This window comes from Temnothorax curvispinosus, unplaced genomic scaffold (genome assembly GCF_003070985.1).
Source record: "Temnothorax curvispinosus isolate PA1 unplaced genomic scaffold, ASM307098v1 QBEX01010689.1, whole genome shotgun sequence".
NCBI classification, from domain to species: domain Eukaryota; kingdom Metazoa; phylum Arthropoda; class Insecta; order Hymenoptera; family Formicidae; genus Temnothorax; species Temnothorax curvispinosus.
In genome coordinates, this window is record NW_020220469.1 from 1 (window position 1) to 53,848 (window position 53,848).

Consider the following 53,848-nt stretch of genomic DNA (forward strand, 5'->3'; position numbering starts at 1 on the left):
GCAGTAGAAGGGAAGAGAGAAAGAGACAGAAAGGGAGAGAGAAAGAGGAGAGAAAGAAAAAAAGAAAAGAAAACAGAAGCGCCGCTGTTACACCTCGGTTCGTGCGACATTATTATTTTCACGCGGGTTTTGGCGTCCGCGTATCCCCCGTGTCGCCGGGCACTCCGGTTTGTTTTTCCTTTCTTTTTTCCGTTGCGTTACAGGACTAGCAGGTAGGCACCGCGCAACACCCGAAATCCACCTCCGGGGTCGAACACGCTCGATCGCCGTTGTCGTTGTCGTCGTCTCGTTGAACCGGCTGCGAAGGGACTCCGCAATCATGGCTAGTGTCTCCTATCAAATAGCGAATCTGCTGGAGAAGGTAATAAACGGCGCTAATAACGATAACGATAGCGATCGAGGAAACGAAATCACTTGCCCCAACGAAATCTTTTCTACCACGCTTCCTTTTGTTCTCCGCAACATAACCTCTCGCATCTACCTAAGACGGTCTCGACGAGGGACGATTAGGGCCGTTAACCCTACCATGACTCGCGTGGGGTTTAGACTACACCCCAGCCATAAAAGTCTACTAAGTTCACATCGTAGCTTTTTTTATCGATCGAACGTCGCACAATTTGTTTCGCAATTAAAGAAGCATCCTTGTACTTATCTTTAGAAGATACGTAAAATATTTTCAATCTTTATTTAATGCAAATGTAATTTTATGTAAATCAAAGGGAACAATGAAAATTGATGTTACATTGGGATGTGAGAGACACCCCACGTGGGTAATTTTTTTAAAAAATATTGTTAAAAAATAACTATATGAGTAATATAGAGTCAAAATAGTTCATTCAAAAAGATAAGGAAAGCGATCATGGATAGGCATTTCTTGATTTTGGAGTATTTTCTGTTTATCTGTTTAGTCCTAATCAAAGTGGTTTGTTTTGTTTCTTTGAGCAGACAAGATTGTATTCTATCTACAGGCTGTAGGACGACAGTCCTAATATTATGTTATGATAAGGAACTGTTATGTAGTGTAGAACTATAGATTGGAGGCATTCTAATCATCTACTAACATATCAGAAAAAGCTGGATGTTTTATATAGCATTCATGTGAATATGTGTAGAACGCACATGAACAGCGACAGTCATATGTATTTTTTCACATGTAGAGCAGTATGTCTTTAAAGTTTGTAGCCTTTAAAGGTTCTTTAACATGTAATTATTTTATGATTAATGTGTCACATATCTTCATTATATATGTTTACATGATATGTTCCTTGTTTCTTGTTACTTGTTACTTGTAATATGATTCACAAGCAAGATCTTAGTTTATGGTAAATTCCTTGTTTTTTGTTACTTGTTAATATGATAGCACCTATACTCCCTTTGCAGATGACGTCCAGCGACAAGGACTTCAGATTTATGGCAACTAACGATTTGATGAGCGAGTTGCAAAAGGACAGCATCAAGCTGGACGATGATTCTGAGCGCAAAGTTGTAAAAATGCTTCTTAAGTTATTGGAGGACAAGAACGGAGAAGTACAAAATCTTGCCGTCAAATGGTACATTCCTTTGTCTAGATACCATGCCAAAACAATTTCTAGAAGATCCTTTATATATTATTCATATAGAGTGTCCTACATATTGATTTCTTTATGCAATAACAGCATAAAGTTATAAATTACTAAAATAAATGAAATAAGAAAGTAGATTGAGGCGCAAAGAGTTACACATATTTATCTTTCTTTGATTCTTTGTCGGATTTTACAATTATAAGAACATATACGATTTTAGCTTGGGCCCATTAGTCAACAAAGTAAAAGACTACCAAGTCGAAACCATTGTGGATGCTTTATGTAGCAATATGGTGTCAGACAAGGAACAGCTGCGCGATATCTCTAGCATTGGCTTGAAGACTGTTATTTCCGAGCTTCCTGTGGGTTGTAGTGCGTTAGTTGCAAACGTCTGTAGACGTGTTACAAACAAGTTAAGCAGCGCTATTGAAAAGGTAAACGATCTTTATCTCATTTTTTTGTTGTAAAATTTCATATCTCTGACTGATGATATATATACATGTATGTATAATGCATTTACAGCAAGAAGATGTATCCGTACAATTAGAAGCTCTCGATATTGTAGCCGACTTATTGTCTCGATTTGGCACCTTGCTAGTCACATTTCACCCTACAATTCTGACTGCATTATTGCCGCAACTCTCCTCGCCGCGACAAGCGGTCCGTAAACGCACTATAGTAGCGCTGAGTCACCTGTTGACGTCCAGCAACAATTATTTATACAACAAATTGCTGGATCATCTTCTCGAGGGTCTTCAAACTCAAACGACGAAGAACGTTATACGTACCTATATCCAGTGCATTGCTTCTATCTGGTCGGTAGACAATTTGTATTACGTGCGAATAATTGATAGAGGGGAACAAATTACCATGTGACGTGTCTAAATTTATTGCAGCCGGCAAGCGGGCCATAGATTCGGCGAGCAAATAGAGCGCGTTATGCCGTTGATCGTTCAATACAGTAACGAGGACGACGATGAATTGAGAGAATACTGTTTGCAGGCATTTGAATCTTTTGTTTATAGATGTCCGAAAGAAATTACGCCGCACATAAATAAGGTACATAAGTTGAATCCATCTTATGCCTTACACAGATATTTATATATTGTTTACTAAAATCTTTGATCTTTTAGATTATAGAGATCTGCCTAATGTATATTACATACGATCCAAACTATAATTACGATGATGATGTCAACGAGTTCTCTGATGGAGAAGGTGCCGCAATGGACGTAGAAGAAGACGGAGATGAAGATGCGGAGGATGAATATTCCGATGACGATGATATGAGTTGGAAAGTTCGTAGAGCAGCTGCAAAGTGTTTAGAAGCGGTTGTATCCAGTAGAAGAGAGTTATTATCAGACCTTTATAAGGGAGTTTCTCCTGCATTAATTGCCAGGTTTAAAGGCAAGTATCGCGCGTATTGAATTCCGAAATTTGTTTATAAAAATGCAAAGAAGGTATCTCCAGTTAATTAAGAAATCTTGTTCATGATCCAGTAATTAATGAAAATTTACTGTAATATTGCAGAAAGAGAAGAAAATGTTAAATCAGACATCTTTCATGCATATATCGCTTTATTGAAACAAACGAGGCCGGCTACTGGCGTGGCGCTCGATCCTGACGCGATGGACGATGACGACGGGCCCACTTCGTTGTTGCAACAACAAGTACCGCTAATAGTGAAGGCAGTTCATCGTCAGATGAAGGAAAAGAGTATCAAAACGAGACAGGATTGCTTCTCTTTGCTGAAAGAACTGGTGCTCGTTCTGCCTGGAGCTTTAACTAATCATATTCCAGCACTGATCCCCGGTATACAATATTCCCTAGGAGATAAGAATTCTTCCTCGAATATGAAAATCGACACTTTAGCTTTCGTGCATACGCTATTGGTGACGCATCAACCCGAAGCGTTTCACGTTCACATGCCCGTTTTGGCACCTCCGATTATACTAGCAGTGGGAGATTCGTTCTACAAGATCGCTGCCGAAGCGTTGCTCGTGTTACAGCAACTTGTACAAGTTATCAGACCTCACGGTAAGTCATTTTACATTTCCGATTTTTATTTGCAGTCGTGGATACAAGAGCAATATTTATAACGGATTAATATACCACTTATAGAGAAACCATTCTATCGCGGTTTTACTTCATTGTCCAACGAAATATATCAATGCACCTTGATGAGGCTCAAAACGGCGGATATCGATCAAGAGGTGAAGGAAAGAGCTATATCTTGCATGGGACAAATCCTTGCACACTTTGGAGATACTCTGTCAGACAAGCTACACGTATGCCTACCTATTTTCCTAGATAGGTTGCGCAACGAGATAACAAGGCTTACTACTGTTAAGGCTCTAACTTGCATAGCCGCGTCTCCTCTGAGAGTCGATCTGAAACCGATTATGGTAAATTTATAAAGTACAAATATACGATTGAGAAATTGCACAATTCTTTCTTTACAAGCTGTTTTGTCGCCTTTTGTAGGAAGAAGCAATACCCATTCTTGGGTCTTTCTTGAGGAAAAATCAACGAGCTTTGAAACTTGCTTCTCTTCCTCTTCTGGATACATTAGTACGCAATTATAGCTCGGCTCTGCATCCAGATTTACTTGATAAGGTATGAACGTTATTTACTATATATTGTATTGTGCAATATTTAAAGGGTCACTGGATGATTATTTCCAATTTTTTTTTTTTTTACAGGTTACTGCGGAGTTACCTGCATTACTAAACGAGTCAGATCTGCACATTGCGCAATTAACGTTGAATCTTCTCACTACCATAGCGAAGCTACATCCAACTGCCCTGACCAGGGTTTCCGAACATATCTTGCCTGAAATACTCATTTTGGTAAAGTCGCCGCTTCTTCAAGGTAGGTGTACCTCGCTTTAACATTAAACAAATTAGAAATTTCAGTACGCTTATACAAATTGAACTGAATTTTTGTCAAACAGGTGTCGCATTAAATTCAATGCTTGAGTTTTTCCAAGCCTTAGTTCAAGCGAATTTGCCAGATCTGGGATATAGAGATCTTCTCGCGATGTTACTAGTTCCGGTTACTTCATCCCTACTTCATAAGCAAGCTTATCACTCGTTGGCTAAGTGTGCAGCCGCCCTGACAATCACTTGGCACGATGAAGCGCAGTGCATTGTACAACAATTGCTGAAAGACGTTCAAAATCCAACGGATATTCAGAACGTTGCGCAACACATATTCGCCTTGCTGGTCATTGGAGAGATAGGAAGACACGTGTAAGAGAATTGTGATTTATTTCTAATGAACTGTATTATAAGAAAAAAAAGATTTATCTTTGAAATAATGTTTCCACAGAGATTTAAGCGGAATTAATTCATTGAAACACACGATTCTAAATTCATTCTCATCTCACTCGGAAGAAGTTAAGTCCGCGGCCAGTTATACGTTGGGAAATATCGCAATTGGAAATCTTCCTGAGTATCTACCTTTCATACTTCAGGAGATTGAGGCGCAGCCCAAACGTCAATATCTGCTTTTGCATTCGTTGAAGGAGGTAAAATTCGTGCAGTAACAGTCTTTATTACCGTTCAAGCTCATCGGAATAGAAAATCCATTTCTAAAGTACTATTTGTCTTTGCAGATCATTACAAGTCAATCAGCCAGTCCATCTGGCGTGTCAAACTTGCAGAATTTCGTGCCTTCGATCTGGATGCTCTTGTACAGGCATTGCGAATGCACGGAAGAAGGTACTCGTAACGTCGTGGCCGAATGTCTCGGTAAACTGACGTTAATTGATCCCGCTACTCTGTTACCAAGACTGCAAGAATCGCTCAAGTCACCATCAGCTCTTATGAGAACAACGACAGTCACCGCAGTTAAATTTACCATTTCCGATCAGGTACTTAGCCACAACTTATAATATCATCTATATTATACGTATAGTATCATATATATCGACGTATCATATATCATATCTATTTCTGTTCTTTAAGGAATGAAGTACAACGATTTATTACCTAGTTTACCTCGAAATTTATTTTTCTCTTCTATCTCAGCGAAATAATATATTTTCGCTCAATAGCTTTTGTATTATATGCGAGTTTGCAGAATCGGGTATTGAACCCGGTCTCTTATTTGACAAACTGTTTTATCACCAAGCTATTCAGTGCCCTAACAAATGTATCTAATTTAATATTTACAGCCACAACCAATAGATGCCATGTTGAAGCAATGTATGGGTAATTTCTTAGTCGCTTTAGAGGATCCTGATCTTAACGTGCGTAGGGTAGCACTAGTCGCATTTAATTCTGCTGCGCACAATAAGCCTATGCTGATACGGGATCTCTTAGACGTAGTGCTGCCGCATCTTTACGCGGAAACTAAGATCAAGGTTAGCAAGATTTAAATCTAAGAAAATACTAAATCTCAGTCTGAACTAATCAGTTCAGATTGTCCGTTGTCACCGAGACTTTGTCGTAATGTAATAAACTTTCCATTACAGAAAGAACTAATCAGAGAGGTCGAGATGGGTCCTTTCAAACACACGGTAGACGACGGATTGGACCTTCGTAAAGCAGCATTCGAATGTATGTACACCTTGCTGGATTCGTGTCTCGATAGGCTGGACGTCTTTGAATTTCTAAATCATGTGGAGAACGGTCTTAGGGACCATTATGACATCAAGATGCTGACTTATCTCATGACCGCGCGACTCGCGCAATTGTGCCCGACTGCAGTCTTGCAAAGTGAGTATATCGCGCACAATTGTTTATAGTTGTACTAGAATCCTTGATATTTTAGAACATTTAATATTATAATCCTACGCTCCAATGTTTATCATATAGGGTTGGAGCGATTAGTCGAGCCGCTGAAAAGTACTTGCACGATGAAAGTAAAAGCGAACTCAGTGAAGCAGGAGTATGAGAAGCAAGACGAATTGAAACGCTCTGCGTTGAGAGCCGTTGCAGCATTGTTAACTATTCCTGATGCAGGTAAATAGAATTGTTTTAAAATTAAATTAATTTAAATAAAATTCTATTTTCAAAACATTTATCTATTTATAAAATTTTTTAAAACTTTAACTCAAAAGAACTAAATTAACTAAAAATGATCTCAATTTATATACCTACAGCATGAAATTTGATATATAGTAGTAGTAATTATTTTACGCTTCTTGCGGGGTACAAAAAGGACTCCCGCTCCTTTTACATTGCCTCTTCTTTAACCTACCTATCCTCCTCCTCCCCCTCTCTCTCACTCACTTACTCATAAACTTACGATATATGTGCGACGTTTATTTGCAGATAAAAATCCATCGTTGAGCGAATTTGTGGGACAGATTAAGGCCACGCCGGAACTGTTGCCGCTCTTTGAGATAATACAAAAGGACTGTACCGGCAATAACATGAACGAAGCAAACGCAATGGATCAGAGCTAAGAATAATTGACTTAATTCTTTTTTGTATTTCGTATAGATGAACGTGGGTTAAGCGCATTCGTGATCATACTCTATCCATAGTTTATTTCTATACATTATTTTTTCATTATTATATCTTCGATTTGAAGGTAGTTTCTAATGAATGTGAGTTAATGTAGCACATCATGTATAAATTTTAAAATAAATTTGCCGGCAATAATCATTTTATTATCATTTATATGTGTAATTTCCCCTTGTATGGTACAGATTAATCTCTATATACATACGTATGTAGATATAATAAACACTCCACGCAGGGCAAAATTATTAAGGAAAAAATTCGAGAAAAGAGGCACTATCGAGACAATGCAAAAAATAAAAATAGCGATTATAAATGTCTACGCAGGTTGATGTTTTCTTTTAGCGCACTTGCTATTAAAATACTAATTAATGATATTTACTATTATTTGCGAGCACGGGAACACAGACAAATTCGGGCAAAATGAGCTTTGTGAAATCCAAAATTGTCTTAATTAATTGTCTTAAATAAAGTCTTTAATAAAGACTCCTTCTCGAAGTCCTGATTCCTTCCAAGTGAGATAGCTTGTAGGTTGAAACATCACTCCACAGTCCATACTCTCGTTGCGTCTGATGTGGTTGCTGGCAGACCGTCACTTCCAAGATGATCCACAGTTGCGTGTACAGGCCGATAAAGTTAGTGCAACGGTCACTTTAGAGTACTTTAGACGGTGTGGCATAGACCTCGATGCGGCACGAATCTCTGAAAGACCAGAAATACCTTAGTGCTGTGATTCAAGACACTTTGATGTGGACAACACTAATGCTGAGGCACTAATGCTGAGGCACTCAAAGGTGATCACAAAGGTCTGATGATCTTTACTTACTAGTCATGTTCCTTAGTGAGCCTTAAGAGGATGGGACCCGAAGAGGATAATTTTTGTGTTTCGGTGTGCTCGACATGAACACAACTGAAACCGCTGATGTCCCTCGGAATCGCATCGTAAATCATCATGTGGTGGAGTCTTTTGCACGCAAGGCATCTCTTCCGCGATGAACAATCCGCCAGTTGATGCCTGCCGAAATAGTTTAGGTTTGTTGCCGTCCGCAAACTCTTTTTTCTCATCAGACAGTCTTTTTTCATGAATTCCGGACAAAAGAAAATGTGTCGTCGCTTGGCCTTCTGACAGAGGACACATCTAGCAGAACGAGATGAAGAACCGCTTGTTATCATCTACTGAGCTAGAGTCAACTTTGGATGAAACTCCAGATTTCGCACACAACATTCGAGGAACGCGTTCAGGACATCCGAAGAAGGTGGCTCAGAAGTATCACAATTGTAGTTTTCCATTCATGTAGTTCGAGCAGTCCCACCAAAATGGATAAACAGATCGCTTCATGATAAGACGTCCGATGGCTTCAAGGGAGCTGACGATGGGAAGCATACCGTGATCTGCTTCAGATTACTGGCCAACTCCATTTTCGTTTCCGCAAGACGGTAAAAGCAGAAAAACACAATCGCACCGGCAGCCTTTTGTTAGAGTAATGATCTGCCAGCATGGATCAGACACGCAGAAAATTCTTGTCGGTCTCGAGCGACTTACACACTACTGCGTCTCGCTTTAAGACTCGTGTTCAAACAAAACTTCTTTACATTTTAGAGCGACGGATTCTTGTCGATGATCGACGAACAGATTTCAGAGAATCAAGACTAATTCTTAAAATTTATTATATTGACATAAAATGAAATGATTGAAGAACAATTGCATAATGTTATTTAATGTGATTTCGAACAACTATTCTAACAAAGATCTTTCATATGTAAATGTCCTTCTAAAGAAATTCAGCATTACTTTGTTAATATAAACAAAATCAATTTTGTATTATTTAATATACGAAAACATACCAAGTTAGACAGAAATAATTCTTTTCTTACTAATAATCATTAAATAAAAGTACATTTTGTGTTACAAAATTATAAACACACACGCACACACTTCGCTTGGTATAAAAATAAAAATAATCTTAATTTCTAATTTTTGGAAAGAAACTAATAATATTAAACGAATAAAAATAATCTTAAAACATCTTAAAATTATGTGAGAAAATGCTTGAACATTTTGAAAGCTTAACTTTGAGCTACGCAAATATCAGAAGTAATATCATATAATGAATAATAATCAGTTTCTTTCATCTTCTACTTTTACATCTGTTAGTAGTACAGAAAAGATTCGTTTGGCCTCAGAAATTTGAGGGAGGAAAAGAAAGAACTGCCTCAACACTAATAAAATTAAACAAATAAAAATAATTTCAAAACATCTTAAAATTATGTGAGAAAATACTTGGAACATTTTGAAAGCTTAACTTTGAGCTACGCAAGTATCAGAAGTAATATCATCATAATGAATAATCAGTTTCTTTCATCTTCTATTTTTACATCTGTTAGTAGTACAGAAAAGATTCGTTTGACTTCAGAATTTGAGAGGAAAAGAAAGAACTGCCTCAACTAATAAATCCAAATTTGGAAAGAATCTTTCCTTATTACAATTTTCATATTCAGTTATTTTGCTTTACATTTCATCAATCTTTAAAGAGGCTAATTCTTGCTTCTGTCGTTCATCAAAAACTGATGCCAAAATCTGCCATTCGAAAACTAAATCGTAGCTGGCTCATTAAAATTATCGCAGGATATTCCGACAAGATTTTTAATAGAAATATCTTTTTGTTCTAAAAGACTTTTGAAAGCTTTGAAGAGTTTACTCGTGGAATAATTTCTGGCGTCTGAAGATATTACTTCTAATAATTCCGTCGCGACTTTCTTATTTGAAGGAGAAAAATATCGAATGAGAATGCATATTATTTTTGTGCCGAATTATCTGAATTTTCATCGATGAAAATCGAAAATCTACTGGACTGTAAATTAAGAATTTTTTTGTTTTCAGTAATTTTGGTAATTTGGGTAATTTGTCTTTAGTAATTTTTTTATGTGATTTATTGAAAGATTTCGCGCAACTTCAGGATATTTACAAATATCCTTTGCCAATTTTTCCAAATCATCTGCGGCGTCTCCAACGATATCATGTTCGGCACAAAATGTCGCAACAGCTCGCTTAACTCTATCTTCATATGACAAATCCATAGATGTGTTGTTAGCATTATCAATCGCTTTCCCTGAATTTACGTTTTCGATATGTTTGGCCATTTGTGAGTGTTCAATTAGATCCGTTTTGCAACATTTGATGATCTCATTGCATACAGTACAACGTGCGTTATTTTCCGAACAAGCCAACCATCCTTTAAAAATGTTTTCGTTTAGCCATGAAGCTTGGAATTTGTTAACTTCACGCTTTTTAATTGCTCCTTTTCCTACATTTATATCCATTATCAAAATAAACGATATAATACGACTTGCCTTAACCTATCGACCTATCAACCTGTCGAAAGCGCGCTAAAACCTGCCAGAGCCAGCGCCAAAAATTAAAATCACAGAGCGTCCCCTAGGGCTGCGTTCGGATTCCCCACCCGAGTCACCCGAGTGCTAAAAATCCTATAGTATATGTCACGTGCACTATAGATTTTCAGCACTCAGGTGGGGAATCGGAACGCACTCTAGTTTGACCACGTTGCGATTGACCATCAACATTTGTCACGTGCGCCGCACATTTCCGCTCTGCGCATGCGCCACGTAGAACATGGAATGAGAGTAGAGCGAGAGAAAATTTCGGGGTAAAGCGGATAAAGAGAATAAAAAGATGATTTTAGAATAGGAGAAGCCGACCGATACAGTTTTCTACGGGTTTTTTAAATGTAGAATTATTCTATTCGTATGTCGCGATTATTTTATTAATTGTATCGCGGGCCGCATGCGAATCGAAAATCCAATTTATCATCGACATCAGCACCAAGAAAAGAGAGAGTACCATCTATATATTATATAATCTAAATCGTATCTGACATCTGACACTGACAGAACGCCGCACGCCGCGTTTAGCCGGAGTCAATTGGAGTTTGATAACGTGTCCCAAGCAAGAATTAATTTTACAGGATTTCTATTTGTTTATATTAGATTTATATTGAATTTGCCTCTTTTCCGAAGATACCACTCAAAAGTACCGTGCGTTAAAACGGAAAAGAAAAAACAGATGACATCGAGCATAATTTCTTCATCACCGATAACGCTGTTATCAATTATCACTACGCTTTAGTGACAGACACATAGATGTGGCAATTTAGAATACGGATTTACATTTTATTAAATTACACCAAATTGCAATCCCAAAATTATTTTATACCGCTCGGTTGAAACATTTCAACCGTGTAGAACCAATTTCGCAAACAGCAGCAGCAACATGCGAGGGACAATAATTTGACATATCAATGCGGATGATTGTCCATTACAGTAGCCGCTTGATTATTCGGCATCCAGCCGAGATTATTGTCCTAGAAATTGTGCCAGAAACTTTGTCAAGATGCCACTGGAAAAGGGACTGGCGTCAAAGTACATGTATATCACATTTGTGATCGCAGCATATTGGTAAGTCACAAAATGATATCGAGTCGCTCACATATCGTTCAACCTGCCTTAAATATATTTTTATACATTTAAATATATTTAAATATATTAGAAGTTGACCTTGTCTTAGGATGCAAAGAGTATATATAATTATAATTATTTTTGTAATTCAAAGTCTCCACCAATTTCTCGGTCAAAGGGCTCTTTTCTTTAAATGCATTTTTAAATAATTTTCAGGGTAGTGTCCATCCTGACTGTATTCATGAACAAAGCGCTCCTGTCCAGTGACACTGTGAATTTGGATGCTCCTCTGTTTGTAACTTGGTTTCAATGTATAGTAAGCGTAGCTATCTGTGTTACTTTACACAAAATGTCCCACTGGTTCCCAGACTACATTGAAATTGCGGATGGTAGTCCATTTAAAAGAGACACTTTGAAAAAGGTATGTAAATCGCTTTAGGAACATTGTACAACGTAAATGTAATAATTGTTTTTTTTTTTTTTGTTTTGTTACAAATGATTGGAAACTAATTATTCCATTTGGAGGAAAATCATTGCATATAAATTTTATCTACTTTAAATTAAAAAAAAAATAGATACTTAATAAATTTAACAGAAAAAGATGAACTCTTGATTAGAATATATAAAAGAATGTAACTTTAAATCTTGTGATTTCTCTGCAACAACAGTTGACAATGTTTATGGCTGAAAGAGAAGATATAAAGTGTTTTATGTTTTGTAAATTTTTTATAGGTACTGCCATTATCAATTCTGTTCACCGCAATGATAGCGACTAACAACTTGTGCCTGAAACACGTCGGCGTCGCATTTTACTATGTGGGCCGTTCGCTAACGACAGTATTTAACGTTGTGTTTACCTACATTTTACTCGGTGAGAATCCTACGCGAACAAATCCGTCTAAACCGAGTGGAAATTATCGGAGTAACTAATCAGCGAAAGTTTGCAGGGCAAACGACGTCTCTGAAATGCATAGCATGCTGCGCGGTGATTATTGCCGGGTTCTGGTTAGGGGTGGATCAGGAGCATGTAGCGGGCTCCCTGTCCGTTCTCGGGACCCTGTTCGGCGTGCTTGGATCGTTGTCGTTATCCTTGTACTCCATCCGCATGAAACAGACGCTCCCGGTCGTAAATCAGGACATCTGGTTACTTTCCTATTATAACAATGTCTACAGCATTATCATCTTCATCCCGCTAATGATAATCAGCGGTGAACATACAACCGTGTATAATTACGAGAAGCTTGGACATCCCCTTTTCTGGACTGCCATGACGATCGGCGGTGTATTCGGCTTCGCCATCGGATACTTCACCGCGCTTCAAATAAAAGTCACATCTCCTTTGACGCATAACGTTAGCGGTACCGCGAAAGCATGCGCCCAAACGGTTTTAGCGACTTACTGGTTTAACGAAAAGAAATCGTTTCTCTGGTGGCTAAGCAATATCGTTGTCCTCACTGCCAGTGGGTTTTACGCGAGGATCAGGCAACTGGAGTTGAGTAAAGAGTACAAAATCGAGACGCAACAACTTAAAGTCTAACAACTGGTAATGAGGCGTAGCAATTTTATTAAAATGTTTTTATATTTATAAAGTATTATTTTACGCAACCGTATATAAATATATGTATATAAATGTTCTCTTAAGGAGATATCATATGGAAGAGATGCTATTCTTTACATGTACATGCAAACTGCAGAAGTTTATTCGACAGTTTTGCAAAAGTATGTATATATATATGTATATAAATATGTATAAAATATCTCTGCATTTAAAACAGTATTATAGTATCAAATATTTTAAATATTAAGTTTATGATGTTTACAGTCTAGCCTGTTTACTACATGACGTTTAAAAAACAAACTATTTCATGTCACAAATGTTTGTGTAGCCGAAATTATCCCTAATATCACAGTATTACATAATCTCCAAACTTCTCGGAGATTGCTAATCTTTTGTGTATACGCTCTTAACAATGCGTATATGGCTTAAAATCGTGATGCAATTCCATTTCCACGACTATCCGAGTGACTCGATAGTGAATCTTTCCTTTTGACAATTGCGTTTACGCTTCTCATGGATGAGCTATCGTCGTGAGACAACGGCGATATCATGGAATACAATCGAGCCTGCAACGCAGCCTCCATCGAGTGTCTTTGATTATCTTCAATCACCATACCGTCAGAGACAAAATAGTACCTATAAAAAGATTGAATAAATTGATACGTTGTAAATATACCTCACGCCTATTTATTTGAGATTATTAAATTTCTTATATACCTGGGATATTCTATCGCGGCAGAAACGTTTAGTGCGCGCACGATAAGATTGTAGAGGATTTGGCCGTTAAGAAAAATATCATTCGAACCGAGCACTCCACGCAATCCGCATATTCCTCCATCGTAATGAAAAATAATAGGGATGAACGTGGACAAATCATTGTCATCGATATTGTCCAAAAAGAATCCAGCCATTCTGTTCCCGGAACCGAAAGGTGAACTCAGACCACTGCATCATTTATAACATGTTAGTGCAACGAGACCGTTCAGTTATCTAATAGATGTATAGAAATATAATTGCGTCCTGTTACTAACGATAAGATGGTAACGTAGGTGTCTTGCCAATCCATTGCCATGACTCCAGTGTACGTTTCTTTTTTCACGTCTAAAATTATTATTATGAGATTAATAGAAAATTACGCGCAGATCTGTGATAATAAAAAAAGAAAAAAAATAGTACGTGTCTCACCATGTTGCAAGTTTTGAAAAAACTGTAGAAATACATTCATCAACGTTTGAGCAACAAGAACTTGAGATTCTATAGTAGATGCATTTCCTGCTAAAATTGGAAGGTTTTCCAGTGCTTCGATCACCTCTTGCATAAAAGACGCGTGCGACGGATAATAAATTGTATGGCGATGTAACGTTGTGCTCCTCGCCATCGTTACGGTAGGCTCGTAACTCGCCAATTGTTGCAGCAATCTTTCACGGAGCGTAGTATTTTGTAGAATTTCTTGGGACAAGGTACCGTTATATAACGCTAAAAGAAAATTTTTAATATTAATAATCCAATCGTGCAGTTCAAGAAAATCAAGACAAAGTTGCATGAGAATTAGGTATCTACGATTCACAGAGTTGCAAAATACATTTACCCGTTGCACCGTAGTGCGCTATAATATCCAACGTCCTTGTAAGTTCGTGCAATTGCAGTCTATCGCCTGGACTCAAAGGCCCGGCGTAAAATATCTCATAATCTGTATTCTTCGCCACTTCGTCCGCAAGATCCTTAGATATAACGAATCCTTCCCGAGTCAACTCAACGACGGGTTCTACGACGTCGCGCCATGCCAAACTGCCATACGACCTTTGAGCAAATTCTAATCCTTTTAGCAGAGCTGGCAAACGTATTCCAGCCTCGGCAAAGAAACCTGAAGCAGAGAAATTGTGTGAGTAACATATATTTTTCTTTCTTTATATGTCATACACGTTAAATCAATGCGCAAAATTGCATTTACCCGTGGTTGTATTACTTGCAAAATCAATAACAATCGGATGAGTGTAATTTTTGTAATTATATATCATTATGTAACCGCCTCTGGAAACAAAATCAAGATTTAGAAAGGACGACGATGAAGATCAGTCAGCCAATATCTTACCCGCCAAGACCGGTTTTATGAGGCGCTACCACAGCCATGCAAATAGTCGCTGCTACCGCAGCATCGACGGCATTGCCTGATCTGGCTAGTATTTTGGTACCAATTTGGGAACAATTGGAATAATCCGTGGCAACTGCTCCATGAGCACCGTGAAGGCTGCTCTGAAACGAGACGAGGATATTGTCAGAATGTTTTATTATTTCGTTGCCCTCTTTTCTATTTTTAGTATCTATACCTGCGGTATACTTTCGGTGTAAAGAATTTGCAACACCAGCATGGTGGTGATGGCAAAAGTCAACGCGATAAAGCAGAATATGATGAATTTCAGCCCATTGCCGCAGTAGGCACAGAGTCGGTACCCGTAGCTTCTCTCCTTCGTCAAAGGACATTCCTCTGTGAGACCTGCAAATACGCTGACTTGTAATCCTTTCCTTTTGTCGTATATATGACACGTACAAGTCGTTATCCTAAAATCTAATGACTTCGGACAATTTTGACTAAATTACCGATTAACTTATCAATATCTGCATAATTTTGTTGACATGGATAGAACAAATAAATAAATAATTTTGTTTTAATACATGGGAAGAGAGAGAAATATTAAATTAAGGACTATAAATTGAGCAGTTAGAAATTTTGCAATAAACAGTTCTGCCAGTTTTGAATTAATCACGATGATCAAGAAATGCAAATGTAGTGCAAAATATTTAGGCCAATGCACAGAGCAAAAGGCGTTTGCGCTTACGTGTATTGTAACTCATTCTCCAAAGTTCGTCGCTTTGTAATAATAATCTTGCACGTTACCGCGATATTTGTGACTTGAGTTTCTTTCAAAATATCGAGAGAAAATTGCAAGTAATAACGTCAACAAAAACTTAATGTAAAACAGAAACGAAAAAAACGGAAAAGGAAAACTAGGGAGGTCTTCCGTCCTTCTTCAGACAGTTTGATACATTCCACCGCCTCCAGTAGAAATCTGAAAGGAACTAGATAATAACTAGGTAACGTGTAGCGGGTTTTTCAAGTTTATTATTCGACAAGACGTAAAACATGTGCGAAAACTGCGAAACCGTAACTTCGCGAGGCTCGACAACATCCCCGAGCTTCTCCTTACGAATCCGTATTAAATATACAGCCTAGAAAATCGGTAGACGAGTCGTCCTCCCAACAATTAATATATTTTTCTTTACATCGTACACGCGAAGCACTAAAATTACACCTAGTCAATTCCATCGAATCGGACGCGTTTGGTTTTATGTTGTAATAACTTTCCAGAAACTCCAACACGGATGATTTATTTTGCAGACTATTGAACAACATTCGTTCCGTCCTCGGCAAGATTTTTTCCAACATGAATACCAGATGATGGTGGAAACACTGAAATTCAGTCGGCACGGTCGACGTAATGTCCAACCAATCTTGAACGCAGGCGAGCGGAGTAGCGGAGAGTCCCGAGAACAACGCCGGATTAGTTAAAATACCCCTGGCGGACATCACCCCCTCGCATCCGGATTCCTTGAACAAGGATTCCGCGCTCTCCAGGCTTTTCGCGTCACCGTTCGCCACGAGGGGCAGCCGTACGTGATCCCTGAGAAGCTTCAGCTTGTCCAAATCGATCGGTTCGTTACGCATCTCGGGAGTCCTCGCGTGAATCGTCAAGAACGAGGCGTCGGCCTTCTCCAGAGTTTGGCACAACGCTATCGTCTGGCGTATATCTTTCAACAAACGTATCTTTGCGGAAACGGTGAACGGCCTTGGAATACGATTTCTGACTTGTGACACCAGATCCTTGACGAGCTCTGGTTTTCTCAACAAATCAGCCCCGTATCCCTCTTGCATGGCCCAGCGTTGCGGACAGCCACAGTTCAGGTCTACACCGTTGCAATATCTGTTAATTAGAGGAATAAAATACGCAAGAAAAACAAGAGTACACTTGTACCGTCAAAATTTATAAAATGTATACAAACTGTGATTTGTGACTTACGGCGCAACCATTTCTGAAGCGTCGACAAAGTCGTTTACAGTCTTAGCCGCAAATTGAACGATCAGTGGCTGATCTTTTTCGTGCGTGGTAAATTCGTTGTCCCGAGCTTTTGAGGATTGCACAAACGAGTCCGCCAGGATCATGGGTGTGAAGCATATGTCGCATCCGTACCGTCTCACAAGTGTTCTGAACTGTAGTCTAGAAAAAAGTGCGAAGTTAATTAATATAATACACGCGCAATGCGTAAGTCAAAGAATATTGCCTCCACTCACTTGCTATATCTGACCATCGGGGCACAGATTTTTATCATTCTTGGCTCTTTTAACATTTCCACCACGTCGGTAGTCATTATTAAAATATTTTCGGTAACCACTTAGATTTAAAAAAAAAAATGACAAGTTTCCGCCTGTTTACATTGAATGTAAAGACAGAGGAAGAGTTCAGCAACAACAAAAACTTCAATTATACTACTTTGGATCTTGGATTCGCGTTTTGTTGTTGACGCGCATGTTTAGCATCTCCCACCTCTCACTACGCGACTACCGCCATATTGACGTTCGGAAACGTCACCCGAGTGCACACGAGTATACTCCCTTCTCTTTCTGTCTTAGCGAGTTAGAAGGAGAAGAAACTATATCCGTGTGTACCCGACGTTACCGAACGCAGCCATTGGGCGCGTTCAGCAGACACAACTGTTGAGTTCGTCTTATCAACACTCCGCGTTGATTGGTTGGTTCTAACAGTAAGAGCCAATCACGTGCGACTGCTACTGAGCGGTTTGGTCTGCCGTACGCGACCATTGTCGGCTTGTCGTCGTCGTCGCCAGTGTCGCCATATCGCTTCAGCGTGCATCTTCGCCGGGTGTTTGGCGTTGATTTGTGCTTATTCGTGCTCCATTAGCAGAAATTGCAAGAAAAATTGCGACTAACGTGGAAGCTACATCCCGAAATCGCGTATTTCGCACGCTGAGAAAAAATGAGCAATATATTCGGTCTCGAAGACAGTAAGTGAACCAAAACAATTAGAATTAAATTAAGGTTAGGATATCTCGTAAACCTTCGCAATTTTGCGGTCTTCACTTTCTTTATGATATTCCCAATACTTTTGCTTGAATCTTTTACTCCCGCTAATTTTTAAAGAAATTCTACGATATTTATTATCAAAGTTGCCTTTCTGCCTTTTGAGTTTTGCGAACTTTTGTTAACACATCGAATACCGAATCTAATTCGCTCATCTTTGCTGTCAATACCAAAGTGAAATTTTCATCAAATTTGATCCACATGTCGATGAAATCTTATATAATTGATTTATGCAAAAGTATCATGTATGGTACATTTATTATTTTAGATTTACTTTAATATTAATTGTATTTATAAACTTATAAGTGCTATTTTTTATAGTTTTATACACTTTTGTTCAGTTTGCTCATGCAGGATTGCTGCAGTCTTATTCTGTAACTCTAAACAACAGTGTCGGCATTGTTATGTTGTCATCGCACAGGTATAATATACGACAAAAAAAAACTGTGCAACAACAATATAACGATAATGATACTCTCATCAAGAGTTATCAAGAATAGGCCTGCTGGATTTGTGTGCTTATTGCTGTATGAACAGTGTCGCTAGCTATTTTGCTGGCTTGACTTCAAACTTTACAGGCTTTCATGCTGGCTGAGCAGTTGGAACCTGCTTAATTTAAAAAAATCCCTAAAATGCTACTTTTACTTATTTCCAGGTCAATATGATGAGGAAGATGCGGACGAAATCTCGTCCAAACTTTGGCAAGAAGCCTGCTGGATCCTCATCAATGCGTACTTCGACGAGAAAGGACTTGTACGGCAGCAGCTGGATAGCTTCGATGAATTTATCGAAATGTCCGTTCAGCGTATCGTGGAGGATTCGCCGCAGATAGAATTGCAGGCAGAGGCGCAGCACACCACGGGCGAGATAGAGAAACCTGTGAAACATTTGTTAAAATTCGAGCAGATTTACTTGTCGAAGCCGACCCATTGGGAGAAGGATGGCGCGCCGTCTCCCATGATGCCCAATGAAGCCAGATTAAGAAATCTAACGTATTCCGCGCCGTTGTATGTGGATATCACCAAGACGATCGAGAAGGACGGCGAAGACCCCGTAGAGACGCAGCATCAAAAAACATTTATCGGGAAAATACCGATTATGTTGAGATCAAAGTATTGCCTGCTCGCCGGTTTGTCCGATCGTGACTTGACGGAACTGAACGAATGCCCGCTGGATCCCGGTGGATATTTCATCATTAACGGCTCGGAGAAGGTTCTTATAGCCCAGGAGAAAATGGCTACAAACACCGTTTACGTGTTCAGCATGAAGGACGGGAAGTACGCCTACAAGGCGGAAATCCGTTCCTGCCTGGAACACAGTTCGCGTCCGACCTCGACCTTGTGGATCAACATGATGGCCAAGAGCGGTGCCAGTATTAAAAAGTCCGCTATAGGCCAACGCATTATCGCCATTATTCCTTACATCAAGCAGGAGATCCCCATAATGGTGGTTTTTCGAGCCCTCGGATTTGTGGCCGATCGCGATATCCTCGAACATATCATTTACGATTTTGACGATCCCGAGATGATGGAAATGGTGAAGCCGTCCTTGGACGAGGCTTTCGTCATACAGGAACAGAACGTCGCTTTGAATTTTATCGGTACTAGAGGCGCCAAGCCGGGAGTGACCAAGGAGAAGCGGATTAAATACGCCCGAGAAATCCTGCAGAAGGAGATGCTGCCGCACGTCGGCATAAGCGATTTCTGCGAAACTAAAAAGGCTTATTTCCTCGGCTATATGGTCCACAGATTGCTGTCGGCGTCTCTGGGACGAAGGGAATTGGACGATCGCGATCATTACGGTAATAAGAGACTGGACTTGGCCGGGCCTCTGCTGGCGTTTTTGTTCCGAGGTCTATTCAAAAATCTGATGAAGGAGGTACGCTTGTACGCGCAGAAATTCATAGATCGGGGAAAGGACTTCAATCTCGAGCTGGCTATCAAGACGAAAATCATCACGGACGGTCTGAGATACTCGCTCGCCACGGGTAACTGGGGCGATCAGAAGAAGGCGCATCAGGCGAGGGCGGGGGTGTCGCAGGTATTGAACAGATTGACCTTCGCGTCGACGCTGTCGCATTTGAGACGAGTGAATTCGCCCATCGGAAGAGACGGCAAACTTGCCAAGCCACGTCAGCTGCACAACACATTGTGGGGTATGCTGTGCCCCGCGGAGACCCCCGAGGGTGCCGCTGTAGGACTGGTGAAGAATCTAGCGCTGATGGCGTACATAAGCGTCGGCTCGCAGCCCTCGCCTATCCTAGAATTCTTGGAGGAGTGGTCCATGGAGAACCTTGAGGAGATAGCCCCGAGCGCGATCGCCGACGCTACGAAGATATTCGTGAACGGATGCTGGGTCGGCATCCATCGCGATCCGGATCAATTGATGGCCACTCTACGCAAACTGAGAAGGCAGATGGACATCATCGTGTCGGAAGTATCGATGGTCCGCGATATTAGAGACCGCGAGATAAGGATATACACGGACGCTGGTAGGATCAGTAGACCTCTGCTCATAGTAGAAGGTCAAAATTTGCTGCTGAAGAAGAGGCATATTAACATGTTGAAAGAAAGAGATTACAATAACGACGGGTAAGCATCTAGGATATTCCCGCTTTCCATTCGTCTGCTTTTACGAATGTCGCGCTCGATATATGATCAATTTGTGTGTGTGTGTTACAGGTGGCAGGAATTAGTAGGTAGCGGAGTAGTGGAATACATAGACACCCTGGAGGAAGAAACTGTCATGATAGCTATGTCACCCGATGATCTCCGACAGGACAAAGAATACGCATATTGTACGACGTATACGCACTGCGAAATTCATCCGGCGATGATCTTGGGCGTGTGCGCTTCTATTATACCGTTCCCCGATCATAATCAGAGCCCTAGGAACACTTATCAGGTATCATGCGTAGATTTCAGTCGCTACGTTTTTCTCTCTACCGTTTAACGTCTTTAACGAGATCTAATACACAAAGTTGTTTTTCAGAGTGCTATGGGTAAACAAGCTATGGGGGTGTACATTACGAATTTCCATGTGCGCATGGACACCTTGGCTCACGTGCTCTATTACCCTCATAAACCGCTGGTCACAACAAGATCCATGGAGTACCTCAGGTTCCGTGAATTACCGGCCGGCATTAACAGCATCGTTGCGATCCTGTGTTACACGGGATACAATCAAGAGGACAGCGTTATTCTGAATGCGAGCGCCGTCGAGAGAGGCTTCTTCAGATCGGTGTTTTATCGCTCCTACAAGGAGTCCGAGTCGAAGAAGATCGGCGACCAGGAGGAGCAGTTCGAGAAGCCCTCGCGCTTAACTTGCCAGGGAATGCGCAACGCTATATACGACAAGTTGGACGATGACGGGATCATCGCACCTGGAATTCGAGTATCGGGCGACGACGTGATCATAGGAAAAACGATTACTTTGCCGGAAACGGATGATGAGGTAAAGTGATTGTATTTTAATTATCCTCTAACAAATAGATCTCTCTGATGGAAAAAGAGGATAACGTGCTTTATTCTTTGCTATTTGCCTTTTAGCTGGATAGTACAACGAAACGTTTTATGAAACGCGACGCGTCGACTTTCTTACGAAACAGCGAGACCGGTATAGTCGATCAAGTGATGCTGACGTTGAACAGCGAAGGATATAAATTCTGCAAGATCCGAGTGCGCAGTGTACGTATCCCGCAAATCGGCGATAAATTTGCGTCGCGTCACGGGCAGAAGGGTACATGCGGAATTCAGTACCGGCAAGAAGACATGCCGTTCTCCTGCGAAGGTCTTACACCGGACATTATTATCAATCCTCACGCTATCCCTTCTCGTATGACTATCGGTCACTTGATCGAGTGCATCCAAGGAAAAGTTTCTGCCAATAAAGGTAATAACGGTAACACTTAGCAATACTTGGGTTTGAGATGGACAATGCTCTTGTACAAATTTGATACGTTTTTAGGAGAGATTGGTGACGCCACGCCGTTTAACGACGCTGTGAACGTGCAAAAGATTTCCACGCTTTTGCAAGAGTACGGTTACCAATTGCGAGGAAACGAAATGATGTGCAACGGGCACACGGGTCATAAGATCCTCGCGCAAGTCTTTATGGGGCCGACGTATTATCAACGTTTGAAGCATATGGTGGACGATAAGATCCATAGTAGAGCGAGAGGACCTGTGCAAATTTTAGTTAGACAACCTATGGAGGGTCGAGCGAGGTAATTATGTGTTATTATCTTTATTACTTTAATTGTAATCTGTCATATCGATTCAAATGTAATACATATACATATAACTATGTGTTTATCCAGGGATGGTGGACTTCGTTTCGGAGAAATGGAACGGGATTGTCAAATTTCTCATGGCGCGGCGCAGTTTCTGCGAGAACGTCTGTTTGAAGTATCAGATCCATATAGAATTCACATATGTAATTTTTGTGGTTTAATCGCTATAGCGAATTTGCGAAACAACACTTTCGAATGCAAGGGATGCAAAAACAAAACGCAAATTTCACAAATTAGGCTGCCGTACGCGGCAAAGTTGCTCTTCCAGGAACTAATGGCAATGAATATTGCACCTAGACTCATGATACAATGAGTCTTCTGTAAATAATTTATTTTACGTAAAGTATCACCGACTTATCATTGTATATACCGATTGCATACCGTATTGTCGTACAGTGACACGTAAGACAGATTGATGAAAAGCTTTTCATAAGTTTCTAATGTGAATTAGCAACTATTTATTAATAATAAAATGATAGTAATCTTTATGTATGTCAAACTTCATAATGCTTGATGTTTATCAATTTGTGCGAATAAAATAAATTGGTTTATCATATTAGTTATTAATCTCGCAAAAGAGTTGACCTGCCTATTAATTTGTATATGTGTTAACATCATGAAAACAACATGTAGTTTACGTATAAAAATGTGTTGCTTAAATAAATTTTGGATGTTCTTTTAAAAATTGTATTTAAAAAAGATTGATACAAATAAGGATTTTTCAAAATAGTACACATTATTTGAATTAATCATTAGGATTTCTTACAAGACACACATCTAAAACGCAGAATCGTGCTCTGCAAAGAGGACAGGTACATTTGGAGGACAACCACGTTTCCGGTGTGTCCTCATCTTGTCTCGAGGCAAACCTGTTCAAGTAATGATAATAATAATATTAACAATACACGATATCTGAATGTATGATATAAATAGGAGTAATCACGAATAAATTATAGTAAAAATTTACCGACCATTTCGCCATACACTCTATACACCACATTGGACGGCAAAAACACGTCGTGCAGTCGTCAACGTCTCTATTTTCGGTACTGTTGCACAATCTGTTCAATTTAACATTCGACAACGCTTGCATGCATCCGATGCATTGACCTAACTCCTATATATGTATGAATCAATGTAATTGAAGTATATTGAAGACAAACAGACGAGAAGAGAAATCAAAATAATTGTGGCGATAACAACCGTGCCACTTGATACCTCGGCAGTATCGTAGAATGGATTTTTATCGACCTCTTCTTTGAAAGTGTCGATAAATCTATCGAGCAAGGTTCTATGAAACCTTATATTGTGCAGTACAGCAATTGGCCGTGAAACTTTGTCCTGCAGATCCTTAAAATCTAATGCGTTTAATCTTATGTCGAACTCCTGTGCCATAGCTCGCATGGGTTTCACCTGGAAAAACGACACGTAGATCAGTGGATCATGGACAATCGGTAGCGATTTGTGTGTAGCTACGAGAAATACCTGTATATTGATGAACTGAACTTGATCTCTCGTTGTGGGCGACATGAAATGGACGTCGCTCTTATTCACGACTAAGGTCGCGTCGCTTTGATGTGCCACTTGGAATTTATAAGGTGTGATCTTAATAATCCAATTGTCCGTCGCTATGACACGAGTTACGCTATTTGTGACAATAACGATTTTATCTATTCTAAAATGAAATGGTTATTTTAGTATAAATACATGTATTTACAGCATACACGCGTATGCGTGAGATTCACGTTCCCAAGTACAAGCTAGGTATTTGAACGAACCTTCGATACTCTGTATTAATGTCCGAGGCGACAGATGTCCATGGAGTATTATTATTGCCGTACACAGACAGATTCTTTGCTATCGGATGAGTGGCCCAATTGTTCACAGACCACTCGAAGACCTTGTTTAGCGTGTAAAGCGGAACAATCGTCGCACAGAGAACGATTAACGGCCCAAGATAATTTCCATCATTTAGCAACAGCTTTTCGGCATCTATGTGATCAAAGAAGAGCAATCCTAGAACATAGCCTGTACAAAGAGAGGATTGTACACCAGTAAACGCTTGTAAAAATGATGTAGAGCAGATACAATTGGATATAATTAAAGAAAAAAAACATATATTACCCAGAGGTAGTGCAGAATGCAGAAGCAAAGTGGCTACGCTCCGCCTGATGTGATACTGTACGAAAAACTCATTCTCACTGCCAAGCCAATTTGCGAAGACATCTTTGACGGTCAGTCCCGCTGAGACAAATTCCGTCGGCGGATAGATTATACATCCGGACATCAGAAGATAAAACAAAGTATAGAAAAGTACAGCTGACATTTTTTCATTTAGAGAAAAGTAGAGGGGAGACTCGCCGTTTGTCAGAAGCGTAGCAACGACCTGTTTGGAATAATTTCGTAGATTATTTTAGCACCATCTTCTCAGCTGAATTTTTCGTAAAAGTAACAATTGGCGATGGATTACATTCAGTGAGTTACATTCAGTGACACGCGGACTGCAGGTGTCTTTTCATAACTGGCTCGTGGAAATTGTCAAAGATCACGAATCATCCGAAAGCGTATTATAGTTTCGACTTTGATTTTGACGACGGATATATCTGTTTGTTTATCGAAACTCTGTATCCAAATCCACCAGCAATGACAGATCCAGAAAGATTTGTAGGTTAGAGTTTTTAAACCCCAATGGTAGCACATTGGCCACTTGACGCTACAAAGTGCTTCGAAGCATTCCTCTTCTCTTTTCTTTCAATGAAGAAAGAAGAAGAAGAAGAACGCTCTGAAGTATTAACATTTGTACAAAAATATAAAGTAATTTTAGGATGCACTATATAGTTATAATTTATTATAATTAACTGTGTTATATACAATATACAATAATATGAAAAATTTATTCTTGTTTTTTGTTCCTCGTAGCTTTCCACTGCAGCTCATTGCATCTGATCCATCAACGTTTCATAAATCAACATACGAATGTAATGCCATACGCGCGCTTATCGTTTATTCGAGAAGAGATAGAAATTTCGAAACTCGTTTTCGCAGGTAGGAGATTAGATCTTGAAAGGGTCATCTGGTCGTATAGCCGCGATTCTTGATGAAACTCTAGCGCAAAACTCGTCTCATTTGTCAGTCGCCGATTCACGACATCGTGAACGAGATATTAAAAAAAAAAAACGCTTCTTCCTCGCGCCGCATGATGAAATAAATTACTGTTCTCGCGCACGATCATGCATGCTCGTGACACAACTATCATCTTTTCAGTTAGCGGATTAATAACATTAATTATATAGTACGTCGATTGCTACTGCGTACTATATTAGGTATAATTAATATGTTACTGTTAGTTGATTCGTCAAGAGAAACCGCTCCGGCGAATTGGCATGAATTTTAAACAACGAGCGAGAACTCGAATGAATATTTCTCCCATTCGCACTGTTCGGGAATCTCATACAAATAGCGAATTATGAACCCTCGAATTACGAATCGCGCATAGTTGATGCTAGCTTTATGAGATATCTTCTCTGTGTGTATATTTGCGTATGCATATGCGAGTGTGCGCGCGCAAACAGGTTTTACGCCTATTAACATTAATTATATATAATTATATATTTTCGACAAATAGAAATTGTTATTACAAATGAAATTGTCATTACAAATGTCATTTCAAATTCTTTTGTTACTAATATTATATTACGTACATTACAAAATATATTATTGGCGCACCGATTTATCATTTATTCTCACGAGGAACCTCGCGAAACTTTTCTTCTTTGATTTTGATATGTTGCGCTTTTAATATATGTTCAATATGTTGTGTTCTAGATCAAAATGTGGGACATATGTATTTATCTCTTAAAAAAATTTCGGTTTTTTTTTTCAAAACGATAGAAAAATTAAATAAAAGAATGCTATATGTATAATACGACTCGGTAATTGATTATCTGACTATGAATAAACTTTAAACTGTATTACCGACCGAAATTACGCGCGCTAAAAACAATCTCACGTGATAAGGCGTTTTTAAAGTACACACTTCAAAAACAATGTTTACGTTATAAATCGAGAACGTAAGATCTCAAGACATTGTCTCAAAGACATCGTACGGGCGTCTTTTCGCTAAAATCACAAGCTACGTCTTCGGAATTGTAAGATAACTACAAGACGTGGTAAAGTTCCTTGGAAAAACTGAAACCTCGGCCTTCGGGACCCACGGCCCCGTCGCGTGTCGGCGATCGTTCGCGATCGAGAGGCGTTCAAAAGCGAAACATGCAGATCAAGAGGCGTGAGCGAGGCGCAACGCGGCGCCTTCAAAAGCGAGGAAATTCAGTGAAAGAGCCACTTGTCCAGTGACAGTGCTTTCGAGGTTAGTAGACCGCGCGGGTACTCGCGCCCGCGAGCGCTCGCGCGCGGCTGGTCTCGCCGTAAACCTTAAATCGCTATTTATGACCATCCCAGCGTGTCTTTTTGTGTAGATGCTCGTTCAGCGGCGTAGGCTGTTCCCCCTCGCTAAGGAACAAATGTCGCCGATCTCGTCGCCACCGCTGATGCTCAATTTTCGACAACAACGTCGTCGACAGGACCGCGAAGCTACCTAGACGACGTCGAGTCTTCTCCTCGAATCATCCCGGAAACCCTAAAAGGGATTTTAAAGGGTTCGCGTCTCTTCGCGCGAGATGATACGCGATTAGCAACCTCGAGACGTCCCGGAGAGTTTTCAGAATACTTGAAAGTGCGTTGCTCCCCCCGGACAACGCGAGCGTTCTCTCAAGGTTCTCTCTCCGTTTTCAGGATTAACCGAGTTGGCACCCAGGCTACGTCACTGGCGGGGTCCCCGTGACACAGATCGGCGGCGGCAACTATAACGGTACCCACCGGCGTGACCTACTCTCGACGAAGTCGCGCTCTCTCGGTCCTTCCTCCTTCGTCCTCTTCATTTCGCGTCTCTCCCGCGGACTCTCCTTTCGTCCAGGGCCGAATATCCGGCTGGGCTAATACGCGCGACGCTTGTTCGATCATCGACGCTAAGATACACGAGGTTCAAATGACAGTCCCGCACCTTGTACGTATCTCTATTTTTGACGGAGAGAAGATTCGTTATCTCTCTATCGTATAGAAAATCAAAATAAAACAATGGTTGGTATATCTTTAGCTTTAGAGAAATTATCGCCCTATCACCGTGTTGAATATGGCGCTCTAGCGCCTTGAAGCGCCTCTATGTTCGCACAGACACGCCACGCATGCTAGGGAAAATTAAAGTTCCGTTGCGTGAGCGCTTACTGCGTTTCACTATATACTCTCACTATCTATGTACTCTACCTGTCTTGTCGTTCGTTCGTTACGTTGCAGTGTGTATAAAGTTTCTCTTCGTTGCATTACCTTTTCCAAGAAGACACACTGCCTATTGTATTCAAGTCTTATAATTACACGTATCTTAACCACAATACCTGGCGTAAGTCATTACATAACCCTGCGCAACACACCGTGACAAAGTTTAAAAGCTAATCTCGCTCTTCTACTTGCAGTTGTCTAAATGAGACAGCTCTTTTTCAAGCCGCTTCCGCTTCAGGAGATCTCGTCTGAAAACGATCGCAGTCGCATTTATTCCGCGTTCGATCGGGAATCTGGAGAGCCAGGACGGGCAGGACGGACGTGGGCGAGGCGAGACGGTCGGCCGCCACTGCCGCGCGTATAGCATCTTCTCTCCCGTACGCTGGCGGGCTACACACTTTTTCTTCCACGTGAGAAGCATCGTCACGGGTCGCCTCGTCGCATGGGCGGACGGTCGACCGGGCCGCGGCTGATTACGGGCAGTAATGAAAGCGGCCTGCTTGCACGCGGTAGGTAGGCAGGTGCGCGCCGCTGTCTGTCATGTAGCCTTCGTCCCGTCGTTTCCGTCGCACACGTTTTCTGCCGCATCCGTCGCATCCTCGCGTCGAGGCCGTCAATGAGACCGACAGCCGCTGGCCGCCGTTATCGTTGTCGTTCTTCGCGCACCCTGAACAGGGTGATTACGCGTGGGGTACGTGCGGGAGCAGTTTTAAACGTTAGTCGGTCGGCTGTTACGGATCCCGCGGGTCCAGCCGCTGGACCAGCGAGAATCAAGAGCCCTCCCGCGAGTTATGAAAGCGATCGCGCCCTTCGTTCTTCAGGTGAGCGCTTGAATGAACGGCGAATATATATATATCCTTGTTTTCTTTCGCGAACGCGGGTGAACGGAGTATCGTACAACTTCTTTGTGAGAAACGAATGAATTGGGAGAGAAGACGGCAGATATTTGTTTTAAGCATTACCCAATCTTCGAGAATTTGATTTTGGTGTTGTTTGATTATTCTCTTTCTCTGTTCCTATCTTTAATCTCAATTGTATACCGTTTAAATTGAAATAATTACTAAATATGGAATACAAAAAAACCGTTTGTTAAAGATATCGATATGGGTGTTTAGTTCTAAGCTTACAAGGGACATATCACAATTGTTCGGAACTGCGATTGATTCTTCTTGAAATATATCGTTAAATAACAGATAAAAATTTATTATAAAAGACTCATAGAAATAAGAACTTCATAAAAATAGTGATGAGAGTAAGAATAGTTTGAAAAACAACAAAATAATTGAATTTTCAGGAAATTTAAATACGCAGTTATAAAATACATTTAAAAAACCATAAAACACATATGCACATATATATATATATTTTCTAAAATCTAATCATTTCGACAATAATTGTTTAAAATTAAATAGAAGCTTTGAAGGATTATTTTATCCACTTAAACTCCGATTTTTGTGTTTAAGAATTTCGAAGAGAATCAAATCGGTTTCAGACAGTTGTGATATGTTCCTTGTTAGTTACATGCTAAAACACACACATCGGTATCTTTTACAGACAGTTTCGTGTTTCAAATGTGACAATTATTTAGTTATTAAGCAACACATGATCGGGAATAAATATTATATAGATACATTTTCAATGACCGATAATTTTGTAAAAATACATAAGTAAGGATAGAAAGAAATAAGATAAAAATTCCATGTTTATTTTAACGTCAACCTCTCATTCAGAAGATTAAATGTTCTTGTTGTGAACTCTTGTCGATTTTTTTCATCCTTTTCTCGTTCGTCTCGTTAATTTTTTCGGGAAGTGAAGCGAGTAATGGAAGATCCCATTATGTCCATTACGTCGTAAAATAATTTATTATTCCGACAATAATTTATCCGTGTGATTGCAGGTGATTGCATTGCAGCTGACGAGATGCCAGAGCGGCGGTGGTGGCGGCGGCGGCGGGCCGAGCACGTTCGGATACGACGCTTCCTCGGCTTGCAGCAAACCGTACTCGCGCGCTGGACGCGCGCACCACGAGGATTTACCCTGTGACTTTCGCCAACAGAACTGGTGCACGATCGCCGGTAGCTCTTATCCTTGGTACTTCGTCTCATTTGCGCTTCGTCTCTTCCGCTCGTAGCGATCGATCTCTCCTCGAGAGACTTTCGCCCGCCCGACACTCGTACGCTCACGCGCGCGCTCGATTTGTTCGCGGCGAAAGTTTTGGCGTCGCCAATCGTCCAAGTAAACGAATCAAAGTGGATCAAAGGCTCCTCAATGCATGTTTGAAATTTTCGGGCGATGATTAATCTTGAAATCCTTCTCCGTCTCTTCTATCTTTTTTTTTATTTTAAACGTTTTATATTATCAACGAAATTTCGAGGACGAGCGTGGCCTAGTAGACAGCGCACTGGTCTATTGAGCCAAAGGTCCCGGGTTCGATTCCCGGTAGAGCTAGAAAAATTTATATTAGCTCGTTCTCCTCTCGGAAGGCAATGAAAAACCACCGAGAGTATGTCTTGCCAAAAGAGAACTTCTCTAAAAAATATAGCCGTTCGAAATCGGCGTTAAACTGTAGGTTCCATATACAATGTGTATAATCCACGTGCGCAACACATGTATATGAAGAGAAGTCACCACGCTCGGGCACGAGTAATAGGACTGAGTATATGAGCATTTATATATATTATACTTGTAACATTGTTGCTTCATGTCTTGTGTAATTATATGAAATGCTGTTTCAAATGCCGCCTTGGCGTCCGCTATTGTACGTATTATATTCCATCTGGCACTTGTCCTAGTTTTTTGGTTTGACTCGAGAATCTTATGCTGCAGATCTGCAATTTGTGCGTTACGCAGTTCTATGAATTCGGTAATAGTCATAAACTTCTATTTTCATCCGGATCAATTTTTTTTTTTTTTTTTTTTTTTTATTAACGAAATTTCGCCTTGAATCTAGGCCAGACAATTTTTTTTTTGTTTCACTTGTCTTTGTAAAAATTAGAATAGATAGAGAAATAAAGCAACGGATTATATATAAGAAAAATCTTACTTTAAACATGAAAAATAACACGAGATATATTCTTGTTGATCTTTTTTAATTCGTTTATTTATTAAAAACTCTAAATGTTGTCATTGTCTCAGTTGAGACTTGAAATAAAACTTATTAGTTTCCACACATTTTTAAAGTTCTTTAAAAGAAGATTTGCGCCATCTTATCCACTTTGTCACCACAGAGTTATGTTTCTGCTGTTCGTTCGCAGGCATGCGGTACGCCGATTTGTGCAAGAGAATCAGGGGTTGATGAGACGCATGTATGGGGACGAGAATTACATCAGTGTTCTCCGAACGGAATTCGAAAAGAACGATATCGAGCTAAAATACGACGAGTATTATCATCATTTCGCCGACGATCTGAGGTAGCTTTCTCGCAATTCCTTTCGACGATATTTCATTGATAGTCGTTTCTCTCTTTGATTTCAAAATATGACTTTAACATATCTTAATCTTTTATCGCACAAATGTTTTTTAATTTTGCAGAATCTTAGTATAGAAGTTTTTGGATTCATTGATTACAAATTTAAAATCAAAATTTAAAAAATAAAAATGCAGACTTAACGTGGCAGACAAATTTGATTATACGTAATTAAATTTTATACATAAGAATTGCGTGTTGCGATTTTCAGACAATTCCAATATGACGATGATTACGAATTTATCGACGACGATCGGGCAAAGGATAACGAGTATGAAGGTCGCGGATTCACCAGTCGCTCCTTCAACGATCCTATCGCCAAGCGAATGAATAAGTTCTCGAAGCTCAGTGAGTACACCAGGCCGCATTTCAGGCCCACCGAACGGACAACTAGTTCGACCACCCCTTCGAGTACGACGACTACTTCTTCAACTTCGTCTTCGACGTCGACCAGCGCCCCGACTCTCGTTACGCGTGCGTCGTCCTCAACGACGCCCGTGTCTACTTCTACCGTTACGAGCATGGAGGAGGTCAAGACTCAAACCTCCGTAACGTCAACTTCTCCAAAGTTTTCGAACATCACTACCAAGGTTGCTGATAGTGATTCTGTGGTGAATAGCACGACAACTACGACGACGATGACGATGTCGACATCGACATCGCCGAGCGTTACCGTGGCTCAGATCGTCAAGGAACAAAATTTCAGCATTAACGAGATTCCCGGGCAGAACGATAGGATCGATGAGGAGTTGGAGGAACCAGAACCAGAAGTGGTAGCGTATTCAGAGAAAACGACGATCGAAGACACAACCTTGGAACCAGCTGGAACGACGAGGAGTGTCCCTACGGAATCGCTGGTTGATCAGGAAGAAGAGGAGGAGGAAGAAACGCTTGGCGCTGCTACAAAGACTACGGTACATGAAGAACTAATAATCGCAGCGAGTCATGAGCAACAGCAACAGTTCAGACCACGTCCTGAGTATCGGCCTTCGGGCATGGCTGAGACATCGACAAATACTGGAGGACAGCTTTATCAAGATGCAGCGAAGGATCAGCAGGAGCAGCCGGTGCTGAAGCTTAGAGGAGTGTGAGTAAATAATCCGTTTCGTAGTTGTGTAATAAACTGAGTTATTAAATTATTGAAATAAAAAAATAAGAACAGAAAGAATTTTTAATTAAAGCTCCTGGGTACTCGCCACGAGGAATGATGAGAAATGGCACGCAAGAATTCTCAGCGTGTCATTTTTCATCATTTCTCTGACGTTATGATCTAACAGGGCCACAGCGAGTACCTAGGAACCTTAAAGAGATGTAAAAATAAAGAATTATATAAAACTAATAACGTGAAATTTTTAGAAGAAAGGAAAAAAGGAGAAAAAACACATAAAATGCAATATATACAGAGAAGTAAAATGAAAAATATGAGAGGATTCATCGAATCATTTTGCGCAGGAACGCCTGTCCCGTCAAGGAGGAAGTGGTAGCGCCGTTTTGGGCCAATAATACTCGCGGCGAGGTCTTGGCCCTCCTCAATCTGTATCCCTTCGAGCAATATGTCCATTGGGAGAAGTGCACGTAAGTGTCGTTATTCCTGAACAAGAAATATCAATGATGGGTTCGCGATTAAAAAATTAAGAGAAAGAAGGAAACATAAATTAATACCCATAATTTAGTTTGTATCTCTCAGGTTGAGAGGTATTTAAAACAAATATCGAAACGTTTGTGTTAAATACCAGTCTTTTTCGGTGCATTATATTCTTATCTTATTATTCTTTTTTTCTTGAATCTCTAATTCTGTCGCAGACACGAGAACAAGCAAATGTATTGCCGGGATGGATGCAGATGCGAGCAGCAGTATCGGCTGCATCGGCTGTTGGCTTACGACCCCAACAACGAGTGCCGCGGCATTTTCAGCGACTGGTTCAAGTTTCCCAGCTGTTGCGTCTGCCGTTGCTATGATCTGCCATTGGAATTTCGGGTGACGTCGCGTTCGCCGCGCACCTCGCACAAACGACGAATCAAGGTGCAATCGCCAACGCGGAACCGTTACCCGTGATCCAATTGTCTTCTGGCTGGCCGGCCGCCAAATAATACACGCGCGTAAGTTGAGGGCGACCAGCTAGATAAGATCCTCTACGCGAAATTCTAACGAGTGCAGTACAAATCAGTCTTTTAATTAAAGATCCTCTTTCTATTTAATTCAGAGATTTTAGATTTATTGTTGATGTTTGATATCTCTTTTATACATGTTCACAAAAAAAAACAACATTTTCTATTTAATATGTTGAAATTATCTATACATATATAAAGTTACGTAGGCACATATTTATAGTAGAATAGATATGCGTATTTACAAATATTTATAAAGTATATTATGTATATTGTTGAAATTATTTAATTTTTCGTAATAAGTTAACAGAGTTATTCGTAAACGAAAGAATGTCCCTCCGATGTTGCTTACTTTCCAAGGAAAGTGTGATTAAATTTGATTAATAATTTGTGCTGTTCACATATGGATGGCAGATAAAAGATTTTCTTTTAGAAAATTTTCTTTGCCATATCAAACAATTTGTATAGAATTTTGTCAGTCCAACATAACGTTATTTTTAATAAGTGAAATGTACGAGATAACAAACTAGGATAATTTGTTTCTAAATTCTCGTTTAGAGAAATGTATACTACTTAATATACGTATAACGGTTTATATAAATTTAACGATCCGTATTTAATTTTATACTTGATCGTGATGGCGATATAAACTTAAACTCATTAAAACATCGTCGATTTAAGTGGTATAGGTTTTCTTGACATTATTACTACATACTTAGGACAATAACGAATAGAGGAATGCGTAAATTAAAGGGGGACAAATACCGGTGCTGCGGCGATCCAAACGCCTATTTATTTAAAATTTAAAACGCTGTAACTTTATTTTTTCAAATTTTGACTTGCAACTTTAGGAAAATATTCTTAAGATATCACACTATAAGAAAAAAGCAAAAATTGAAAAATCGATTCTTTGACCTGTCTGGATGTATGCCCCCCTTTAAAATAATTTAAGAAATAATGAAATTGTCACATTTCTTACTAGTGTTACACTAATCGATATATTTTTTCGAGAGATTTTAAGAGATTATGTATATGTATTGCGCGTACCAGCAAATATAACTTTATCATACAATATCATGCAATATATACTGTTGTAATAGGTGTTACAAGCATTACGATATATGTATTTGAACAAAAAAAAAAATATATATATATATATTATATATACTCGACATAATTGCAAACAGGTAAAGGCTCGTGAATAAAATATACGCCATTTTTATAACTGCTAATACTCTGTTTCTCTTTCCGTACTCATTATTTGCACCAGATAATATTCTCAATAATTCAGTCTGTTAATGACTAACAGAATTCGTCGGGTTCGCAACAAAAAAAAATAACGTATTTGTTTCATTATATTCGACTTTATTTTCCTCGCTCTCTTTACATGTCTCCGACAATATTGTACGTTCTTACAAGGAAGAAGATTCACAAACAGCAACGGTCCTTAAAACGTTAATACTTCTGTTATTTTTTTTCCTGTTTTGTTTTGGGCGTTTGCGTAGCGCTGAATGTAACTCAACAATAATACCGATTATTTTGTCATACATTCATTACACGGTATTACAAACGTTATACTTTTCATATCCCGTCGTAATATGTATGTACATATTATATATAATACATATACAGGATGTGTGAGTGTGTATGTGTGTGTTTCGGATCCGATCAATACGCGACCCTCTGTATGTCTACGCATATTCGCGAATATACGCGTTTACGTATATATGCATTTATGTAATAACGTTACATACGCAGAAATGTAAGTATATTTATTAATACCAGCTAAAACATATTTGGTATCAAAACCATTGCAGGAAGAAGAAAATAAAACGTCTCCGAAAAATGTCTCGTACTTTGCTCGTTGGAGCCTGCTCGTTAGAATTTAACGGTATCGTCTTAATTACTGTTACGCACTGTCGCGCATAATTAAAAGAAAGCGATTCAACCCCCTACATTCGTATGCAAATCGACGAGAAGAAAAAAATAAAACGATTGGCGATCGAATTTGCAATAAAAATCGCTCTTTTTACGCGTATATTATAAACTAGATTTGTAAAGATATTTGAAACTATTCCAATAAATTCTGATCTTCACGAACGAGGAGGGCAGATTCACTTTCTTTTTTTGTTCTTACAGATATGGAAGAGCGGAAGAGGAGCAAAGAGGAAGACGCGATTCTACATACTCTAATAACGGAAAAGACGTTTCATTTTCGGAGCGTAAGAATTGTTCGGGACAGATTGCGATATCCCGAGCACGTCCAATTCACTGTTGCACCGGCGAAATAGTTTACTTTTAACCAGATTGTCTACCCTACTTTCGTTCCGTCGTGAGAGTCTCAACGCCGCTTTCCGGCTGTGTATGTATACCCAATTCGTATAAAAAATATCTCTATTTCTTGGCACAATCGCAATCTTCGCTAACGCTTGTTACATCGTGACGCATATCATTGCACTTTGTCGATGAGCTCTAAATTGCCTACTTGTCTTATCGAGCTGCCTATTATCCGACGCTTTTTTCCCCTTATCCGCTAAGCTAGCGGTGAAGTATGTAACTGCATCACACATGTATATCAACCTCCGCGTATAAATAGAAATATCTCCTTGTCCGGATTTTTTTCCCAAAGTCATACGTGCAATGAAGACTTTCAGAAATATATCGTTTGATCAGCAATGTATATTATGCACTGTCAATTTTGAAAAATCTAATCATTGACCGTACAATAAGAAAATAAAATTGAAAGCAATATTGAAAGAAGTATGACCGTCGTACAAATCAATTTAGAAGAGAACATTTACAGTCCGAGCTGAATCACGGTAGCCTAATAAGAATATTTGCCAATTGATGCTCAAGAATAAAATGGGAGACATACTAGTAGAATCTTTTCGCACTCGCGATAATGCTGAATGGAAATACCGCACTTACACACTTGAATAAAATTTAACTTGTATTGTGTTAGCTGTATTTTTATTGGATAGGTTTTACCGTTGTTTTGTCCATCAATACTAATTTAAGTCCATTTGCCGTATACGTATCGTGACAACTTGATAAGACACTTGAGGCACTTGTAAAATAAAACGCTCGTGCGATACGAGATGTGTAAGATGTTGCATGATGAAAAGTACAAGATCGCTTACCAAGGAATTGAAAAGTGGTACAAACGGGAACGTTATTAGGCTACCAAAATCCAGCTCATTGTCAGACGTAAATGGCCGCTCTTCCAAATTGATTTATAAAATTGAAAAATTTCGAAATAAAAAATATATAAGATGCCTTTAACTGTATTGCACACTTACAGCGACAATTTTTATGAGAAAATTATAATTAATATTCGAAGTATAATAAACATGTATATTAATACATTTGTAAATTTTTTAAAATATTCTGGTTTTTCACTCTGGTTTGCCACTCTAAATGTATTATTTATCGTTGAAAAGAATTAGTTTTTTCAAGATCAACGATACAAATGCTCGTAATTCACTTTCGGAAATATGATCTTTTAAATTTTAGCACTCATTATCATGTGAAAAAGCGAAATTTCTTACATTCTTATAATATCGAATTATAATGTACAACTTGAGTTTAAGTCAATTTGTGGTATCAAGTTTTTGCAATTGCGGGTAAACCGTACCGTTAACTATACTATACGCCTGAGAAATACGCAGTGTATAGATCATCGAATAACAATTTGTTGTAAATATTAGCAGGAACGATGAGAGCCCGTCGTAACTCGACGATATGAGCAGTCGTTCGAAAAATTTCATTACGCAAGATTTCCGTCTATATTTATATAATAAGTTTGGCAAAAAATGCGACGTCTCGTCACCGAGATCCTTCATGGCAGCGTTTCTTACTTTTATTGCTATTAGCGTGTCTCGAATTTACCGATCACTGTGTTTGTTCAATCGCCAATAACGCGAGTCTGTGATACGACGATGTGCTTTACGTAGAGCGAACCGCGCTTTTCCCGTCTTATGTATCAGATTAATTGGAGCGGAATACTTTTGCAAAAAAAAAAAGTACACTGCGCAGCTAATCGACCGTACTCCGTTCCTTTCATAACTCACGATAACATTAAGAGATTAACGTATATGCACGCGAAGAGAAGCTAGACTTGACTTTCTTCTGTTTACAAAAGAGACGAAACGCGACGAAACGAACTGAAATCGTCGCAGGAAAACGTTGCAAAAATTCGGATATTTTAGACTTAGACGTTTCCTTTTACGGGATCTTCGTCGATTCTCGAGTTGTTCGCAATTTTTTTTTCTTTCTTTAACGATCTCTACCTCGAATTCGCGTCGGCGTTTCTTCTTCGCACGCAGCTAGAAAGGCATTTCAGTATCGTCTCTTATTACTTTCGCCTGCAAAAGTAATGATATATCTATATAATTACAGTATATCCTCTTCTTAACTATACGCGAGTGTCCTCGTGTCGTCGGTTCACGATTTATTTCTACGTTCAAAGACAAGCTATATGTACGTCGACGTGAGAAATGAACGCACCCTGCATATCCGATTAATAAATCGAGTTAGTGTAATCGCGAAACTCTTCGTATAAACGGGGAACAACTTCGTATAAGAATTACGAGGATGCTTAATACGTGTCTTCGGATTATGCATTGATTAATATCACACTTTAAACTACGGACAAGTATCTTTCGCTTAGCCTAAAGAAACCCGTTAACCGGCAAAACGATACATCGCTTTCGTGTCAAAACTGTAACACGTATATATATCTCTACGTTCTCCGAATATACAAAATACTGATCGAGAAATAATACTATTGAACAACATTCCTTCGTGTCCTCAAAACAGTTTTACGCCTATCAGAACTTCATCGCAATTAAATAAGAGCATTTACTTGGGCGAATGAACTTTTGAGAAAAATATCAATTACAATAGTGGATTATGAGTAAAAGTTTTACAGTTTTAAAATATTTAAAGACGTAAAAGTCTGCGATATCCAAGAGATATCATTGAGATACTTGAATACTTTTTTTTTGTGTGCAGTGTGTCCACACAACTCAAGACACAGGGCAGAGAAAAAAGAAAGTTACGTGCATCGTTTTGCTCGGGTTCACGGTCACATGTGCATACAAAGTCAATATAAACCAACTAGGATAGTTAGATTAATACGGCGAGGAGACGGTTGACGCTCCAAGAACGGCGACAGACAAGAACTGATTATTATTTTTCGTGTACCGGACGATTAGTGCAATCGAGACAGGTGGCACATGCAAGTTGTTCGTCATAGAAAACAGCGGAGAATACTAATGGGGACCAGTCGTGATCCGCGTGCTGATAATCCGCGCGATCATCGCTCTTGTTGGCGGACAAGATAATCTCGACTTTATGAAGTAACTTGGAACACACGCAACGATTCTTACTACTTTGAACTATGGAATAATTGGTTCTGTAAGGCTCGAGAGATTTCATTAAGCGAGACGCGAGAGACTCTATTTAACTCGATCAGTCTCGAATCATTGCAATTTAATGGTACATTTGCTTCGATCGAGCTGGATTCGACTTGTCCCCACAAATCGCTGATCCTTTTACCTCTTCGCGCATACATTAAGTTAACTGTTGCGTCAGAACCACGTGCTTACGATGAAAAATATTGAGAGTGCGTTGTTATACACTTGTATATAACGTTACATGTCTATATAAGTATTGCTCAAAATATGTATTTTATATTGTATATATATTATATATGTAAAAGGATTGTTAAGTTGATATGTCATCGAAGTAATATACTATGTGTATCACAGTGCTGTGATTGAGAGAGTAATTGCAACGGCTTTAAATTTCCCCCCCTTTGTTCTTTCTCTCCTCGTTCTCCGCCTTTGTTTTCGCTTTCCGAACCGTCGGGTTTACCTATTGAAATTTTGTTTTCGCCATACGACAAACATCGTTCGGAACAGTCCGTTGGAAGGAGAGCAATGGGTCCGAGGATTCGAGCCCTCGATTTAAAACAAGTTTCACTCGTGTACGTACACACGTGTCTGTTACATATTTTTCTCGTACTCGTAAGAAAAAGTATCTCTCCTCTAGAAAACTATTTCGCTAGAAATCGTTCGTCAGGTTTTTCGCGTTGTCCGTTTTCCTTGAAAAAGCTTCCGTATGAACTACGATTCGTTTTCTCACATTTTTGTATCGTTTTGAAGACACCAATCAATGTTTTTGGTCCCTATGTGTTACATTTAAATACAAGCGCAAATCCTATCGGCGCGCGCGAAATATTTGAGAAAACATTGGGCCTGTTTTCTATTGCTGAACTGACCCGCGCCAGTTCAGAGCTTATCTTTTTCCTTCCAATGTGGAGTACAAAACAAAAACAGACCCATTAATCGCGCAGGGTGAACTCTCCCCCGAATATATCAAAAAGTATATCTATCGCTCTCTGCGTATTAAACGTGCCGCGCTATTTACCGGAGTACGAATAAGTTTAATCACAATCCTTAGGAATTAGCGTTAGTAATCCTTTAGTTTTTGGTCTCGCTTCTAACTTACATCTAGATATTGTCTCGTTGAAAACAAAATTTCGCATGAAACCAAGCTCGTTTTTGCATTTTCTCCGTAATTTCCTTCGTTCTCACTCTTTTCTACGTGGTACGCGATGCGATACCTCTAAATCGTCGACTTGTTCGCATATAGATGATTATTTATTCGTATTATCACAAGTACCGAACTGCATTTAATTGCATCGTAAGATGATTCGTGATGAAAAAGCTGATTTTTTGTAATCTCGAAGGTATTTCGAGCAAAGAAGAAAATGTTTCTTCCTCTCTTTCCTTGTCATATCATGTATAAATACGGATATTCATAAATACATTTCTGTATCCTCATTTACTGCATTAAAAAAAAAATCACGTCCAAATTATTATCCCCAAAGCGCGTCTATCAAATTACGAAGAAATCAAGATTCAGGTACAGATACAATTAACTCATATATGTACTAAACGATCGTAAAATTAATTACAACGATTTAAAAGGTATCCCTTAAATCAAATATATCTTTCGGTACTGTAGAAAAATCGTATTTACAAATAATATTATTAGAACGTACAAAGATACGTGTATCCGTTTTCGGATACTTGCGGATCTTTCGCGATCCACGATGCACTTTTAAAAATACTCGCGTGTTTAACTCGAATTCGTGTAACCGCATCGTATGAAACGCCTATATATAAGCTCGTGTAAGAATAGCTCGCTTAAAAATAGAAATGGTATAAATCCGCAAAAATGCCGATCTTTAGACGACAAGAAAGTCAATCGTGCGTATCGTTTACGATTAAATCGCGAGTGTTTAGTTTCGATCTCATCGACTACGTTTGGCTGATGGTATATACTATAGTTCGATAAAAGTATTTACAATTCGGTAAAAACGGAGTATTGCTCGCGTCAATTCCATCTTTCTCTGTCGACATTTTCTTCTCTAGTCAATTCCCTAACTTAATTCCTTAACCCCTCAAACCCGTTTAACACACAATATGTGCGCGATAAAATGTTTCGATAATTACACAGTTAAAGAGATAAAATAATACATGAAGCTTGAATCATACAAACTAGAAGAATTAGTAAATATATAAACTTGCGCAAATAAATTATATACAAGTAGCCTTCTTTTTCTTTTATATATATATATATATAATATTATATGTATAATATTACATCATATATATATAATGTAATATTAATATTTTTCTATACATAATTTCGCTACTTAAAATAATCGACTTTTCATCAATGTGTACATCCATTTGGTCTGAGGGGTTAATTAACAATGTGATAGCCGCCAAAACGACCATAACTTATTTTCTAATCAACAATCCACCAAATTTGTAATGGGCCATAATACGACGAGTGTTTTTCTTCTTTTTTTTTTATAACGATCCATTTATGGTCTCGTACGAATTATTGGTTTCATTAACTTTAGCCGCATTTCCCGTTGCATTGCTTGATCGGAGATCGAAGCAAATTGACTATTGAACATGATCGTCTGCTATTCTCGTTTGCTATTCTCAGACAATTAATGAGCAAGTAGATACTTGAAAAGGCAAGCACCAATTTCACAATATTTCATCAATATCTTACTTGTAATATTTGTCAAGATAGTCAATTCCAAAAAAGTACTCGAGAGAGAGATAATTCTCTAAAATAAATTTAGTTTATAGCTTCCACAGGTTTAGATTTCTATAGATTAGTCAATAGATTTAGTGATCACAGATGAGCTATATATTGACACTGACATTGATACTGATGCGGATAAATGCGAAAAGAACTTCATATAACTAAAAGTCAGTAAAATAATTCAGTTTTCAGAATAATAACTGAAAGAAACGCGACGAAAACTGAAATACTTGTATGTACCTGTTTTACTGCGATAATTCAACGAGTTAAATGCGCTAAAACAAAATGGTTCACAAGAATTCGTCTTATCACAACCAAATTGAGCGATATTCTTCGTTAAGCAGAAACATCCGTGGAGGGTGTCGTATCCTCCTTCCGAAATCAAGAGACCATAAATAAAAAAAAAAACTGATTTTGCACAGCGATTTTCGCATATGCGTACACGACGTAAGGGCCCCCGTGGTGGAATTTAGATTGATTTCCACTGCGGCTTGTGGGGACCCCCCCTTTTGTGTCAGGGACCCCCTCTAGGAATCCACAGCGCTTTGCTTTGTTCCTCATCTACCGAGGCTTTCACCTGCGTGCATATATATGCCACATTCACGCCCGCCGGAATCACGGCTGAAATATTGTTAATACGTACATTGCTACATTGTAACATTAGAATAAGCATAATTTATAAAGCTTTTAATGTTTCTTAATTTTAATTTTTCTTAATTTTCACTGCAACGAATTGACAATTTATTCAAAAATAAAATAAAAAGAACGAAAATATTAAGAATAATTGACCGTGAAATATGTCAAGCTAATTTGCTGTAGTATGCATCATTAAAATAACAGGCCGTATATAAACTATATATTTCTTACATATGCGAATGAAATTGAAAACACAGTTTGCTTACCGGAGATGTAATGCTTGTATTCCGCTTCTATCTTGAGCGCCTGTTCAAACATTTCTTTCGCAGCCTTTGTACTAATTTTGTCGCTCGGATATCTGGAATCCTTTACCTCCTTAATTTGCGTTCTATCCTTGAATTTGATTAATAGGACGATAGGGTAAATTTGATGTCTGTGAAGCCTCTCGATGGAAGCCATCGACACGTCCAAAATACAGTGCGTATTCTACAATGGATACAATATAAATAAATATCGATATATTTCATTAAGCAATACCAGCTACTTTTTGTTATTATCATCCGATATAACAAATAGCGATATTACCAAAAGTGATTCTTGCTTGTCACATTATTGATCGTTATCCAATGATGCTGTTTACTTTATTTACCTTCTCACATATCTCTTTAACGGCCTGCACTGTCGTGCATTCGAAGTAGCTGCCTTTTTTCCTATAATCTATGTAGAGCGCGTCGCGTAATCCTTGCTCCAAAGTCGACTGCGAACAATGCATCGCCTCTGCCAGACATCTGGTGAACTGTCCCGGGTATTCCTGCAAAAGTCTCGTTACCACGCATTCGCTGAGCGGACCGATGATCAGCACGGGCCTCAGAGTGGGATCTGTTATTAAAGATAAACAAAACTATCGTTACTATACTTACAACCAGAATATAAAAAGGCTTATTTTAAATGGCCTATTGAGCTATCGCTTTAAAATATTAAGAATTGTAGGTAGCAATACGTACAATCGAGTCTTTCGACGCGCTGATAACTCGCCGGAAGAGTATCTTCGTTCAACGATCCACTGTCGCTGTACCATCCCAAATTGTGTCCCGTGGAAAGATGCGATATTTCCTTGGTACTGTCTCTACTGCTGGATGACCGTGGCTGCTGTTTTTTCCGACGGAAGAAACTTCTCCTCGCTCTGGTATCGCTGCGTTTGCCAGTGTCTTGTTCCAAATCGCCTAGCGACCGTCGTAAGAGCAATTCTTCCTCAACCCTAGAGACAAGTCACGTATATCATAATTTAAATAATTTCGATATCGTTGTCAATCGTATTTTCTCCGTTTTAGATATTCCATTATCATTCGTCGCAAATGTAACTTACTTAAATTTGCTGGGAATTATCCCGCAAGTCTGCCTACGACCGGTCTGATCGACTATCCAGGCGCGCCAGTGTCCCGGCGTGCCATTGAACATGGTATTGTCCACGTACAAGATGTCGTCCTTACTAAATCGCAGCTGCAGGCTATCGCCCACTTCGCCGGTTCGATCAAATAGCGCCTTCACGTAAAAACTGTCGCCCGGCTTGTCCTTGACCTCGTTATACCTCTCCGGCATGTATTGAGCGACTAGCGTCACCTTGTCCGCCGGTCGAGCCAGCTCAAGCGCCGCTTGCTCGGCGGTCGCCTGCCTCAAATCCACGCCGTTGTACTCCAGGATCCTATCGCCGGCGAACAGGCCGGCCTCCTCGGCGAGACAGCCCGGCTGAACGGAATGCACGAAGATACCGACGCCGTTCCCGCCTACCAGCGATATACCGAGATTCGAGCACTTTCTGGTCTCAATCAGCAGATACCGCGGCTCACCACTCGGCGGCGGCTTCCGATTCTGGTCCTCCTGCGTGGGGCTCCTCATCGCGTTTTGCCGTTGCATCTGTGCACGATTCAACCGATCCAGGGTGGCGGCGCTGCGAAGCTCCGGTTTGCGGATGTTGAATGACGCGTTGTCCAACGACGCGGAGGGCCTCATCTCGCGTTCTCGCTCCTGCGTGCTTCTCACCTCCAACGAGGCAGACGGCCGCATGTGCTCGACGCGCAGCGTGCTCATGGTGGGCGCGGCGGTGGTGGTGACGGTGGGAGCGGTGGTGGCGATGGTGATGGTGGCGTCGCGTTCCGGCTCGACAGGCTCCAACGTCTCCACGGTGCTCTTTCTCGGTGCTTCCGGACTGTTGCACGGTGTCGGCGAGCCGCTGCGACTCCCGGTTGCGGCTCCGTCGCCGGCTTCCGACGAACTCGAGGACCCCGAGCCTTCTAACTCGGTGTATTCTTGCAAAGAAAAATGTAAAGTCCTATTTAAAAACTTACCCCAACAACGTCAATGCTAAAAGAGTAAAAATATCCTGAAAAATTACAATGAAACATTGTTCAGATTTTTTTTGTAGTATCTACCAATGAGGAAGAATTGAGGAGAAGAGAGAGAGAGAGAGACGGAGAATGGACGCACGAGTCATGCCTTTTCAAGAGAACATGCTACAGATTCCAAAAGTGCACTTTTTGAAGGATCGCATTATTTTCTCTGTGCAAAAAAACTACTCACTGTCCGGGCTATACTGCACCAGCATTGTAATCGAGTTACCACACTGACGTAGAACATTGGCGGCCAGCTGGTAGGTCGCGCTCCGCATATTTATACCGCAAACCTCCAACAATTGGTCACCGATCTGTAGGCCGACTTGCGACGCCAGGCTGTGCTCGTACACGGTAGAGACGAACACGCCGCCACTCTCCAGGCAGGAGATCTGGATTCCCAGCGGCTCCACGGACTTGTCTATGTGGACTCTCCGCAGTTCTCCGGGCGCCGGGCGTGGCTGCGAGTAACAGTAATCCGGCATGCTGGCGCGTTTGTTGCCGCTACCGCTTCCTCTGACGGTGCCGCCGCTGCTGCCGATCCCGCTGGTGCTGCCGGTGCCCGGGCTCAACACCTCCACGTGAAACGTCGGCATCGGGCTGCCACGCTCGGAGGTTCTCTCTATGCTGCCGGTGGACAACTTGCCAACGCTACTTTTGGACGTGACGCTGGTGTTGGACGGTATACGGATGCGCTGGTCCTCCTTTCTGCCCGGCAATGTGCCACCTTCGTATCCGTGCCCGTAGATAGACGTGTCGCAGGGTATACCGAGCGGGAGTGCACGTGGCTTGTGATAGTGCAGATCTACGGAGGGCGTGTGCAGGTGGCCGTAAGTGGTCGGGGTCGTCTGCGAAGGTCCGGGGCTGTACGGGGGCTCGAAACAGTAGGTACGCGCGTCCGGCAGGCCTATGGACTCGCCCGATTGCGCGGGCGACGGCATCGTCGGTGGCGAGGGATAGCGCGAGGGCAGGGAGTTCTGGTGCTGAGTGATGGGATGCGGATGCAAATGATGCAGGTGCGACGACGCGGCGTACGGATGATGCGAGGGAAACGGAAAGTTACCGGGTGCCAATTGCTGTCGCGACGTCGGCCCGCTGGTGGTCGACGCGGCGGACGTGGACGAGCCACCGATGCCCGACGAGTAGAGCTGCGAATGTACGCGATTGTGCTGCAGCGTGTCCGTGGTCACCTGCGTATCGCTACTGCTGCCGGTCGTGTACTTTTGCGGCCGTTTGTTCACGAAGTACGAGTCGACGTCGCGGCCGGCACCGCCGGACTTGACCGAGAAGTCGATGCTAGTCTCGGACGGCGCCAGCGCGGACCCAAGTCGCCCGGTCTCCGACGCGCTGCTCTCGAACTCCGTCGACGGCGGCTTCTTGCTGCCGCCGTCGATCGGGATGTCCTTGAACTGCACAGCCGGCGTGAACGACGGCTTCTGGCTAAAGAGCTGCCCGGTCTTGGTGAAGCTCGGTAGCGGGGTCTCCACTGCTTTGTAAACGGTATGACGATTATTGACATTGGAAAAGTTGGTCAGAGGGATGGGGTTGGAGATACGATTGTAATTATAGTTATCGTATTTCGGTGGATGCAGGAGTACACTGAGGGGGAAACGTTCTTTCGATTTTCGCGAGTGCAATATAGTACCGGTCCCATTTTGTATGAGGGGTCCGCCGCGCGCCTTCGGCCACGTGCCGCCGTTCTTCTCGACCTTCTCGGTGCCGCGGCGCTTGCTGCGCTTCAACACGCCGTTGTTGCTGTTGCTCGCTTTCTTGTGGTAGCTGTCGATCACCGAATCTAGCTCCGCTATCGCGTCCTGCTCCTGCTCGAACGTGTTCGGACTAGAGTTGCGGTGACCCTTCTTCTTGCTCTCGTCGCGCTCCTTGCTGTGTTTGCGACCACGCACTATGTCGATCTTCTCCCGGAAGTTGTCCCAAGCGTTGCTGATCCCGCTCGCTTTCTCGCCGCTCACCGATTTCGCAGCCTTGTAGACGTTGCGGTCGGCGTAATTCGTCGATAAATATCGTCTCTCGTAATCGTCCGACGAGGCTTTTAGCATCATTCGCTCTTGCTCGGTTTGCGAGCAGCTGTTCACCATCTTTTGTTTCTCCGCGACGAAACTTCCGTCTATCGTCACCGTTTCCGAACTGGCGGCGGATGGTACCGGAATACCTTTCAACGTTGTGATCGTCAGTACGTCTACGGTATCATCGTTCAGAATGGCCATCGCTTCATGCGCTGTGGTTATTGTATCCATGGGTTTACTATTAATCTGAAATTTGAATATAGAAAATTGAAGACATGGAAATATACTGTAGTCTATTTTTTAGCTGACAAATAAAAAGAACTGAATTTATGGTACAATACCTTTTGTATATATTACAAATATTTATTAATCTACAAATTAGAAGTATAGACATGATGAATTGCTTCGTGTAACTTACGTTTAATACTCTGTCTCCCACGGCAAGGTTCCCATCCTTGGCAGCCAAGCTGCCGGGCGATATTTTCGAGATGTAGATTCCAAGTTCTAGCGTGATACCGTGTGGCACTGTGCCGACCGACAGCTGCGTAGTTCTCAATGATCGTCTGGTTATCCGACGCCGCTTCACGATCAGCGTCGCCGGATTCACGGTGGACGAGCGCAGAGTCTCTAAGATCACGCGGGTCGACACGGACGTACAGTCGACGTTGTTCACTCGCACAATGCAATCGTTCACCCGTAGCTTGCCGTCGAGGGCGCTACCCTGTGTCACCTGCGCGACGTAGACGCCGGTGTCGTTCGGATAGTACGGACTGTCGCGGCCGCCGACGAGAATCAGTCCCAAGTCGCCGCGATCCGAATCCAAGCAGATTCTGCCGGGTTCGACGTGAATCGGAATCATCTCCCAGTCGTTGCTCTCGTCAATCTGCGCCAGCTGACTGGTTCGCAACGCATGGTCGCCGAACTCGATCTTCTCCTTCAGATCCTTCAGCTCCTTTGACGCCTCGTTTCGTTGCTTCTTGATGTCGTCGGAGTCGCGCAGAGCGCCGGCTAACTCGGAAACCGCGCGATCACGTTCCTTCCTTAATCTGTCGCACAGAGTTCTTATGCTTTCTCGCTCCAGCACTATCTTGTCGCGCTCGCTGAAGGCCCAGTCTCGCCTCCTCTTCGACACCTCGGCCTCTTGAATGGCCTCCTCGAGCTCCCCCTGAAGCGTATCCACGGATTTCCTGAGTTTATCCAACTCCAAATTAGCCTGTTCCAAGTTATCCATGCGCTGCTTGTCTCGCGTCGCGTAATCTCTCGTGTTGGTCTCCTTCTCGGCCTCCTTGCTGACGCTATCGCGTTCGTGACTGAGCGAGTTCAGTTCCAGACGATGCTTATGGTCTCGGCTGGAACCTTCGGAGTAATCGCCGAATTTCTGCCGTAACTCGTTACACACCTTCAGAGCCTCGTCTCTGTCTTGCAATGCGGAAGAGATCTCCCTCTTCAGTGTCTCAATTTGATAAGACAATGTTTTCTTCTGCAAATAAAGGGCGTCGATGTAACAGATTGTATGTCAGCAATATATCATTCATTTCGATAAAACGGTACAAATAAACATCGACAGTTTTAAATTTCTTTAGCAGTTCATGAAAATAAGATTCGTTAACTTTGGAAAATAAACTCGTGTGATACTCGCGATAGTTATAACCGTTCTCTTTAATCTTGACACTTTCCTTTTAGTACTAGGCTAGGTACGTTAAGCGCAACTTATATATAGGTATCGACAGCGACAGGCTCGGCTGGTATACTCGACAAAAGCATACTGATAATCGCAAATTGACAGTTTCCAACTTAGTTGTACAATAATTTGTTTCAAGTCCTCGTTTCGCAACCGTCCGTGACACGATATCGATATCAACTAAACGTTTCAACATCGGAATGACATCAGAAGAGGGTGTCACTGTCAATACCATTGAAATGTCGTGGTACGAGTTATTACGATTAAGGGCAAGATCGGAAAAACAAGAAATACAGTACCACTAAGGAAGAGTATAAAAATAACACTATTATTCATCGTCCTCGATTATTCGTTTCATTACCTCGTCGAGGAGCTGCTTGTTCTGCGTTTCCAGATGCGTGTTTTTCGTGTACGCTTGCGTGAGGTCGTCGCCCAGCTTCTCGATCTCCTTGTGCACCGTGTCACGTTCTCCCATGATTAAGCTGTATTCCTGCAGGGCGGCGTTTCGTTCCTCGGTGAGACGTTTCATATCCTTGCTGGCCTTCATGCGCAGCATCATCGCCTGGTTGATCTCCTTGACCGCCTCCTCGTGCTGCTGCTGCACTTTGGCGAGCGCCTCGCGATACTCGTTCCTCTCCCTCAGCGCGATGTCCCACTGACGAATTGCGGCGGTGCACTGCTGCTTGAGACCGTTGCGCTCGCGAAGGGCGCTGTTACGTTCCTCGAGAACGGTGTCGTATTGCTTCTTCAGCCTCTTGGCTTCCTCTTGCGATAGCTCTAGCTGTATCGATCACACAGTGCGCAATTTTGTATTGTAATTTTCAATGCGCAGAAAAATATGCGCGCGACCGATATACGTCGCGTTACAAGAATAACGCTTATCGATATATACTTGCCTTATTGACGGCGGATGAATGAGACGCTATCAAATCGTCGTATCGTTTCCTGAGGGAATCGTATTCGTCCTTAACGGCTTCGTACTTTCGTAACGCGGAGAGATAGTGCTGATTCATGGCATCGTTGCCCGTGGCATCGGCGACGAGAACCTCCTGGTTCTGCATGCGCTGCAATTCCGAGAGTTCCTTCTGGAGGGCCTGGACCTCCCGGTCCAATCGTTGCTTGTCGTTCGCCAGATCGCCATATTTCGCTCGTAAGGAGGAGCTCTCTTGCGATGTGGCCTCCAGTTGATTCATGACTGCTATGTGTTGCCCCCGATAGTACTCCAATTCTTTCATAGTAATCTCACACCTGTTTTTTAGTAGAGTGTTCTTTTTACTTTGCAGATGACTTAAAATTAGCCTGAAAGTCAAGTTTTAAGCGTGATGTAGAAAAAAAAAATGCGTGAGGTGTGAGTATGTACACGATTGAAAACACGATTGAAATAAAAGAGGAAAGTGACGAGGGACGGGAAAACGCCGAGTGGAAGGGAGGGCGGCGAATAGCAAGACCAAGGTAAAAAAAACGAAATCAAAACAAACCGTCTTATGGTATCGGAGTGCTTATGCCTAAGTAGCTGAAGCTGATGCATCGCTTGATCACACTGAGCCTGCAAACCGTCGTAGTCGCTACGACATTCGGGGCCACCGACTGGGCTTCCAACACTGCCATAGCTTCCACTATCCCCCTCTGGTTTTATGCGACAAGTGTCAATTCCAACGGCAAACACATCAGAAAAATAATCGATGTAATCCAACATAAAGTGTAAACGGTAACGTGCGTGTGTGAAAATAAGGACGCGTTTGACTTTTACGTAACTTGCGACAAGGTATACAAATTGAATGTGGGAAACGTTTGGTGAAAAATAAAATTGTATGTTGCTCATACTACTCCCCCGGTGCGTGTACAACCTTGATTCAATCCTTCTCAACCAGTACCACAAAGATAACAATGCAACGAGAGGTATCACATAGAAAAATCTGTTGGAAATATGACGTACGACGTACATGGACGGGTCTATATGTGCACATGTATTTTTGTAACGCTCGTTTAAAAATATCTCTTACCCATGTTGAGTGCACCATCTGGAAAAATTAATTATAAACACCTGTATTACTTCAAGACGTACGTACACTAATCGTGCATAGAGAGGAAGAGGGGGCGCGAACGAAGAGACGGAGAGAAGGCGCGAAGAGGCAAAACGAAGTAAAAAATTACGAAAATCGTCCGAACAGCGTGTAAAAATTTCACGATAAAATTTAAAAAGTCCGATACGCTTGTTACAGTAGAGGGAACAACATAATCGGAGGTCTCGCTAGCTTTCACCGGGAAAGAAACTCTAGGTCACGCATGTAAGCATAGAGTGATTCATTGTTTTCCTCGGCCAACAAACTTATCGGCGATATTTCACTTATTACAAATAATACGATACGATATCTATTTTGTGCCTTCTTTTAAATCCATATACGTCCGGCGTTTCATCATCTGTCAAGAAACGAACGCTATACTTTCTCGGAGGAACGTAAAAATAATTCTTTATCTTTTTTTTTTCGAAAGTAAACAAGAATCGCGATCGCATCCTGAATACAATACATCTAGTACCGGGCGCCGAAACTAACGTTTCGAGAGGTAGCAATTAATGTCTAAAAGACATTAGAGAAAAGACAAGATTTCTGGCATCTTAAAGACATCTTTATGATGTCTTTTAGACATTAATGCTACCTGGGCCTACATCTCGTCCCAGGGAGAGACTCGTCGAGCGCCGCGCGCCCGCCGGGGCGTTTAATTCTCCGATAAAAATATTTCTGCGGCGGCGGGCGGCGGCGATGCCGAGGACGACGACGCGTCGTCCTGACGTCTCGCAATTAAAAATACAATGACACGCTGACGTTAGACATTATCGAGCGAAGCCTCAGAGAGCGTGGCTGGTTCTCGCCGCGGAGAAAGAAGTTGAGAATAAAAACTGTCACTCACCGCTACTCCCAGCGCTGTCCAAGGAGGATGCACCAGAAGCCATGCTACTCGGCGGTGGGCCCCAGGGCGCCGCGAGGAGAAAGAAAGAGAGATGGAGCGAGACAGAGCGGGTGTTTACGTATGTGTGTGCGCGCGTGTGGATTCGCCGTCTCTACCAACACAGGCGGCCGTCCTCGTACGCCAGCGTACGCAGCGCGGTCCGAAGCGGCAGGTATCGCCTGTGGAAAAGCGTGCCGTGTACATTACCCGTATACTTCACGGAAGAGCGAGCCCTTTGTAAAATTACTAAGAAGCAGCCTTCGGGATGACATTATGGCCACTGTACACGAGCCTCGCGCATGTATGTGTGCATACGTGTGTATATACGTCACGCCGCGCCGTGTCACGCTGCACACCGGCGTGTATATCGGGGCCGCGTATATTATCGGGGAAAAAATACCACTACCCAGAGAGAAGATAGATATTGCACCTGACGATGCGCGCGCGCCCGCGCGCGGACAAGCACACACACATACATACGTGCACGTGCACGTAAAAACGTTACTCCGATCTCGCGCGCGCGCGCGCGCGTGTGTATACACACCTCCTCCTGCTCCTACGCCACCGCCTCGTCCTGTCGTCGCCGCCGCCGACGTCCGCGCTCCAACACACAGACACGTGTCGCACGTACCGTCCGAAAGATTTTCTATGCATCACTTCTCTCCCGCGCGAGCGAGTGCGCGCTTAGCCAGTATACACAGGGAGAACACGTAGCGGAGAAAAGGAGCGTGGAGCGAGGGGGGAAAGAGGGGGAGGGGCGGGGGAACGGGGAAGGATATCCCAGCGCGCACAACCGCGACCGACACGCACGTTGGCAGGCGATGGGGAGCACAGGGGGGGGGGGGGGCAGGCGCGAGGGGGGCAGGCAACAACGTGTTATTTCTTTGAGCGGCGCGTAATAAATTTATCTACGCGCCAGCAGCATCTGCGGCGGGGAGTCCCGGTCGCCGCGACGGATCCACGCGTGGATTTCTCCACCTCTTGACTCGACGTCGACGTCGTCTCTCGTTGCCTTCTTTCCCTCGTTCGTCAGTCCCGCCGCGACTCCGAGGCCTCGGCGCTCCCGAACTCTCGACGTTCGCGAAAGTACCCGTTCCTGGCTCGCTCGTCGCACAGTCGTCGCACTCGCGCGGAGAGAATCGATCCGACGATCGTCGACGACGACGACGACGACGGTCGCGAATTTCGCGAGAGGCGGCTTCGGCCGCGGACAGCGAGTCCTTGGAACGTTTCCTACTTGTCGACGACGACGACGACGACGACGACAACGTGGGGAAGAATCGCGCGATCCTCTCTCGCTCACCTGCTCCGCCAACCAGCCTGACAATTAGCCATTTTGGTTCGCCTGGCTGTGCGAGCGCGCGCGCGCGCGCGCGCGTGCTCTCCCGACGACGCGACCACCGCTACCGCTACACTCGGTTCGCTCCTCGTGTCGCGGCAACACGACGACGGCACCCTGCACGCAACGCGAACGACGAACGCCGACTGCGATAAATCCGCGTCCCGCGATCCGCCAGACCGCCACGGACTACGGAGCCGCGCGCGCCGTGCTTTCGAGGATCGCCAACTCTCTCCTCTCTGGCGCAGCGCGCAGGCCGCGCAGCTCGACGAGAGTTCGCCGCGTACTCGCGGAACTCGCGGCGCGGTCGTCGTTTATCGTTAGAGTGCTTTTCATTTGGCGACACGAGCGTCATTTCTGTCTTTTTTCAGGCCGTACGATAGCAACTTTTGATTGGCCCGGCATTTCTTGGCAGCTCCCGCCGATATTTGAATTGGCCGATGTGGAAATGGCAGTAAATTGTCGCAATAAAAATTGTAAATATACGTAGTAAAAGCAATGGATAAGAATTTTCTCTGTACAGAAAACGTGAAGAATCAACAGGTTGAGTAATGAAACAAAAGGAAAGGGAAAAAAGAACAAAAAGATTACAATAATAATTTATTGTATTGACACTCTTTTATTAAAATGGAATATATGATGAACCATATGTATGTACATGAACATGAAAAAATAACGGCTTTCACGAAATGTTTTCAAGTAAAAAAAAATTTTTTAAATGACTTAAAAAAGAAAAACGCAAGATAACTAATAACATTATTACTAAAACACGAGTAACTTCTAAAATAATAATCTTTATATAAATATTAATGTGAATTCTTATTGTGTATGGAAAACATAAAATTCTTATCGGGAAATTAATTATGGCTATATTAATAATGTTAATAATCCCGAATTTTCTTAAATAATTAGCAGTTTATCGAACCATTTTAGTATATTTTGTTGGTAACTTATATTTGTGTGTGATATTTTCAGAAAGAGTTATCACTTTATTACTAATTAAAGCTTATCCGATTTTTAAGATGAGGTAGGTCGGCAATAACATGCAAATACCTATTTATATCGCAAGGATGTATAATACAACTGACTGTATTACTATATCTTCCTGTGTTGATACCCAACGGTTTCCAAATTCCAGTGTTTCCTGGACCCCATGGTATAAAATTCACGTGGAAGCCCGCTGCTTCTGCTTTATGCACAATCTGAAATATTATTACCTTTGCTGATTTACTATTAAAACTGTTATCTATAAAATAATATCCTACTATGTTTCCAACGATCAA

General features: G+C 41.5%; 7 protein-coding genes and 1 long non-coding RNA gene across 18 annotated transcripts; 4 read left to right on the top strand and 4 right to left on the bottom strand.

The window, feature by feature from the left end:
- The first annotated feature begins 9 nt into the window (after nucleotides 1-9).
- On the top strand, nucleotides 10-7,175 carry LOC112460643 (cullin-associated NEDD8-dissociated protein 1-like). Its single transcript, XM_025025430.1, has 17 exons — nucleotides 10-361; nucleotides 1,381-1,550; nucleotides 1,783-1,996; nucleotides 2,085-2,377; nucleotides 2,459-2,621; nucleotides 2,696-2,969; nucleotides 3,093-3,599; nucleotides 3,684-3,967; nucleotides 4,047-4,178; nucleotides 4,265-4,433; nucleotides 4,516-4,813; nucleotides 4,893-5,091; nucleotides 5,179-5,436; nucleotides 5,740-5,928; nucleotides 6,040-6,283; nucleotides 6,383-6,529; nucleotides 6,842-7,175. Exons 1-17 carry the CDS (start codon nucleotides 320-322, stop codon nucleotides 6,973-6,975), a joined length of 3,717 nt encoding a protein of 1,238 aa, XP_024881198.1. The 5' UTR covers nucleotides 10-319; the 3' UTR covers nucleotides 6,976-7,175.
- On the bottom strand, nucleotides 7,161-8,897 carry LOC112460644. Its single transcript, XR_003041460.1, has 2 exons — nucleotides 7,860-8,897; nucleotides 7,161-7,735 (listed from the first exon to the last, which is right to left on the bottom strand). It is a non-coding gene; the product is annotated as an uncharacterized LOC112460644 (long non-coding RNA).
- Nucleotides 8,898-10,731: 1,834 nt separating this feature from the next.
- LOC112460648 (GDP-fucose transporter 1-like) lies at nucleotides 10,732-13,263 on the top strand. Its single transcript, XM_025025437.1, has 4 exons — nucleotides 10,732-11,506; nucleotides 11,723-11,927; nucleotides 12,239-12,377; nucleotides 12,454-13,263. The coding sequence occupies exons 1-4, from the start codon at nucleotides 11,442-11,444 to the stop codon at nucleotides 13,041-13,043; spliced, it is 999 nt and encodes a 332-aa protein (XP_024881205.1). The 5' UTR covers nucleotides 10,732-11,441; the 3' UTR covers nucleotides 13,044-13,263.
- Nucleotides 13,264-13,364: 101 nt separating this feature from the next.
- Nucleotides 13,365-17,657, bottom strand: LOC112460649 (glutathione hydrolase 7-like). The gene is made up of 11 exons (XM_025025438.1): nucleotides 17,413-17,657; nucleotides 17,141-17,338; nucleotides 16,508-17,044; nucleotides 15,392-15,521; nucleotides 15,157-15,317; nucleotides 15,016-15,095; nucleotides 14,653-14,928; nucleotides 14,250-14,540; nucleotides 14,096-14,165; nucleotides 13,782-14,009; nucleotides 13,365-13,700 (listed from the first exon to the last, which is right to left on the bottom strand). Exons 1-11 carry the CDS (start codon nucleotides 17,487-17,489, stop codon nucleotides 13,490-13,492), a joined length of 2,259 nt encoding a protein of 752 aa, XP_024881206.1. The 5' UTR covers nucleotides 17,490-17,657; the 3' UTR covers nucleotides 13,365-13,489.
- A 323-nt stretch (nucleotides 17,658-17,980) lies between these two features.
- Nucleotides 17,981-23,085, top strand: LOC112460645 (DNA-directed RNA polymerase II subunit RPB2). The gene is made up of 7 exons (XM_025025432.1): nucleotides 17,981-18,143; nucleotides 18,875-20,810; nucleotides 20,901-21,123; nucleotides 21,211-21,672; nucleotides 21,768-22,110; nucleotides 22,186-22,444; nucleotides 22,538-23,085. The coding sequence occupies exons 1-7, from the start codon at nucleotides 18,116-18,118 to the stop codon at nucleotides 22,821-22,823; spliced, it is 3,537 nt and encodes a 1,178-aa protein (XP_024881200.1). The 5' UTR covers nucleotides 17,981-18,115; the 3' UTR covers nucleotides 22,824-23,085.
- A 98-nt stretch (nucleotides 23,086-23,183) lies between these two features.
- On the bottom strand, nucleotides 23,184-25,202 carry LOC112460646 (E3 ubiquitin-protein ligase TM129-like). 2 transcript variants are annotated; one of them, XM_025025434.1, is made up of 7 exons: nucleotides 24,981-25,202; nucleotides 24,635-24,896; nucleotides 24,289-24,502; nucleotides 23,996-24,185; nucleotides 23,729-23,923; nucleotides 23,482-23,627; nucleotides 23,184-23,379 (listed from the first exon to the last, which is right to left on the bottom strand). In XM_025025434.1, exons 2-7 carry the CDS (start codon nucleotides 24,834-24,836, stop codon nucleotides 23,256-23,258), a joined length of 1,071 nt encoding a protein of 356 aa, XP_024881202.1. In that variant the 5' UTR covers nucleotides 24,837-24,896; nucleotides 24,981-25,202; the 3' UTR covers nucleotides 23,184-23,255. The 2 variants fall into 2 exon arrangements, with proteins under 2 accessions (XP_024881202.1, XP_024881201.1); XM_025025433.1 differs by having other exon boundaries at nucleotides 24,289-24,538.
- A 1,587-nt stretch (nucleotides 25,203-26,789) lies between these two features.
- On the top strand, nucleotides 26,790-33,560 carry LOC112460647 (protein spaetzle 4-like). 2 transcript variants are annotated; one of them, XM_025025435.1, is made up of 9 exons: nucleotides 26,790-26,876; nucleotides 26,986-27,242; nucleotides 27,302-27,572; nucleotides 28,036-28,662; nucleotides 29,739-29,932; nucleotides 31,096-31,251; nucleotides 31,519-32,394; nucleotides 32,760-32,882; nucleotides 33,111-33,560. In XM_025025435.1, the coding sequence occupies exons 4-9, from the start codon at nucleotides 28,633-28,635 to the stop codon at nucleotides 33,361-33,363; spliced, it is 1,632 nt and encodes a 543-aa protein (XP_024881203.1). In that variant the 5' UTR covers nucleotides 26,790-26,876; nucleotides 26,986-27,242; nucleotides 27,302-27,572; nucleotides 28,036-28,632; the 3' UTR covers nucleotides 33,364-33,560. The 2 variants fall into 2 exon arrangements, with proteins under 2 accessions (XP_024881203.1, XP_024881204.1); XM_025025436.1 differs by lacking the exons at nucleotides 26,790-26,876; nucleotides 26,986-27,242; nucleotides 27,302-27,572; nucleotides 28,036-28,662 and having other exon boundaries at nucleotides 29,859-29,916.
- A 7,498-nt stretch (nucleotides 33,561-41,058) lies between these two features.
- Nucleotides 41,059-52,770, bottom strand: LOC112460651 (disks large homolog 5-like). Of its 9 annotated transcripts, none has more exons than XM_025025441.1 (13): nucleotides 52,530-52,770; nucleotides 51,188-51,405; nucleotides 50,281-50,298; nucleotides 49,756-49,903; nucleotides 49,174-49,576; nucleotides 48,639-49,058; nucleotides 47,015-48,076; nucleotides 44,763-46,842; nucleotides 43,552-44,491; nucleotides 43,190-43,443; nucleotides 42,835-43,064; nucleotides 42,452-42,671; nucleotides 41,059-42,170 (listed from the first exon to the last, which is right to left on the bottom strand). In XM_025025441.1, the coding sequence occupies exons 2-13, from the start codon at nucleotides 51,228-51,230 to the stop codon at nucleotides 42,064-42,066; spliced, it is 5,925 nt and encodes a 1,974-aa protein (XP_024881209.1). In that variant the 5' UTR covers nucleotides 51,231-51,405; nucleotides 52,530-52,770; the 3' UTR covers nucleotides 41,059-42,063. The 9 variants fall into 9 exon arrangements, with proteins under 9 accessions (XP_024881209.1, XP_024881213.1, XP_024881208.1 ...); XM_025025445.1 differs by having other exon boundaries at nucleotides 49,174-49,525; nucleotides 51,771-52,770; XM_025025440.1 differs by having other exon boundaries at nucleotides 51,771-52,770.
- Nucleotides 52,771-53,848: the final 1,078 nt, after the last annotated feature.

What these genes read in the sequence shown, in the direction of transcription:
- LOC112460651 (XM_025025439.1), bottom strand. Translation starts at nt 49,973, where the DNA reads ATGTTGGATTACATCGATTATTTTTCTGATGTGTTTGCCGTTGGAATT. An exon ending in CACTCCGATACCATAAGACG is followed by an intron (nt 49,577 to 49,755) that starts GTTTGTTTTGAT and finishes CTTGACTTTCAG; the next exon opens with GCTAATTTTAAGTCATCTGC. An exon ending in ACAAGCAGCTCCTCGACGAG is followed by an intron (nt 48,077 to 48,638) that starts GTAATGAAACGA and finishes CTTTATTTGCAG; the next exon opens with AAGAAAACATTGTCTTATCA.
- LOC112460646 (XM_025025433.1), bottom strand. Translation starts at nt 24,836, where the DNA reads ATGTCAGCTGTACTTTTCTATACTTTGTTTTATCTTCTGATGTCCGGA. An exon ending in GCATTCTGCACTACCTCTGG is followed by an intron (nt 24,539 to 24,634) that starts GTAATATATGTT and finishes CTCTTTGTACAG; the next exon opens with GCTATGTTCTAGGATTGCTC. An exon ending in CATTCTACGATACTGCCGAG is followed by an intron (nt 23,628 to 23,728) that starts GTATCAAGTGGC and finishes ATACATATATAG; the next exon opens with GAGTTAGGTCAATGCATCGG.
- LOC112460643 (XM_025025430.1), top strand. Translation starts at nt 320, where the DNA reads ATGGCTAGTGTCTCCTATCAAATAGCGAATCTGCTGGAGAAG. An exon ending in CAAAATCTTGCCGTCAAATG is followed by an intron (nt 1,551 to 1,782) that starts GTACATTCCTTT and finishes ATACGATTTTAG; the next exon opens with CTTGGGCCCATTAGTCAACA. An exon ending in CCCGACTGCAGTCTTGCAAA is followed by an intron (nt 6,284 to 6,382) that starts GTGAGTATATCG and finishes TTTATCATATAG; the next exon opens with GGTTGGAGCGATTAGTCGAG.
- LOC112460649 (XM_025025438.1), bottom strand. Translation starts at nt 17,489, where the DNA reads ATGACTACCGACGTGGTGGAAATGTTAAAAGAGCCAAGAATGATAAAA. An exon ending in CATAAAACCGGTCTTGGCGG is followed by an intron (nt 15,096 to 15,156) that starts GTAAGATATTGG and finishes TTTTGTTTCCAG; the next exon opens with AGGCGGTTACATAATGATAT. An exon ending in TTTTCAAAACTTGCAACATG is followed by an intron (nt 14,166 to 14,249) that starts GTGAGACACGTA and finishes TAATAATTTTAG; the next exon opens with ACGTGAAAAAAGAAACGTAC.
- LOC112460648 (XM_025025437.1), top strand. Translation starts at nt 11,442, where the DNA reads ATGCCACTGGAAAAGGGACTGGCGTCAAAGTACATGTATATCACATTT. An exon ending in TTTGTGATCGCAGCATATTG is followed by an intron (nt 11,507 to 11,722) that starts GTAAGTCACAAA and finishes AATAATTTTCAG; the next exon opens with GGTAGTGTCCATCCTGACTG. An exon ending in GTTTACCTACATTTTACTCG is followed by an intron (nt 12,378 to 12,453) that starts GTGAGAATCCTA and finishes GAAAGTTTGCAG; the next exon opens with GGCAAACGACGTCTCTGAAA.
- LOC112460647 (XM_025025435.1), top strand. Translation starts at nt 28,633, where the DNA reads ATGAAAGCGATCGCGCCCTTCGTTCTTCAG. An exon ending in TCGCGCCCTTCGTTCTTCAG is followed by an intron (nt 28,663 to 29,738) that starts GTGAGCGCTTGA and finishes GTGTGATTGCAG; the next exon opens with GTGATTGCATTGCAGCTGAC. An exon ending in CATTTCGCCGACGATCTGAG is followed by an intron (nt 31,252 to 31,518) that starts GTAGCTTTCTCG and finishes TGCGATTTTCAG; the next exon opens with ACAATTCCAATATGACGATG.
- LOC112460645 (XM_025025432.1), top strand. Translation starts at nt 18,116, where the DNA reads ATGAGCAATATATTCGGTCTCGAAGACA. An exon ending in GCCCTAGGAACACTTATCAG is followed by an intron (nt 21,124 to 21,210) that starts GTATCATGCGTA and finishes GTTGTTTTTCAG; the next exon opens with AGTGCTATGGGTAAACAAGC. An exon ending in AAAAGTTTCTGCCAATAAAG is followed by an intron (nt 22,111 to 22,185) that starts GTAATAACGGTA and finishes ATACGTTTTTAG; the next exon opens with GAGAGATTGGTGACGCCACG.